Here is a 72,089-nt window from a genome sequence, read left to right as displayed (position 1 = left end):
TTTTGCAATATTGTCAACAAAGTTTATGAAAGATGTACGGGGGAGGGGGACGATACACAACACTCAAAAGCAATGTCTGGTGACCTACAGTGACTTCGAGTATAATATATTATGAACTACTGTTATATACACCAGCTGACTGACACAGACGTTTGACCTGGAAGTTGTCTCGTAAGTATATAGCCACACCCCCGACACTTTTACCCTTTCTATTGTTTGTAAAGAGATGGAAACCTGATAAATGAACGAGTTTGTTTGAGAGGGAATTCTGTAGCCAAGACTCAGAAATAAGCACTGCATTCACATGTTTAAAAGATGATACAATGCTTTCAATTTCCTCGAAATTTGAAAGAAGGCTTTGCGCATTGAAATGAATAGCGTTGAAGATCCCTTCGGCAAAATCTGGTTTCTGGTCATGGAAGCTAGTTTCCGAAGAGAGGGAGGAAGGTCATTGTCACTTTCTATGAGGGTGGAAGTGTCAAGCCCACTGAAACAGTTAGAAATCAAGGTTGCCATATTTAAGTCTGCGAATGTGTCATTCATTGTTCTATCCTGAGAAGATAATCAGACGCAATGCAATGTAACTTGAAATGTTCACAAGAAGTCCTTCTCTATACATACGTATAAAAAAATCGGCAGTTCTGCTTACCAGAATATTCATCAAAAACAAAAACAAGACGAAACACCGACATAACAGCACAATAATAGCACGAACACACACATAGAGAACAAAACGTATCCTGCCGACACTGGATACATAAACAACACAACTACACACACAAGATATCAGACACATGAGGAGAATGTTGTAGGCACTGCACAAGAAAAATATATGTAACTTAGACATCCCTAGCTTTGCAATATGAAGTGGAGTACAAATACAAATTGAAATAGTTATTGATAGATACGTTAAATACACTGAACTATAAAAATAATTCACGAAACTAGCAACAAATAAAAAAATAAGTTGAATAGAAACATATTGCAAGAAAGTGTTCATAATTATTTACAAAAGCGTGCTACCAGGATTGCACTTATATGTTGTCCATCTGAGCAAAGCTACTAATATAATGCTTAATATTTCCATGTTTCACTAAAATTGTTCATCGTAAGTCCAAGTGTTCTTAAAGCCAAACCGAGCTCATACTGCTTTGTAGAGCTGCAAGCGCTGAGAACACAGGTCTTCACGAATTGTTATTTTTGTTCCTTTCAGTTTGTTCTTATTTGCAAACACCTTGGCCCTGATCTGATAATTGGTGAATTTAACTATGATAAGTCTAAGTTTGCCTGAGGCATGGGGACCAACACGATGGCTGTGACACACTTTATTTGGTGTAACTTCCACACCCATTTTTTCCCCTGAACAGTGAGATTACTGATTCTGTAGTATCTTCATCTGCCTTGTGTGGTACACCAAAGATGCGTACACTATTCCTTCTTGAATATTGTTCTAGATGAACTACTCTCTCGTGAAGATTGGAAATTTCTGCAGAAAGATCGTTGCTAGTATCTTCCTTTTTCTTCAGCTTCTCTTCAAAGTCATGCACCACTTCTGTATTGAATTTCAAAAGGTTTTCAATACGTTGCACTACAAGACTTGTCGCAGTTTCAATGATATTGTCCACCATGATTTTCATCACTTCGGGGGTTTGTATCACTGATTTTACCTCCGCACAAATTTGTTTTGCCAGTTCGCCGTGAGAGGGCTTCTCCGGGAGACAAGATGGGAGACAAGATGAAGTATTTGAAAACTTTAAATTTAAATACCTGCTTAAAGTTAGTGCTTATCTGTTTCCAAACGTTTTCATAGCAATGATTGAACGAAACAAACTAGCAACAAATTTTTAACACCAGTTCTGGACACTTGTGCAGTTAAGTGACTGTTGGATAAGGGAAAATAATTAGATCTGTATCATTACATTATTCAGTAATAACAATATGTTGCATCCATGCTACAGTAATTCATCACTTAACAGATATTACAGATTTTCAAAAATAATTGAAACATTAGTTTCTAAAAACTATGCAGACAACTTTCTCCTAAATAAATATTTAGAGTTAACTTAGGTGTATGTGCCAAAACTTTAGATGGCTTAATTTAAATATCACTTCCTTAACAGAGAAAGTACACAACTCAAAATCATTAACTTTTTAAGGAGAAGTTGAAAATGCTCATCCCTACAGGTTAATATTCGCGGTTACTGAAAAGGTAAGAATATGTGTCTCGACCAGCGTTGTTTTTCTTCTTTGTGTTAAACTGTAGAACTATTTTCAATGCCATATGCCAATAATTGTCCATTTTCAATTGTGTTGTTCTTCCCCTAATAAGGCGATACGTTTTATAAAATCTTTCATACAGTTTCAAGTGAAAATAATGCAAAGCACATGCTCTATACAGTTAACAAACGTAGTTTATATTGCTCTAGTAAGACCTTTATACTTCCAGGGAAATACAGTTAGTATTAGTCGTGAACGAGAACGCTTGCAACTTGATGCTAGCTCCGAAAGAAGCATGTTAGAAAGTAATGATGACTTAAGTAAGTACTGACTAATATGTATATCTAATCATTTTCTTTCTTTCTTTCTTTCTTTCTCTCTCTCTCTCTCTCTCTACTTATCTGCTTATCTATCTCTACTTATCTATCTATCTATATAATGATTCAAAATATAGTAAAATAATACACAACCCATAGAATAAGAACCGATACGTGAAGAATAATTAGAAACTGTCCAAGTTTTAGACATATTGTTACAAATTTTGGACGTGTCTTACGTCACACAACACACATATATGCGATAGTTTAGTCTGTTCCACAGTCACAATAGTATATGCTAACTAATTATCGCAAATACGATCCTGAATCTACTCCAAAGTTGTTGGTAGTGGACGCACAAGCACTGTATTTTTAAAGAAATAAATCACAAACTTTCAGATCGGGAAATATAGGAGACCATGGAAAAAGCTCTGGCCATCCTTAGCTCATAATTCTATCGAATGACGCGGAAGTTTTTTTTTCGTTTAGGTAGAAAACCATTTCAATACGGCTCATGAAGTCGCAGTATATAAGTAATGGAATTATTTTTCATTTGTTTAAAGAACTACAATTATAGCATATTGAGGAATGACATACTCCACAGTGTTCTGAAACAGAGTAACGCCTTTATAACTTGTCGATACTAGGTTCACAGTGCACAAACTTATAAGCAAGAACACATTTCCAAAAGAGAGCAATAGCTCCTTACATAGCCTTCCGACATTTCGAAGCGTTTGCTTCAGCGGTACACAAGCTTGCCGATTGAAGTGAAAAATAAAACTTTTGAATAATTTACCAACAATTTTAACACGAATTGTTTCACTTCAACTCACAAATCAAATAGGCCTTATAAAGAATCCTAAATAGTTTAAAGAGGTGGTATTTTATAGGAATTAGATCTAGACTGTATGCAAGATTTTACAGCATATCAAAACTCAATTTTCCAAGAATTTTAACTTGGAAACTTCTTAATGTATTAAATCACTTGTGTACTGTCCTCTCACTTTTCACATTTCTAATGAAAGACTGTTTTACTTTTCGACGATAAATAACCGAATAAAGAAACGCATATTACTTTTACTTTCTCGTTAAAGATAGGGTTAGCCACTGAAAGTCTAGGTCTCAATGTTTATTTTTAATGTACACTTTCACTTGTTTCTCATATTACATTGACTGATAGTAGACAATGTATGGATTTTGTATCTCTATGATAATAAGATATACTATACATTTACGTGGTTCTTCATCTATCAGTGCAAGATATTTGTTACTCTACAGTATTTCAGAAATTGTATTTGTTTCACTAGTAATATATTTTCATAATTTATATTTATCTTCTTGTGGAGATCCGTGTTCCATTGGTCCTCATACTGTGAGTTGAATGTGAATGGATATGAGGTAAAGGTCAGTTGTTGGTGTGGATATATCCAACATACTACCTGGTTGTGGCAGTTCAGTTAGTCCGTGAACTTTGTATAAGAACAGAGTGAACATGGAACCTTCACAAGAGCTTCATAAGAGAGTGTATACTGTAAGAGTTCAAACTGGGGTCAAATGCCGCTGTAGCGGGGCGGAAGATATGCCATGCCCTTGGTGATGGTGTAGTGACTACGCGGACAGTGCAGTGGTGGTTTAACAGGTTTAAGGACGCTAACGAAACACTTAAAGACGCACCACGTGCCGGAAGAACAACACATATGCAAAATGGAGATCTTCAGGCAGCAATTGAGGCGAATACTGGCCAGACATGTGAGGAACTACAATTCGGTGTGAGTGGAAGAACCATTGTGCAGTACATCCATCAACGTGGGAAGAACACAAGTTGGGTCGATAGGTTCTACATGATTTCACTTCGGCCCAGAAAACAACACGAGGAGACATTTGTGTTGCTTTACTGTCTCGTATGAGTAAGGAGCAATTTCTGGACACGGTGTTGACATGTGATGAGTAGTATATCCTTGACGAAGCGCCGCGGCGCAGTCATCATTGATTAGCATCTCATGAACGGGTTCCGAAACAACCAGACCCAGCACTGCACCAGAAGGTTCTCCTGTGTCTTTGGTGTACTGCTCGCAGTATCGTTCATCGGGAATTGCTACCAGTTGGTCAGAATATCAATGCAACTGTGTAATGTCAGCAGTTGAGCCGTGTTCAAGAAAAGCTCTAGACTCAAAAAAAACTCTGAATCCAGTACTTAACCTTAAAAGACGCTAGTTCAAACCGTAGTAGAGGTACCAAATGTACTTAATATCTTCTTCGCTCCATGGCCCACCAAGTTCTATCAGAATGGATGGGAGATGGATGATGATGGAAACCAGAATGTTGGCAGAAGCTCGTCGATGCTGATTGGGACTATTTGTGATCTTACAGGTCGTTTTAGCTGACATATCGATGTTTGCAGGTGGTGGGTTGAAAAGCGACATAATTTTCTTGGTTACCTCAATAGCATCCCACATTTAAAAGCCCTTTATGCACCTAGTTAGTAATGGCTGTCAGATATGGATTTATTTATTTATTTATTTACTGCTGGCATTTCTACAAATAAAGACGTATAATTTTCTGAAAGGTATCTATTAATTTTCAATGTGATTGTTAAAATCATTTTATGTGTTTAATTTTTAGGTGCTAAAGTCAAAGGAAAAGATCACATGTGTGGCACTGATCGATTAAACAAACACGCACAACAGACTATGAAGAGCATTCCGCAAGATGTCGAGTTGCTTCCTTAAGATTAAATTCTCATTGAGAATGGCTGCGATACAGGTAATATTAAAAGAAGTAAAATTTAGTCTAATAATCAACTATGAACTAAAGCCTGTAACAAACATCTTGGCATTTTAGCTAAACAAACAAAACGCAATCTGTAGCGCGACGTTGCCAAGTGGCAAAGATGTGGCTATGGCTAAGCAAACTGCAGCGCGATCAGGTGGCAGAGGATAGACGTGGATGTGTACAAAGTAAACGTGCAATACCGCTGGCCTTTCATTTGCTAGCACCATATAAAGGGAACTTAGAGCGCCGCCTTCAAATGCCAAGATGTTTGTCACGCCGTTTAAGAAAAAAGTGATGGCATTCCAGATTTACAAAAGTCTGCAGGTCTGAATATTTAAGGCTCTCACGAAGCTATATGCATTATGAGGCTATATACTCAAGAGTGTAAGTTATTTGTACACTGAGAGAAAGACGTATTTGGCGTACGTAAAAACGTAGCTTACATGTGCAAATCCTATAGTTTTTGGACTTAACGTACCGCAAGCGTATAACTAAAAGAAGAGTATATTTTATACGCACTGTACGTGTAAGTGTCCCGAATAAACCTACTTTCAGTACGAACGAAGAATAAACTGTACATAGGTGGACAGGATCTCAAATACAGATAGCCATATGTAAACATATAGCTGACTTATGTAACATACGTATACGTATGTTCTATACGGAGGACTGTTAGATGTCAGACACCAGTAAAGGCATGATGTAACATCTAAGGGCAGTGCGCGTGTAGCATGTGGTTAACGTATGTTCAGTATTGATTTTTGTAGTAAACATAAGGATTCTGTATATTTGTACAAAATACCGCTGTCCGGGAACAGTTTCTCTCAGTGTTCCTTAGTTATAAGCTCACATTATATTTGCCGTTAATTAAGTATGTTCTTCGAATCTATTTAAATTGAAGCACATGTCATAATCGTAAGTTTAAAGATGATCAAATATTATCTAAACTGTAAACATTACCAAAACTGTAAGAACTTACTACTTCCTTCCTGAGGTTAAAATTGTCGGTAATCTATATACACGAAAATGAAAGTGACTATATTTATGACTTCATGCCTCTTAAACCACCCGACCAATCTCGATCAAATTTTCAACATAGGTGAGTTTTGGACCTGGGATGGTTTCGTTTCACTTTGACGATGCAACTCACCGAAGGGGGATACATATAAAAATAAATAAAACTTAATAACGTTTGAACCACCCGACCTACCTCCATCAAAACCATATAGATGAGGTTCGGGCGTAGGATAGATTTTGTCGCCTCACTTTGACGGTGCGACTTAGGGGAGGGGAAATATATACATATAAATAAATAAAAATTCCAGTGACGAGGTTCGAGCCTGAAATATTTTAATATCTTTTACCATTGAGGATGCAACGTAGAGGATGGGATATTTAAGAATGGTCGAAAATTACCGATATTAGTGTCGAATCCATAGTTTTCGAGGTCATTGAGATGATCAGTGACACTTTCGATACCGTTTAAATCCAAATTCAGTCCCCTAACTTGGAGGAGTTGGTGGAGAACATATAAAAATTACCGAAAATGTTTCATATTAGTGTTGAATCCATAGTTTTTGGGATTCGCTGGGAGGAACAGTGTCAAATCCATAGTGTTCGCTGAGAAGATCAGTGACTCTTCCGATGTTGTTTAAATTCAAATCCAGCTCTTTATGTCCAAAATGAAACGTATGCTACCAGTGCAAAGAACAGGTATTATACTAGTACATACTAAGAAAACATCCTTCCAAATCCATTAAATTGAGACACATATCAATTGTCTATGCTTCAATCTATTGTCTACCACTTACGTATCTTCCATGTAACTTCAGGAATTAGAAAAATATACAAGCACACAGAACTTACGAAAATAGACGCGAGCAAATTATCGCTAAATCACGTGAACATTGTTGAACAGATAAAAAATTAATATGAAAGTGACGATTAGAAATGGGTGGTGAAGTAGATGTGTATACATCTTTTGTGCACTTATTACTCTTACATATTGCATAAACATTTAGTAGTTTATAATTCTTGGCTATTTAAACTTATAGTATAACTATTTTTAGTACAACTTTAGTGTAATGTATCATAATTTGATAAAGCCATATGTAGATTGACTCCATAATGTTAAGTTTAATAAGGCAACATTAAGACAACTCCAGACTCCAGACTAAATGGAGCCGTGACTAACTATTGGTTGCACGAGTAATATTCAGCCAGTAATGCTTCTAATATTAGTAAATACTATTTTGTAGTAAGAATATAAATAATAATTGAATAATATATAACATACAGGGCGTTTTAAAACAACACCAATAACGATTGGGAGGTGATTCCTGACACCAAGATAAGACAAAAAGTATAGACCAACCTGTGTGCATAAATGCTTCCTTTCGAAGTTATAAGCTGCCGTCCAAAACTATGGGACCTACCGTAGTCGGGTCAAGATTTCACTTAGGAACTAATATGTGCGCTATCCAAAAGTACGTGTTTCAGAATCCTAAAGTAGTCACGTAGCAATTTTTGCACAGGGAGTTTGGCTACGGGCGTATAACTTGAAGTACTCATCAACTACCTCTATGAAAATTGTTACGGAAGTAAAGCTGGATTCGGAAGCATGGACTGTGAAGCAATATTCTTGAAGCATGGGTTCTGGAATCAGGATTCTGAAGCAATATTTGGATAGCGCATATATTAGTTCCTAAGTGAAGTCTTGACCCGACTACGGTAGGTATCATAGTATTGGAGCTGTGGATCTTTAAAGATCAATTTTTCATGTTTTCGGCAGCCTGTATCTCCGAAAAGAAACATTTGTGCACCCAGGATTGTCTATACATTTTGTCTTATCTTGGTGTCGTAAATCAGCTCCCAAACGTTAAGGGTGTTGTTTTAAAACACCCTGTATATTATTTGATGTATTATTGGAAATATCAGAGAAAAATATACAACGTTATATGAAGTTTGTCACATTTGAAAGAAAAACTCAAATATTTTTGTGAATGTTAACAATGGACAACAATACCAATTATGGATAGAATCAAACACAGAAAATATAAACTCACTCATCTTTATATTTGTGATTAGTGTATATGGGTGCATTGTTGGATATTTAGTAGGCAGTTGAACATCGCTAAATTCACCGTATCTAAGATCCTGCGTACGCGTCTGGAGGTTGGCCTCTACAAACTACAAATAGTGCATAAGTTGAAACCTGATGACATTGAAAAATAATTAGACTTTTGTGAACATTTTATGGTACTAATGGAGGATAATGAAGAACTATCAAGTAAAATAATTTTAAGTGATGATGCAACCTACCGCGTTAGTGAAACGTGAACAGGCATAATGTTAGGATTTGGGGCAGCGAGAACCCATATGCCACTTTGGAAGTGGAAAAAGACTCCCGTAAAGTGAATATCTTCTGTACCGTATCGAAACGTCAAGTCTATGGCCCATTTCTCTTTCTAGAGGCCGCTGTCACAGGTCCAACTTATATAGACATGCTCACTAATTGGTTATTTCCATAACTGAAAGAAGAATCCCGCATTTGTCTTCTGTCTATGAGGAAACCTAGGAGAAACATCACCCAAGATGACTGCTCTGAGAAAGTGAGCGTTACCGATTAATCTAAGCTGGACAACAAACTTTATAAACGTTGCTCTTAGAACGATGTTTTATACTCAGTCATTACTCGATCATACAATAAAAATATCAAGATAAAGATTATAAATACATAACCGAAGAAAATAGTCTTTATATAAATATTTAAAATGATAGATAAGTTCATAGTACCTAAGCACCGAATAAAAAGAATTAATCATGGTTTGTCATTATTTATATATGTGTCAAATTAAACAACAACACATATCACATGCTGTTTATCAGCGTGCGCTTCTTCGTGGCTAAGCGCTTTGTGTGCACGCTTTTGGCGTGGGAGATCCGGGTTCGATTCCCGGCGGGAGCTCATGTGGATCGGATTCCATGTAATCAGTAGGTCCAAGTCTCATATAGTTTCGCTACTAAAATGGATCGTTAAAATCAAATCAACAATCAATAAATTAAATAATGTCAAATACATCAAATTGCAAACTAATGACATACTTATCTAACTCCATAAAAGGTGATTCTGTAGATTTTCTCAAACATCCTACTCATTAAAATTTAATTTCGTGCACCTTATCTAGGTTCAGTTCAAAATGCTCTCTCTGTCTTATATTTCGGTGGTATTTTAGGGAAACGAATCTTAAAATTTAATTGTTGGTCATAAAGTTGAGCTGAATTTCGTTCTTTCTAATGTTATAATGTAGGTTTTGATTATAATACACTTCCTATAAGTGTAATTTGAATAGGCGATGAGGTTATCATACTGAATCTATTTCCCAGTTTACAGAGTTACTATTTTGTCTTGATTTTCTCGAGGGCTTTCCAATAAGAATTTACATTCACTGCTGTTATCTTTTTAAGCTGAAATAAGATCAACCAATTATTGTATGTGTCATCTTTAGACAATATTTTATCGTTAAGTGCTACTAATAGTGTGTCATGTATTTTCCCCCTGATTTCTCTTTCAGTAAGTTTTCTTTATATGGTATATTGCTATTTGGTGTTATAACTAACTTTTATTGATTGTTTATATATATATTAAGGGAGAGAGAGACCATTATAAAATAAAAAAATCATATATTCCACACCCAAAATGATGTCATAACCATAGTGCAAACAAAAGCTAATTTAAAAATTCTTTTTTTAAAACATTTTATAGTATAAAACAGTATTATTTAATAAAACATTTCATTATGTAATACATGGTAACGATATTGAGTTGATGTAATGTTATCCAATTGCTAAATATTAATAGTAAACACTGTACTATTTTTCTCTCTATATAAAAACAAACTGGATCATTGGGAAATTTCACAGGTGCAACTTGACATTTATCTTAGGTTAAAGATTCAAATGTTTTAGAAATCATTAACGGCTGAATTCAAATCTGACAAGGCTGTCACTGTTATACATAAGTATCTAATAACACCATTTTAAATAAATTCCAAATCGAGTTAAGAAGCACAATGTGTTAAGCTTCGAGAACAACTTTTCAACTACCAGACACAAAGCAACGAGATTTGATGTTTTGTGATTTTTGTTTCAGAGTGTACGAATGTCACGATCAGTAGCCAGAATGCAATATTTGCGCCATTAAGAGTATATAACATTCAAAATACGTTTATACATGATGCATATAGTCGACAACCACAAGTGTTAAAAAAAATGTTAGGGTATTAGTAGAAAAAGTTGATGATTTTACTCACACCATATTGGAGACCTTCAGAACAGCTATACGTATGTCCTAATCCTCTTTTTTCACTGTAAAAATTTTTAATTTGTAATATGTAACAATAGTTTTTTTTTTTTTTTTTTGCTTTATGAATTTCACTTATACGTTTAATACCCAAAATCTTTAATATCCAGATATTGAACTCCAATACTCAAAGCATTGGAACTCTAGCAAACGGTAACTGCAGTTCCAACGCTTTTTGTTCATCTAACTGATCGTTCAAGTACAAATATCAAATGTATGGGAAATACGATGAAGGATGTAGAATTTTTTATAGTTGCCTTTTCCTATTAGTGATATAACTTCATGTAAGTCCTGTTTATAGATTTAAGGGAATTATTCGTAAACGTTTTCGTAAATCTGGTGAAAGCCACAGAAAGATTGCCTTGCCTTTGTCCTTTGCCATTGTTGAGCGTCGAATTTCTCTAAACCATATCTCATCACCAACCTACATTTTAGAAAGAAGATTTGTTCAATAGTGTTTACATTCAAATTTTTGACAGACCTGTTAAATAATGTCCAAAACAAAGTTCAACTATTCCCAGGTTTTGGTCAAGTTTCATATAGCCGCATTTTATAAACATCTAAAAGTTCAATAAAATGTGTACAAAATACAAGTTCATTCGCTGAACGGTTTGAAAAGTACGGAAGTATGTGAATTAGTTAGTGATAGAATGGATTTACTTCTATATGTGAGAATTCTCATGTATAACATAATTTCTAGTAATATTAACTAATCATGTACGTATACGTTACTGATGAGAAGTATTCTCGTACTAAAGCTGATGTTTCAATCCCTCTCTAGAAGCGAAATGAGATATATTTTTCTGAGATAATATATTTTTCAGATGCCATATCCCATACTGTGTGAGTTGAGATTCCTATTTCAGATTCAAGAATATTTGAAATTGCCTTGCAGCATAGTAAATAATGTGTAAAGGAAGGGGCCTCTTGTAAAATATCAGTACACTTAGATTCGGCTGCTTTTATCCATTGGTTTTGTACGCGGAGTTAGTGACGCCGCCGTTTAATTAACATAGAGGTATGGGTCGGGGAAACTTGACATGTAATTTAAAGAAATATGCTTGCGACGTAGAAGGAGAATTAGAATGAAATTTTATTTGCTATATTTCTACAAGCGGGTGACATTACTGGATGAGATTAAGAGATATTTCGGCTATCTGTGTACACCAAAGATAGAATCTCTTTCTTTAATTTAGTTAGTTTTAAATAAATGGTCTTAAAACTTCTTATAATTAATTAATAACTCAAGGAGATTGTGGGAATTATCGAGTTCCTTCACAATAATACCAAATTATGTTTCTGAGAAAATACGAATAATCATTATTATGTTTCTGAATATACGTATTACCTGTTATCACGAATTTTATTTCTTATTTGTATTTTTATTCTTTTTACAGAGAAAGACGGCTTCGTTTTGTTGGCTTACGTCGATTGTGGGACCCATTGAAGAAATAATAAATATCTATGTTTGGTGACTCTCAATTAAAACATTGTTTGGTTCTCAATTTTCAGAGAAAAATGTAATATTGTGTTGTTAAATATGTAAAAATTTTAATCAATAATCAAATTTACTTTAATTAGTTCAGATATTTTTCTTACTTATTTACACTATATTTGGTTTTATATTTGATGTTCTGAAGGAGCCCCTACATATCTATATTCAAATATAGAGAAATATACATTCAGTAAATCTAACTACTCTTTAGTATTATTTATAATTTATTTTCGCGATTCATAATTTATTTTCAGAGTTAGTAAAGAACACTTTATGCAGTAGATTTGTAACTGACAGAACAGAATTATTCTTTATGAACGACAATAAAGCAACTATTAAGAAGTGGAAAGTATTGAGAACAAGGTTTGACTGTTTACGAAACCATGCACATGTGCACCCTCCTTTTCTGATTGCCCCTATCTACTTGATACTAAAATACTTATGGTACAGTTATGAACAAAATAACTGACGCGTCTATTTGATGTGACAATTTTTTTTACAAATATCTCTGTTTTCTTTATATGTCCCACATTTTGGAAGGTTCCCACAGCGAGACAGGCTAATAAAAAACAGTTTTAATGTTCTTGTTCGATACTATTTTAAAATAAAGAAATTAGAAGCAAAAAAAATATGAATTTGGATGAAATTACGAAACTTATCGACTCTGTTGGAAAGGGTATTTTTCTAGACCCTTAGGGAATTCTGTAGTTCAATGTAGAACTGAGACCTCTACGTCAGTGAGAGTTAGAATAATGTAGATTCATATCCACAAACAAAACATTGAATCAAAATATATCTAAGATTTCTTATATAAATAAACCAATAAATCAACATGATGTCTTATAGTAAAGCAGATGTATAGCATGTAAGAAATCGGAAGCGTAGTTGATTAGCGCTAGAACGTAAAATCAATCAGTAAATGTGGTTGAAGGTGGTTCGAGTCTCATACACAGAATTATTTTAAGAATATAATTTTTATTTTTTGTTTTCTGTATGTGAGAGAAAATTAAACATGATCCGCCTTATGCAGAGTCATTTTGACAAACCACTAATGTCATACTAAAACTTGACTACTGCAGCAAACATAAGATAGTCGAACTCTTTAGTATGGCACTAATCACACATCAGAACGTCTCTGCATAAGGCCCGATATGTTTAGTACTCATCATGATATCACAGTAAGAAAACATGCTATGCTTCCACCTGTATTACTGTTCTATTTCTTTTTTCTTTTTTTTCTTTTTTTTCATTTTTGCTAAGATGTAATGATTTTATGCATTCCCTTGTACGTATGCATAACGAATGCTTTTCAGTAAATTCTCTTTCTTAAAAGCAGTAATGTAGGGAATTTTACAATCAACGTTCACATTACGTATCCTTTCGACAACTATATGGTCTCGTCTCGTGGTATCACCAGGCGTAAAATTTATGGGGAACGTGGGGGACTCTGTCCCCTTGCTTTCAGAAAATATCCGTGGAGTCCCCTCACTTTCTAAAAAATACAATGGGCAAAGATAGGCACGGGGAACAGCGTGGCGTCATGCGTCCCCCCAAATTTCAGATCCACTTTTACCCCTGGGTATCACTACTTAATGCATGATAGAATGTTCCTCTCTATCCAGTTGTTTCATAGCAGACTCCCCCTATTAAAATTTAATTTTCTCGGTAAACATTTATTAAGGTGCACTAGAAAGTGTTCTACAATTGATCCACCGTGTCCGTGGTTTCATTAAAGGCATTAAGTAAAAATCACGATATTTAGTAAGTATAAACAACTTTGAAATATATGTTTGAGATTGTCTCCTTACTTAGTTCCAATTGTTACATACGTTGCTAGATGGGATACCTAAATTAAATATCCGATAGAGCGTTTCGTGTACATTATTAGCAATAAAATATCATGATTAATTTTGTTCATTAGTTGATGCCTTAGCAGTAATGTTTTCCCCACATAGCACTCTAATATTTGTGTGGTACGTGAATTATTATGTGAAGTGAAACATCAGAGCAAGTTGTCATGTATTGCCAGTAAAACTCCTTAATGTACCTAGTTTTGATATATAATCGGAATGCTTGGGTATACAACATATCAACAAGTACGTCGCAACGGTGAGGGAACTTAATCGACAAGGGAAACATACGAAGGAGAATCACACGGTCAATTGGACACAGACATTGAAAACCGAAATATTGACAAAATTGTGTATGTACACACTATACTACATCTTGGGTTTTATAGAAGCAGTAGTTCCCCACAACAGAACCAACTTGTGTATGTCTTGGACTATTCTCGCCCATGGTCATTACAGTGTTATTTCCTTTGTAATGTAATACGTACTTTACAATTCCTGAAATAACTGCATATTTAAAATTGAAATAGTTTTCTCATTTTTGCGATTTTATCAAGGATGTTATAAATAGAGGATCTGCCTATATGTATCTTCATCCAATTAAATCGGTTAAGCCAAAAAGTAGCCGAGCATCGGCACGTCTGATTGGCTACTCTCGTTTCTGCCATCGTCTGATTGGCTACTTTCGTTTCCGCGATTACTGTTGACTCAAAACATTGCGATCCTATTGGGCGGAGTGGGCAGAGTAGGGGTAGAGAAACTGTGACGTATGGGTTCAAGATTTTGTTGTAAGGGCAGATCCTCTATTTTATAAGGTCCTTGGATTTTATCGTAATCACAATGATTATTTATATCCAGACGAGCAATTCTCTATTAAATATGGATATTTGGAACGATGAGCCACAAAATTAAAATAGAATTTCGGATTATAGTATAATTATCTGATTTATATAGCAAAATAATTATACTTTTTGCCCTTGTGCGCTTTGGAAAATCAGTTTAAAATATTATTGTTTTAACGAAATCCAAACTCTTAATAACAAATTTATATAAAGAAGAAGGAGAAGACTCACATATAAATTAGAGTTAGAGGATCATGGTTAGTATTAGCCAGCTTGTGTGAATGTGTTTCAATAATACGTATTAGATTATGAAGAGTATTAAACTTTGAAATTAGGAATAAATTGTTTCATACTTCTGAAAGGAAAGTTGTACTACACTGTGTAGTAGTTAAGCTTGGATTTGTTTTATAAAACATAAAGTATCCATCCAGGGCTATTATTTTGGACTCAATAATAAGTAGAAGTATTAGGTATAGGTGTAAATTACTTCATAGTATATGAAAATTTGACTGAAATAAACATGAATATAAAGAATAGGTTTCGGTAAAAAGTTAAGCCGCTATACACTATGAGATAAGTCCTAGAAAATATCTTACGATATTTCCTACAGTCAAAATCTCGACGTGTATGGCATCAGATCGCTTGTTGTTTTTTTTATGTTCTGAACGATCCTATGAGATTTCTCTCGTTTTGACCACGCTCTATTTCGGAAAGAAAATTCGTAAAATTTCGATTTAAACGACACGAGGAGAGACAAAGTGGAACCAAATTTCACAAAATGAAGAGTCGTGCAGGGACTGATGTGGTATGTTTTCCTAATTTATGTTCTGATTTTCATACTTTTATAGAGGTGTACAGTTTATCAATATAGCACCTGGCATCAATATTGGTAATAAGTACCACAGCTAGCATAGAAACTCATCAATTTTTCACTTTTATTAAATAGAACTATCTCACAATATTGAAAAACATCGTTGTAGTTATCCTGATGCTATCCCATTTTAGATCTCTCAAATTTGTGAAGTTTACGGAAGAAATGTGTAATATAATTTTGGAAGCACATTTCACAAGAAATCCAAATATGTGGGCCCTGCACCTGTGAGTTTAATATTCGTTAGAAATGCATTATTAGAAACTTGAACTTCTCAAGATCATAATCTGGTCAGACAGGAAAACTCTTCACGTGCATGGCACAAAAGGGTAGGATTTTCTACGAGATATGCCGTAACATTTTTCCTAAGATAAATCCGAAGATTTTTCCCAGGATTTATCTCATAGTGTCTGGCATACCTTAGAATCACTTATAGGATCTCGCTCCTTCAGAGCCTTACCTATAATTCATTCATTTCCACTGTAAAATTAGTAACTCAGAGAAGCTTTGTTCTGAAAATAAGCTCCTCATAAACAGTAATGTAAAAAGAAAATACAGAAAAAATAGTCTGAAATTTGAAATAATATATTTTATTAATTTTTAACGAATATCAAGTGTCAAGCAACATATCTGCCTTACAATCATAAATATTCGATTTCACATAAACATAAAACTTTCACTCCAGGGATATTGTATAATTAAACTTGACTTACTTCTTTCGTCATCAAAGACTCTGGAAAATGTAAGAAGTATAATTAGTAATATAGATAGATACAAGATGTATTTAATATTGTTAATTGATTATAATTATGGAAACATATTATACAACAACATATTCATGTGGTCCGTGAAGGATATGATATTTACACTGAAGGGGTTTGATACCTTTGCCTGAACTTTCCTTTCCATATATTGTATTTGTTTACTCAATTTGCAATTGTATAATGTACTGCAAAGTAAATATATTAGTTTGGGTTTTTTTCTTTACAAGATATATAGGTGTAGCATAGGTTCTAAGATTTTTCTGCCTCATAAAAGCTAGGCATCTTATTGTCATTTTCCTGATATTTTTCTTCTATACACTAATATTTTATTTCAAGTGCATGCTCTTGAGGGAAGCTACATGGACAAACGACGATGAGATAAGCTTCATAAATTTGAGCAGTATACAATAAGTTGTATATTAACTTCCGTTAGATTTTAGTGATAACATTCCTCTAAAGACATCACTGATCAAGGTAAGAAACCATTGCGAATATAAGACAATGTCATGAATTAGTGATATTATACACAGACTTTACGCGGGTCGCTGTGGCTCAGTAGTAGAAATTTTGCTTCTGGTGCATTGGGTCCTTGGTTCCATCCCAGCTCGTGCCAAGTGAACTTTGTAGTGGACAAACACCGTGTTCGTTGGTTTTCTCGGGGTTCTCCCGTTTCCTATCACTTTCTTCACTCCACTATTTCATTCATTTTCCAACATCACTGTCTCCTTTAGTCTTACCGAGGTAAAACTTAAAGATTTCATTTAACTTTTCACTGACTTTACAACTTGCCCTAAATATCTAGGCTGCAAACTTAAGTGGTCTCTACTGTAAATGCAAATAATGAACTTGGAATTAATATTATCTTTGCATGTTGTAAGTTGAAAATTCTGAAATTTCAAAGAAAAACATATTACTTCACTGAACTTATAAACAAGTGAGTTAGATTATCATTTTAAATTTCAAAATTTCTTCAACGAATTTTTGAGACTTCGAACTTGTATTCATAGTAACTTACTGATATTATAACACTCAAGGAGTATGAGTGATTCTAGTTTACAAGTGCTTAAGGATCTCAATTGGTTATTCATTAAATTTTCAAGGAAAAGTATAGAGTAAAAAGAGAAACACGATAGGAACGTAAAATCAGTAAGAATGTCGGATATTTTCTTACTATTGAGTACACTAGAAGCCAGAATGAGAAATTAATGATTGAATGATACACTCCAACATCGTGTAGCATATTTGCGAGCCACTAGAATTGAGAAATAGTTGAGTTGAGTTGATTTTAGTTTAGCGTCCCGTTCAGCAGCGAGGCTATATGAGACGTGGACCTACTGATTAACGTGGAATCCGAACCACATGAGCTCCCGCCGGGAATCGAACCCGGGTCTCCCACGCCATAGGCGCGTACGCTAACCGCTTAGCCACGAGAGAGCTCAGAATTGAGAAATAGTAAACGCGAGTTAACAAATTCGGAAGTGACGATGTTGGAAGTCAGACATTAACGGACATGATTAACGTTATAGACATAAAAAGAAAATAATTTCTTAGTGGCTGAAACATTAAGCTGATAATTTACTTTTGTTTACTGAAGATTTTTGTTTCTAACATGTATTATTGTAAATAGTTTCATTCCATATTGTTGTGTACGATGTAAACATGCTGCGTGACTAATATGTCCCAGGAGGCCACGGTGGCTCAGTGGCAGAGCGTTCACCTTTGGTGTATTGGGGTCCTTGGTTCGATCCCAGCTCGCAACAAGCCAGCTTTGTGATGGATAATCACCATGTGCATTTGTTTTCTATGGGTAATCTCGTTTCCTCCCATTTCTCCATTCCAGCATTTCACGCATTTCTCATCATTACCCAAAACATTTCATTTCATTTCATAATGTGTCCTAGATAAATCAGAAATACAACATACCGAAATGGTATATTTCTATTTCGAAATTAAAACTTGGTTTATGCGATACATTTAATAGAGACAGTATATTATACAATAGAGAAAAACAAAAACATATGGTATTTTTAATTAATGATGTATTACACTAATACTAGAGTAAATACTCGGAGATGATTTGAGAAACATGCCTTTCTTTCAAGCGAATTAAACATTTGCTGAATTAATGTTTTTTAAATTGTCATCAACATTGACCAGTGCCTCTTTTTACTTTACTACTTTATAAAGCATTTAGAGACATGTGTTTCTGCAATGGAAAATATGTCTAACTTACAACACAAATCACTTCATTAATTATTATTATTTAGTAAGTGGTATAACTATAATTTTATAATTTTATCCGATTTTCAAGGTTAGAAGTGATAATCGGAGTTTTCGTGTAGTTCTGTTGGTAGGACAAGAAATACAATATGTAGGATAAAACATTGTTTATTTTAAACTGTTCCCAGTAATTTGAAATTTAGTCACTAGAAGGCAACTTCTTTAAAATGACATCAAACATCAGAAAGAGACTGAATATTCAAATTTCGGATACATCGTTAAGTCCAAAGACACAACAATCTTTTAACTCATATTACTTTGGAACTTCAAAAGTTTCGCAGTTCCAATATCACGAACTCGGATGTACTGTTACATATTCTAAACAAGAGCATATCATTTCCCATTATAAAACTACGATACACTTACTAACTATTCATATCCAAATTTCGAATTTGGCGCAGTAGTAAATTACAACTTTTCCTGGATTTAGGAGGGATAATCGGGTGAAAATGGCATCTTTCCTTAAAACCCTGAACCGACTCTTATAAGCAGTTTATCGTATGACTGTACTGGGGTTCGATTCTGTGGGCTATCGTTTGAGTAAACAGATTTAATGGTATCGACTTTGATCCGTGAACGCCCTTATACTGATTCATTAAAGAAAACAGACTTTTGGATTACTAAACACCAACCCACAAGTAAACATTGACCAACTAAGAACTAGACTGGTGAATCTTAGGACTCGAACCATGGACTATTCATATATACCGTGTTCGTGATTACTCCCTGCGTTCACCTCAGCTGAATCAGCTGATCGCTTCATTCGTGCTTACCCAGTGTACGGTCAGGGTTCGGGGAACGTTGGGTGCGATATATATATCTTTCCTCTGTATTCTACGAAAAGCAATACCTGTTGCACTGCTAAAACTGCAAACATAATAAATAAAATACGTGCACAATACTTAATCTCTAACACAAAATATTATTATATAGCATGCACACTATTACGTTACTTGTATGTTAATTAATTCACACAAGATATTTTTAATACGTGTATTTTAAACTTTTCACATATTGTGGCACTTCACATTTTATCAGCACTAAGATACCTTTTTAAATTGCAATGATGTGGCACCGTGTTACTCGACGACCGGATATTAATATTTCCACGCGCGTACTCACGGTTACGAAAGTCAGTTGACCGGCGAACACAATCATTGATCACAAAAATGAGAAATCCATCCACAGGTTATTGGGATCCTTTTACTTCTCCCACATGCTGGTTCCATTCTGACTAGCACAGACAATTCTGTTGCATCATTTTGTTGGTGACGATAACTTACATAACTTTGAGGTATTTTCCTGTGTACACGTTACTGATGAGCTTAGTACGAATTGTATTAAAACTTTTAGCACTTGTATTATTCACTAAAGATGAGAGTTGCTTGTTGAGTGCTCAATCCTCTTCCGATGTTGAAATTTCACCCCCCCCCCCTGCGCCAAATTCTGGCTGCTCTCTCTCGTTCACACAATGGAGGCTCATTGATACGTTATTGGCATAAAAAATAGTTCGCACAAAACATTTAGTTTCTATATAACTGTTTCGACAATAAGCAGTAATTGATTAATTATCACTTGATTAAAAGTACACTAATTATATTGAAGGCACATAATAGTGTAAATAATTAACATTTATTTTCAAGAATACAAATTATGACGTATGATCCACTGCTTTTGCTCAGGGAATCAGCTTTACGTGGGTGTGAGTGAGAAGACAAGCAAATACCTTCCCAAATACGGTCCGGCGAGAGATGCTGAAATGTCTTGAGGAAAGAGGCACCTTCTGGGTAGAAAAGACCCACTGTTTCGCTCTTCTTCGAATTTCGACTGGCTAGGCGTTAGTTCCGAGAATTGGCGTCGGAAATATGAGGGTTGGTTAAAAAATATATGTAACAATATCGTTACAATCGTTGTCGAATATCGCTTTTAGTTAATGGCGATTATCGTTGAAGTCAGGAAATATTGTCAACGTAAGATATGTAGTATACTGTACAGGGTGCTTCAAAAAGAATGACCTGATTTTGAAAGTCCATATGCACTGATAAAAACATTACAAAATGGGATATAGCAAAATACTCACAAGATTTTCAAGTTTCCACTATTTCATCGAAAGTGCGAGGCCGACCTGGACTCTCCTTTGCACAACCATCTTGTCTCTTCAAATTGGCGATATCAACGACGAATGCTTCAGAGAGCAGCTAAATCAATGGCAAAACGTCGACGAAGAGCGCGCTCGACCGGAATCACTGATTTAATCTTTGCAAACTGCAGCACACAAAACACCTTCTGTTGAGCGGACGCCATCTTACTTCTGACAAACTGCAAACTGAGAAAACCCATTGCTACCTAAGGGCGATGTTCTGAAACATTAGGCCACGCCCATTCAAAAAACATTCATTTCCTTGCCAGCACGTCTTATGTTCCGTAATTAATACCGTCCAAATCAAGGTCATTCTTTTTGAAACACGATGTTCATCTGATGGTATTATCGCTATCTGTTCCGGTTTCTTAGACAATTAGTCGGATAGCGGAAATTGTTAATTTCTGAGATGTTCAGTCGGAATCGAAGGCTAACCAATGAGACGGAACCTATTATTGGGACACTGAATTGATCCAAAAAAACGCTCTCGGATATCTCTTTCCGTTTTTGCTCAGATATCTGTTGACAAATATACAGACAGAGAACAATAACCCTGCTCGCACCAAGTGAACTTTGTGGTGGACAAATACCGTGTGCGTGGGTTTCCTCAGGGTTCTCCCTTTTCCTCTCACTTTCTTAATTCCAGCATTTCATTCATTGATCATCATCGCCGTCTCCCTTAGCCTATCCGGCATAAACGTGGGACGTAAAACTCAAAAATTGCATTTCATTTTACAAAGAACAATAATTCTGAACCTTGCTTTTGATATCCTTTAGACTTGAAAAATACAATTTCATTATTTTGTTAATATTGCCCTGGTGTTCACTTAAGTTAGAATGATCTTTCAAATGCTTTCAATATTTTGTATTTTTCTTAATAGTTTTTCAGCACTTGTAAGGTCCATATATTTGCGAGATAATATTGACCTATTACATTCATCTCCTTATTTTATCTTCTAGAGAAGGTCAGATAATAAATAATCACCTGAATCTGAAACGAGGCATTTTCTCTATCAAGTTTCCATAATTACTTATCCTCTGCATCAACAAACCAATTGATTAGCTACTGCAGAACAAAATATAAGCTTTGAGGAGAAATATTTTCAATTTTTCCAGATACACAAGGTGAATTTAGGTCTCGGACGAACATGTTTTCGGAATAATCAGATTGAGCAACAGTGTTTGAATATACCCCTTACTCCTTTCAGACCTTATTTTTCGTCATACTGTTATAAAATTGTGGATTTCACATCAGTAAGGCAAGATCAATGATGGCTTACGTGGACTTCTGAAATGTTCCATCTTTTTAGCTACCCTAGTTGAAATGAAATGAAATATTTGATTTTAACGTCCCACGATCATCCATGTTAGGCTAAGGAACACATTTATTAAAGCAAGTGAATGATGATAGAAAAATTGGTGGAATGAAAAAGTGGGACGAAATGGGAATACACCGAATAACCACGTGAACGATGGTGTATAACAATAACTTTGTTGGCTGGTTATCGAACCACGGACTCAACGCACCACAGGTAAGCGCTCTAAATATCCCAATTGAAATGTATAATTTTTAAACATAATTCTATAAGGAGATATTATTGCAGCTCAAATGGGTTATTTTTCCATTACAATTGACTTTTATTTAGATTTTTTTTCTTGGGCGATTTATATGGATTTAGTACATCTTGATTTCTTTTTTTTATAAATTCTCCCACAACTCGTAGCAAGTACGAGGGAAACAAAAGGGAAGATCAGAACAAATCGCATAATGATTCACATGCTATGAAAAAGTTGGCATTAAAATGATTGTCAAGTTATTACCAACACAAGAATAGGAAAAATTAACATAATCGAATATTTGCAAGTTCCTGTTCGCATGTGAACAAACTTGGATAGATTTCTTATAAAACATAAACCTAATCAAGAAAGTTCTGTAGCTTTTTTGTCGAGGACGGTGTTCCATCGGCCCTTACACCGTCAGTCGAATGCGAATGGAGAAAAGGCGAAAATTAGTTGTTGCCGTGAGTATATCCAACATACTACCTGGTTGTAGCATTTGTATTACACCGTTAACTTGCATGAAGACAGAGTCAACATTACGCCTTCACTGGACCTCATGTACGCTCTACGAGTTGAAACTGGGGTTAAACTCCTCTGCAACGGGGTGGAAGACAGGAGGACCAGGTATTTCGCGAGAGTGTCGTGACTAGGCGGACAGTGCAACGGTGGTATAACAAGTTTAAGGACTGTGATGAAACACTCAAAGATGCACCACGTGCCGGAATACCAACCCATGTGCAAAATAAAGATCATGAGGTAGCAATTAAATCAAAAAAACATGTAAGAAACTAGGCCTAAAATTCATTGTGAATGAGAAACCATTCGGCTCCACCTTCATCAACTTGGGAAGCATCAAAAGTCAGGTCGATGGGTCCCACATGATTTGACTCCTTGCCACGAGGGAACGCGTGTTTATCTGCTGTCATCTGAAGATGGAGCCATTTCTGGAGAAGGTGTTGACATCTGATGAGAAGTCTGTCCAGTACGAAGCTCCACGGCGCCGTAATAATTGGTTAGCATCCCATGAACTGGTTTCAAAACAGCCGAAACTAGCACTGCGCCAGAAGAAGGTCCTCCTGTGTGTTTGGTGGACTGCTTGCGGCATCGTGCATCGGGAACTGTTACCAGCTGGTCAGAGCATCGATGCAACTGTGTACTGTCAGCAGTTGAGTCTTATTCAAGAAAAACTCAAAACTCTGGAGCGAACACTTCTGAATCGCAAAGGGATCCTCCTGTTACAGGTCAACGTTAAGCCCCACATGGCTAGAATGACCCATAACACCATTCTATGCCTTGGATGGGAAACATTGTGGCATCTGCTATATACCCCGGATATTGCACCGTCAGATTACACCTGTCCGATTTCTTGGACAATCAGCTTAGATGACGCCAGTTCAACTCCGTATTAGAGGTGCAAAATGCACTTTATACCTTTTCATGGTCCACCACGTTCTACCGCGATGGGATCCATGGCCTTCCAGAATGTTGGCAAAAGAGCGCTGATGGGAACTATTTTTGGTCTTCTATGTACGTCTTAGATGACATATCGAGGTTCTAAGACGGTGGGTGAAAAAGCGACAGAACTTTTTTGGAAACCTTTATGAAGGCAACTACTATTCGAACCTTACATATAATAGTTATGGCAATTACTATAAAGCCCGGAAAGAGTTTTAAAAACCTGTAAAATGTAAGTAATGTGAGTGTAATAATGAACCTTTAAGTTTCTAATTAGACTGTATAAACAGATCTTCTTTAGATTATAGTCTACCAAGAATGTACATAATTTAATAACTAGTACTTCTTTATTGCATTGTATTCTATGTTAAGCTATTAGTATGTAATTAAAATCTATAATTGAGGAGTTTGATGGAATAAGGGCATAAGTCTGAAACATGCAGTTGGAGAAAAACCACGTTGAAATTTTAAGTAGTGTTTTTATCTTACAGAAAACAATGTAATGTGCAGCATTTTACTCTGATATTGATATGAAATGTTGCCAGGAGACTAAACAAGCACGACTAAAGCCACAAATGCGTTTGATGCAAAAAGGGCGTAAATTCTCTTACGCCCTAATTGCATCAAACTCTTCAATTTTTGCAGTAGCAACTTTGGGTCAAGAATTCGAGATTGATGATTGTGCAGCCAGACGATTTTGATTATTAAGATGCACTGGTAATTCTAAATGCAGTCGGATGTAATTTGCACTTACTGAAGCACACTAAATATATAAATACATGCAATTAAAACATTTAAACGTGCCTGATGAGTGGTTATTCATTTGATATGAAGGCAGAAGATGTTTCTTTGATCAAGATATTACCATTCTAGGAGTGTAAATACTGTGTGTGTGAATGTTTTTTTTTCAGTCATTGCAATATTTTCACATTCTGCTGTGTGGGTACAATATATATATATATATATATATATATATATATATATATATATATATATATATATATATATATATATATATATATATATAGATAGATAGATAGATAGATATAGATATAGATATATAGATAGATAGATAGATAGATAGATAGATAGATATAGATATAGATATAGATATAGATATAGATATCGATCTACAATCAAGCACTTTGTTAAGCCCAATACGGGGATCAGGAAAATTTGGTGGAGGAAAATTCGGTGCACGAAAATTTGGAGTACGGAAAACTCGGTAGGAGAAATGCTAAGTGTGAAGAATGATTCGTTCTGGTAGACAGTATTATCCATTAGCAATTTAACTTTGAGGATAAAGGAGCATATTAGTTTTAAGGTCAAACTTTGTATAGAACGTACTTTACTGTTTACGATATTTTTTTTTAAAAAAAGCTTATGATCGTGAAATAATTTTAATTCGAGATTTCCACGGATTCGAACATTTCATGACCCTTACATATCGAGAAATAAGTTTTTCTATGTCCGTCCGTGTGGTTTAATGAAGTAACCACAGCTACACTTAATTAGAGATTTAAGTTTTCATCCCTTTTTAAAGGTTGTCCTCTAGAATTGTCTACTTCCAAATATAAATACTGGAGGAGTAAAGTTGAAAATTGCGAATTTTTCGAAAACAGTTATAAAGATTGCGTTTGTATTTTATAAATAAATATTTAAATTTAATTTTCTTGAAAAAGACAGTTTTTTATTAAAGAAGGGAAAATTACAAAGGTAGCAGGCGTTAGCGACATTTCAAATTGAACGCTTACATGCAGGTCACTCTCATCATAGTAAGAAATACCAATGAACCATTTCCAGGTTTCAGTCGCTTACAACCACTTTTGGAAATTAGAACATTGCTCAATATTTAAGAGGAGAGGCCTATAATTTGTCATTTTGACAATTAATTCTGAATCTCGCATCTGTTATGTTTGCATTACCTATAGTGTATATTGTAGGTGTTTTAAGGATGTAGTAAATATATTACTGAACTTATTATTTTTATTTATTAACTTAACCTTTGTTCCTATTATTATCAAAATACATTTCTACAATTATTATCTGGTAAAATTATCCCACTTTATATTGCCCATCCCACTAAGACATTTTGATCAAAAAAATTATCTTTCATATGTATATATGTTCTATGATACTATAGGAAGATGTTTTAGCTGTTTCTATAACTATTCTCTGAACTTATAGTTGTAACTGTTTTATTTCTGGCAAAAAGTGTCAGATTGATTACGTGATGGAAAGAAATTTGAGTAAACCGCCAACGAAAGACCTGTAAGAAATATCGGACCCAATGCAAAAAATATATTTTCTTTTCTTGAAATACGTAATAACATTTTAGTCGAAGCATTTTATGGCGTTTTCGTTTTCACAATATAAGTTATCGTAAGCGGTAGTGTGCAATATGTATTACACCAAATCAATCTGGCACATACTTTACCCACACCGAGTTTTCTTATACCAAATCTTCCTAGACTCTCCAATACGTACATCCTACTATTTTCTCTGAAAGGTCGTGGAAACTTGAACGATGCTTAGATCCGTGACGCTATTCAAGAAGGAAGAACACAGTGTCTTTGTTCATTGTATTCATAATCTAATAATGCGCTGTGAACCCTGTTGGAACCCGAAAAGCGATTACATGTTGCTGATGTGTACGTCTTTATCTATTTTACTACGTGTGTATACCACCTATTAGCCAGTTATAAGAATAAATTGGGGAACATGTGCAACTAGTCCTGTTCTCCTTCAGCTTCTCTGTAACATTCTATGATTATCTAGAACTTAACGTTGAGAATAAGGGTGTTCGATAAGGCTGAGGACTTATCGAACTTCGGCGGTGAAAATTTATCCAGTTGTCGCCCGTTACTCGACACTGTTCGAGTATTTGAAAACAACGAGGTTTCGGATATTATCGAAATTTCGAGTCTTATTGAAAGTTTGAATATTATCGAAAGGGTGTGTGTGGATAAGTATAGTGAAGTGGCCCCATATGAATCTTGGGACGACAAGTGGGTGGTATATAGGTACACTCAAGGTACATTAATACCTCCGTTTCAAGCCTCAACCCTCATGGGTTCATGAGAAATGGCGCAAAACAGAAAAAAAGGTGGGATTAATTTATTTATCAAGAATGGCTCGATCGATTTATCTCCAGCTTGGGTGTATATATAGGTGTATACAAGGGCTTTGCCTAAAAAAACTTAACAGCTCCCTTCGATCATTTTCCCCAATTCAAAAAAATTCGATTCAATATTTTGAGCCCGTTTTGACCTATCATGGTCTGCGAGCACAATTACGAGAAAAATAATTTTAGATTTCGCTTTAATACCACAATCACCTATATTTGTTTTTCCAAAATTGTATCACGGGTATTCCATGGTCAAAATTAGCCAAAACCAACCATACCACACCTATAAGGAAGCAGTTGAAAAAGGAACAACTGATTGATTAATATTTGCTACGTGAGTAAATGAGAAATCATACCTGAAAAGCACCAAACTCACAGAGGCCTCATTTGATGGTCTGTGGCGTCCACATTCCCATTTTGAGCCGAACTTAAACTGTTGATATTGGGGTTTATTTCATGTGAATCAATGAGCCTGGATATGAATATGAGGTTAAACTTGCCATTAGACACCCATAAATATCTAATTTGAGGATGTCTGAAGTTTCAGTGTAAGTGTTCATCTAAAAAATCAATGTTACCTATACCTACAGTGTCCAATCAAAGTGAAATAACCTCAACAGGAAAGAGAATAACCATCAACAATAACATAATGTAATGCAATCATTGTTGTAGTGTCTCCAGCACAGTGTTCGGAGTGGAAGGAAAGGAGATGCAGTATGTTTTATTAAGATTTTGACTCAACATACTAGCTACGAGGGTATGTTGTCTAAAAGATTGCATTTCTATTTGTATAATGACTAAAAACCATTTGAGAGCTTCTCTGTAGTTACAGGAGAAACATGGAGAAACTTTGATTCCTGCCAACAACTCTCTGAAACAAATTAAAAAATATATCCCTTTATTTTGTGTTATAGACAATTAACATTATACACGAAAATGTTCGAAAACGAGTTTTTATATTACCAATTTCCTGTAGGAAAACTTCCGGACCCGCACTCGATTGAATGATATTCCAAGCCCCTGGAAGATCCTCACAGCAGACGACCCCTAAATTCGTCCGTGCTCAACACACGATGCTGTACGGTATTCCGCATTACGGTAAAAAGACATACATACATAAGAAAGAAACAATTCAATATGGCACATCAAAATATAAACTAGATAAACTTCTTAGAAGAAACCTCAGTTTAAAAACAAAAAGTAGGAAAAAGATAGCAAAAATGTCGGTGTTGTCAATACATAAGAAATAAAATATTTTTACATGCAAAGCTATTCGTCAATTTCTGTGTATAAAATTGCATTTATTAAAGGTATTTAGAATTTAATCTCCAGTGACAGTATGTCTTGATCATTAAAAAATCAGAGGCGGTATGCCTTCATCAATGGAAAATCAGAGGTGGTATGGCATACCACTGCATACCGTCTCGATCAACCACTGCTCTAGCAGGTTCCGAGAGGGGGGAATGGCAATAAGAAGTACAGTAGCGGAAAACTGAAATATTTGAATAAAAGGTAGTTTAATCCAAGAAATAGAAGAAAAAATATTGCAAACGGAAAGTAAGTTACATGTACAGTTCGTTTCTTGAACTGAAGTGCAGTTCGTATATAAAGAATGCTGCCTTCTACGTATAGCGGTACGTGCCTAAATACGTCATCGCACGAGGGATGTTGCGGGAAACAGCCCGATAACTTAATACACCCAACCAGAACCATCATTTCAAACAATTGACAGTCAATTGTGAATTTCATCTGGAATCTTACTCAAGTTCATTCAAGGAACGTTCAGTACCTTGTGTAAACAAATACACGTGGCGATTGTTTCATTTTATTGGTTGAAGAGCCTTGGAGCATGCATGCGACAGAAGAAAATAGTCCATTGTCAAGTAAGCTGTTTTCCAATGTTTTTGTTGCTTATTAAGGCACATCACCAGAAATACAATTTACTTAGAATGAAATAACAGAAACACTGCATCTAAGAACTAAATTGAGTTAATGCAATAAAAAAGAATACGCATGCGTAGAAAGTGGGTTTGACCCACCTTATGCGCCAATCACAGTTTATAATATGGCCGTTTGCGGGGAGTATGGAAAACGTTGACAGGATACAAGCACGTGCTTCTCGAAATAAGCGGTGACCGATAGCCAATAATCTGATGACTGGCGGAATAATACCATTGTGCAATGTTTACATCAGGATCAGAAGGTTCGTTGAATGAACTTTAGTTAGTAGGTACAGTTCAAAATGCTGTCCTTTAAGTTAGTGCTTGATTCCCTGTTCGCAAGAGCAGCTTCTTGTTCTTATATTGCCTGACATCTGTTTCATATTAGCCATAGTATTGGGAAGAAAGAACAGACATGGTGGGTGTTAAGACGTTGCAAACCCGGAAATGCGGTCAAAAGAGGGATGGGGGGGAGAAAGGGATGTTGTTGTAAAAATTAACATGGAAACTTGAAAGAAATTTGCTGAACTGCACTTCTGTTGAGTAAACGCACTATAACAAGTACAAGTATTTCAATATGTGATGAAAGGAGCATTTTAGTACGTACTTCATTCCTTGTCACTGTTTTCAATTATAACCACACAAATGTCGTAAGCGAATATTTTGCTCAAGATTTGTGCTGGTTTTGGTATCCTCAATAAATATCTTCCATAACTAAGGTAATAAATAATGGCTGCAATATGGGAGCAAGAGCCAAATCTTTGCAATCTTTTTGCACAGTCGCAACAATACCTAATGACACTTTGTAACCTTCTGTATTTGGTTTTAGATGAAGTATGTGTATGTCTTGAATGCACTGTCGTTTTCAATTATCTTGTCGTTGTCTTTAATATGATGCATATTAATATTACTTCTTTCATGCAAAATTTCAGCCAAATAACATTGTCTGTTTATATTGGTAGGATTCACAAAACAATCCTTTCAAACAGTGGCTTATCTAAAAGGTAAAAACGGAGGGAGCAGCCATAACCCTGACTATGAACATATACTATTGGTTTACCATAAACTTTTAAAAATATGTAAATTATAGGTTCAATTATTTTTGTCACTTGAAAATCTGGGAGGGCTTAGGCCCCCGCGGCCTCGGGCTAGATCCGCCACTGCTTTCAAATAATTTTCGGTCGTTTGAGGAAAATCCTCAAGATCCTGTGGAGAAATAGATGTAAACAGAATTTGTCTTTTCGCAATTTCTTCTGTTCAATAAAGGCTGCAAAAGTGTTTTCGTTTCCTGAAGTTTTCACAGATTTCAGAATTGCGATGATGGCGGAGTGGTTTTCATCTGGTGTCACAGGTATGGAGAATTTATTGAGTATAAAACTATCAATTTTATAATACTATTGGACCGATACTAGCAATTATTGCATTGCCAAATATTTCATTAAACAGATTATACTTTTCTTTCAGCATTCCATTTCTAGCTTCAAGTGCCCAACGAATTCTTGTAACAAACCTTTATAATTTGTTTCTGCAGTAGACAATTGTGATTTTTTTTAAACCTTTAAATGGAGGCATAGGAACTGCATAACCTTTGCCCTCAATATAAGTTTTACAGGGTCTATATTTTAATTCATTGGCTACTAATTTACGAATATAAAAGTGCAATTCCTATGTAGTTCGGGGTTCTTGCCCCACCCGCCTCCAGAAAAATCGCAATAGACGCTTCTCGCTGTAGGTATTCTTTTTCTCACACAACCACAAAGATTAATTGTTTCGTATTTTTTTAAAGTGATAAGGGCGTTCATTCCCAAATAAATTGTTTAATATCAACAGTTTTACTATATCCCAAACTAGGGATGGGAGCACCACCTACCATCAAATGGGGCCTCAGTGAATTTGGCACTTCTGGTGTGATTACCCATTAATTCACGTAGCAAATATGCTAAAGCTACATCAATAACTGTTCGTTTTGTAATTGCCCACTTTTAGGTGTGGTATGGATGATTTTGGCTAATTTTGACAATGGCGTACCCGTGATACAATTTAGCAAAAAATATATGTGATTGTAAGGTTAAAGCGACATCTATTTTTTTCCATAATTATGCTCGCAGACCATCATAGATAAAACTTGGCTCAAACTATTGAATCGATTTTTTTGAGGTGAGGAATAGTAGGGACGGGCTGATAATTTTTTTCAGACAAAGGCCTTGTAGGGTCTACACGCCTATGCATATATCCAAATTTGTACAAAATCGATCGAGCCATTTTTGAGAAATCAATTATTCCCACTTATTCGATTTTGCGCCATTTTTTATGAACCAATGATAGTTGAGGTGTGAAACGTTAGGGATTAATATATCTTGGGTATACCTATATACAACCCACTTGTAGTCCCAAGATTCATCTGTGGCCATTTCACTATACTTATCCACCCATGCCCTTTCGGGTATTATGTTAAGTTCGAATATTATTGAAATTTCGGATATTATCGAAAGTTCGAATATTATCGAAGTTTCGGGTATTATCGAAAGTTCGAATATTATTGGTTTTAAGTATTACCGAAAGTTCGATTATTATCAAAAATCCGTTTTCCGGACAGCGGTATGTTGTACAAATATACGGAATCCCCTTGCTTACTACAGAAATCAGTATGGAGCATATGTTATCCGTATGCTACATATTCACTGCTCTTAGATGTTACATCATGCCGTTGCGGGATGCATAATATCTAACAGTCTTTCTTAGATATTACGAAAACGGTTTATTACATAAACCGTGTATTACATAAACGGTTTGGAAATTTTATCGATTATTCGATTACCGAAACAGCCCTAGTTCAGAACCCAGGTGAATGTAAATAAATAAAATGGTAGGTATTTAACACATGGGCTGAAAAGTCCCGGGCCTAACAAAGAAAACACCGTTTTTTTGGTTCAAAATTAGCTTTATTCATCAACGTAATCTCCATGAAGAGCAACGCAATCAGTCCAGCGCCGCTCTAACATTTCAATACCACTTTTGTAGAACGATTTATCTTTTGCCTCAAAATAGGCCTCAGTTGCAGCGATAACCTCTTCATTCGTGCGAAATTTCTTACCGGCGAGCATTTTTTTCAGGTCTGCGAACAGCCAGTAGTCGCTGGGAGCCAAATCTGGCGAATACGGTGGATGTGGGAGCAATTCGAAGTTCAATTCATGTAGTTTTGCCATTGTTTTGGTTGACTTGTGACACGGTGCGTTGTCTTGATGATACAAAAGTTTTTTCTTTGCCATATGCGGTCGTTTCTTTGTAATTTCGGCCTTCAAACGCTCCAATAACGCTATATAATAGTCACTGTTAATGGTATGTCCTTTCTCAAGATAGTCGATGAAGATTACACCACGCACATCCCAAAATACCGAGGCCATAACCTTGCCAGCCGATTGTTGTGCTTTCGGGCGCTTTGGACGCGGTTCACCAGTTGCTGTCCACTCAGATGCCGATCGTTTTGATTCCGGAGTGAAGTGATGGATCCATGTTTCATCGATTGTCACATATCGACGCAAAAATTCCGGTTTGTTACGTTTAAACATGGCCAAACACTGCTCAGAAGCATCAACACGTTCTTGTTTTTGGTCAACAGTGAGCAAACGCGGCACCCACTTTGAACAGAGCTTTCTCATAGTCAAATGCTCATGCAATATAAAGCCAACACGTTCTTTTGATATCTTTACGATGTCAGCTAACTCACGCACCTTCACTTTTCGATCATTCAAAACAAGTTTGTGGATTTTTTTTATGTTTTCTGATGTTACTGCCTCATTTGGACGTCCACTGCGTTCTGCATCATCGGTGTCTCTACGACCACGTTTGAAGTCAGCAAACCAACGTTATATTGTTGTTTCTGATGGAGCGGAGTCCCCATAACACTTTTCAAGCCATTGCTTCGCTTGAACGGTATTTTTTCCCATCAAGAAGCAGTGTAAAATTAAAACACGAAATTGTTTTTGATCCATTGTTTTGAAACTAACACAAGTAGGGTCACTCTTAGCACAATAACTCACAGACGAATGAATAGAATATCATGAAATTCTCACAGCTGTCTTGTGAAGGTTCGTATTCACTGAAAACAAGGTGACTGCAATACAACTAGCGCCATCTATGTGTTAGGCCCGGGACTTTTCAGCCCATGTGTTACATTCTGCATTTGTTTCCTTTAGATTTTAATTAGAAATTGAAATACTTACTCGTAAGAACAAGTTCTCCAGTAGTAAATTTACTGCTGGTTATGTTCGTTCTCCCCATTGTTAGACTTGCTGTTTTCCTCTTTGCTATTTTTTTCAGAACTTTCTTTCGGGCTGGATTCTTCCGTCGTACTTTCAGACGTGTCCTGCTCAGAATCCTCACTATCGTCGTTTCCGTCACTCTTGTTTTCACTGTTGTTCTCTTCAGTGGTTGAATGTTGCATGTGCTCCTCCAACATTCCATCATCTTGGCGTTTCATCTAGAATACGTCAAAATGAATCATTTAGGTTCCAATATCTGAAGTTATCTATAACGAAATACAAAGAAACTTTTTCCTGCAATTGTTTTTCTAAAAGAGGATTGACTTATAACATTGAGAGACCTAATGATTTGGATACAGTAAATAGTAGTATCCAATGTTGCAATTGAGTGTAAAAAATCCAACTTGTTCGAGGTTCAAAACCTACTACAATCCTAGTAAATATAGATTTTAATTTATCACATGTAATTAACAAGAATTTTGAGCTTTTATTTATAAGCAATATATACAACTTTCAATGTTAATTGAGATATTTCTAACATTTAGTATTGGTTGTCAAAGGTGGTCGAAAACTGGGTCGAAAAGCAAGAATAACCAATGCTTCGAACGCAAGGTCTAGAAGGAATGTTTGTGTTGGCTCTATATCCATCACTGTTGCTGTTTACACTTTTTTTCTAGCGAGCCACTGAATTTATATGGAGGCAGCCAGTGGGTAGAAACCTGCACGGGCCGAATTTTTCGGCCCGAGACCATTCCAGCCCGAATGTACCTAGGCTCGGCCCAGCCCGTGCCCGATAAGTTTTTTAAAATTTCTTGGCCCAAGCCTGGCCCGGGCCCGATAAATTTTAAAAGTTTTTGGCCCTACCCCAGCCCAATAAATTTTTAAAAAATTCAGCTCGAGCCCCAATCTTTCCCAAAATTTAGTATTAAAGTTGATCTAACCTTCAGAAACATTTTCTAAGCTCTGGTTCATAACCTGGCGCTTGCCTCCCGAATGGTACCATTGCCTCCTAGAACTTTGTATCACGGATAAAATAACGCATGGTCACAAGTGATAATTATATTGACATTGATCGTTAGTATTAAATTTACCATATTTATTACTTACCGTGTTTATTTTAGTTATATAGTGGCTATTTATTACATGAATATTAATATTTATTTAACTTGACGTAGGAGAATGCGGTTGTAGTTATTTATTAGAAATATAGTGATTATATAGTAATTTACCTTTGTTATTTTATTTTATTAGGTAATTTTATTTACACAAGATGTGGGGGTGACTCTTACAGGGCCGTTTTAGAACTGATAATGATAATGGATTAATATGTGAGTCGCCCACTGGTAAATAGATTATTTGCATTTTTTTAATTATTAGTGCTTTTTAAGTTTGATAGTAACAATTGTGATTATTTATTAGCAATACTAAAATATTATACAAGCTAATTGAGAATTGTAATGAACAGTTAAGAATGCATAGCATTACATGAGATTATTATTATTATTATTATTATTATTATTATTATTATTATTATTATTAATAATAATAATTGGGTTTATTATAACCTATGGTTACGAGGATTGTGAGAATTGCATTGCTTGACCATATTGATGTGTATAATTAAGAAAAACCATAAAATACACAACTTATATTTTTTGGTTCATTAACACAGTTTGACTTAATCAATATGTGTTAAGACAAGACGAGACTATCGCGTATACTCGAGATGAGACTAAACGTGATTGCAGATGCGAGTCAAGACTAACTGAGACTCGATTTAAGACTGAACTGAACACCCTGGTTTAGAAAACCAGGAGTTTTTATATTTGCCTTATTTGTCATTTTTTTAATGTTTTTCCGGGCTAGTGTATTTTAGACTATGAAATAATAGTTGGATAAAATAACGCATTGTTACAAGTGATAATTATATTGACATTGATAGTTAGTATTAAATTTCTCATATTTATTACTTACCGCGTTTATTTTAGTTATATAGTGGTTATTTATTACACGAATATTAACATTTATTTAACTTGACGTAGGAAAATGGGCTTGTAGTTATTTATGAGAAATATAGTGGTTTGTATGGCAGGCAAGATTGAGTTTACGCAAATCCAAACAGACGCGCAGATTGTTAGAGTTAGGTTTTGGAATTATTAGAATATTATTTTGAGTTGTTGAATTGTTTAATTTAATGATGTTTATTTTAAATAATTTTAGTATTTGTTGTTTGGCCATAGGCCGTAATTGGTGTGGTATTGTAAATATTGGGGATTGAAAGGTTTTTTTTAGATTTTAAGTTAAGAGTGGTTTTATATGTATTTATATGGGAAAAATTAGTGTTAGATTATTTAAAAATATTGGCATATTTAGTAAACATTTTTTTCAATTTTTGTTGTTGTTTATTATTTAATTTTTTGTTAATTTTGAATTGTTCTGAATTAATAAGGTGACTAATTTTTGTAAGCTGTTTTTTTGTTTTGTTTTTTGTTGTGCATGCTTATTAGTTGATGTAAACAATTTATGTATTGTGTTTATATGTAGTGATTTAGGAATGTTAGGTAGGACAGACGCAATAGCCAAAGGCGTTCCCGTGTGAAAGCGTTTGGGCTTGGAAGTCAGATTTACAACGGGAACCGCTAGGTTGTTTGTATTGGTTATCGTGTGAGTAATAAAGCAACGTTTTAGGTTGCTGTTGATAGGTGTATGTATATGAATAGCACTTAAATTGACTTGATCTTATTATAACCTATGATTACAAGGATTGTGAGAATTGCATTGCTTAACCATATTGATGTGTATAATTAAAAAAAAACATAAAATACACAACTTATATTTTTTGGTTCATTAACACAGTTTGACTTAATCAAGATGCGTTAACACAAAACGAAACTATCGCGTATACTCGAGATGTGACTAAACGCGATTGCAAATGCAAGTCAAAACTAACTAAAACTCAATTTAGAACTAAACATCTTGGTTTAGAAAACCAGGAGTCTTTATATTTGCCTTATTTGTCATTTTTTTATGTTTCTCCGGGCCAATGTATATTAAACTATAAAATAATAGTTATATAATGTATGCATGCAAAACACAGCTTTTACACTTTTATTGAAAAACTTGTTTTATTATATAAATATTTTAAGTTTCCTAATGTCCTTCTTCCTGTTTTACCAAACCAATAATATTTTTTTTATAATTTAATATTTTTGAAAGTAATATTTACTTTTAATAATAAAATGTATAATTTTTAAAATTATAAAAATGTCGATTAATTTCAATGTTCTCGTAATATTTGCATGTCATCGAGAGAACAAAAACTCCATATCCTGTAACCTAAATCTAACAATTATTTTTTTAGCATAAAGTGAAGATGGCAATATTGTTTAGCGACAGGCAAAACTTTCCCACCCCTTCTTGTCATATTTTGGGTTCAGTGAAAGTCAAGGTCAGAGCTTAATTTACCGCGCAATGCTTACAATCCTATATAGTGAAAGTGCATTCTTTGTAACATTTTTCACGGGCACACTTCTTCAACGTTTGGTTTTATTCCAATTATCATTTAACGAAAGTCAATAGTTATTAAAGAGTTGGAATTAATCGCCCTCAGCCCGGCCCGAGCTGAAGAGAAATCAGTGTCGACCCGCTCAAGCCCGGTCCGGCCCAAAGAAATAACACAGTCGGTATGCCCAAGCCCACGCCTTGCAGATCTCTACCAGTGAATTCTGAAATTACAAATAGAACTCCTAAAAGAAGTGGCCAACCCTAGGTTGTGTTGGTGCCATAGTGAACGTATCACGTTCTAGTATCTTCTACACCATGATAAGTTGAGTGTTAATAATCCAGTTTTGTTACCTCCAACGGTATATACCCACTTCAAGATAGTGTTGGTTGATCTTTACGAAACTTATACACTATAAGTTTCCCCTACGCATGCCATTTTGTTCACTTGTATTGATATATGTCTCCTCTTTGGACACAATCTTCTCTGTTAATAGATTTATTAAATTTATAGTGATTAGGTTATGTGTTTACATCAATTAGATTAGCCATTGTATCTGAATACTTTCCGTTATAGCTTTCAAAACATGTACAGTACCTCAAATAAAAATATAACAGGTGTTATAGTTTTAGCACAATACCATCGTCTTCATTAGACACATTTTCTTCAAACATAAGATATAAGAGAGCTAAAGAGTTAGTGTACGTGCCTTTGGCGTTGGAGTTCTATTTCGAATCCTGATGGGAGCTTATGTAGTTCGGGTTTCACGTTAATCAGTAGATATTGTCTCATATAGCCTTGCTGCTGAAAGGGATGTTAAACTCAAAATCACTCAATAAGGTATAAGATAATGGAACTAATGAATATAATGATATCTTAACGTGTTTGGTTTTGTCATGCTTTAATTTTATTTAATTATTATTATACCTAAGCTACCATTGTTGTACTAATTTTCAAATGAGTTCGGAAACTTTCTGATGGATAATCCATCCCAAAGTCATCGATTCATTCCCTGGACACGTTAATGTGTGGTGAATAATGTTTTTCTGTGTTTTGTTATGGTTCTGGTTTCTCCGGTATTCTCCACCGTTATTTCATAATTGTTTACATTCTTTTATAATCTGTTTACTTCAATCTACATATCAAAATTCTAGAATGTTAAGTGAGATACTTTGTCCGACAATTTTTGTGACGAAACAGAAAATTCAATCAGAAAACGAAAATGTGGTTCGAACGAGTAAGCTTTTCTCTACAGCATGGCAATACCTCATTCTCACATGCGAAAAATGACAGGAAATACGATGACATTACCAGCAGTCACTAAGAGGCCCTAGTCACGCTAAACAGCATGGAGCAGAGAGCGAGCATCAAGTTCTGTATTAAACTATTTAAGTCCCATAGAGATTATTGATTTGATACGAAAAGTGTATGTGGATACATGTACGTATGCATCATGCACCGATCTTTAGATGGGTGTGAAAGTTTTAGACGTGGTGCGGAATCAATTAAAAATGAACCTCGGCTGGGTCGTCCAATGCCTGTATGTACGAGACACTCAATGCAAAGATCGCTAAACGTAGGCCAGAAGGTCACAGAGTGAATGCTCAGTTTCATTTAAGTATTTTAGAGAGTTTTATGAAGAGAATTTGTCGTGTACGGCCTGAATACTCTGTCCCAGGTAGCCTTATCCATGACAATGCACCGGGCAGTGCTTGTTGAGAAATATTTGGCCAGAAAGCAAGTGTTTGTGCTGCAATGACCTCTATTCGCCAGATATCTCCCCCTACGTTATTACCTGTTCCCTAAACTTAAGTACCGTTAAAAGGAAGACGTTTTGACAATGCTGAAGACATCCAAGCAACTGTGACAACGTCATTACAGAACATACCATAAACTGAGTTGCGGATATCGTTCTACATTTTGCGTGACCGTCACACTCGCTGTATTGACTAGTGATGGGAAAATTCCCGGGAAGATATTTTTGGGAAAAAATCCCGAGAAGATTCCCAAAAATGGGAATATTCCGGAATTTATGAACAAACACAAAGAAAATTGAATTCTATAACTATATTATGATTTTAAAGGTAAATTCTTTTCTTATCACCGTATATTATTACTGTTATGTCCAGAGGATTCTTCAAAATGTATGTTCTGAACGGCATTAATGTTATTTTATTAATAGTTTGTTATATTTAGAGAATACGCATAAATGTATATTTGCTTACAATATATTCTATGCAAGTAAATATGTGGAAAATGGTATAGTAACTACACATACGTTTACAACTTTACATTTACATACGTAAACAATTTAAATTTACATGTAAGTGGATGTTTTAAACTTGACTTTACTATTGATATTATAAACATATTAAATTTTTATATGTTATAAACAAATTAGGTTCGGTAACTGTCAGAAGATATATGTCTCACCATGTCTCAGAAGGCACATTTGCACATACATATTTATGTTCAAAATATTTGCATGATACTGACCTAGTTGTATAATTTAGCACGTAACATTCTAACACAGGACCAGACCGACGTCTATTACTAACGGTGGTTTGGGGTGTATTGATAGTACTTCATCTCTGTTTCTTCATAATTTCTACATTGCTTTACAAATTGGTTCCTTTCCATCATTTTTAAATTAGTACTTTGCTAATTTCATGGTGCAAATGGAAATGGAACGTCAAATATATTATTAGTTATCTAAAGTACTGTCAAAGAATTTTATTTTTTTAAATCTCCAAATTATTTTAAACCTAGAAGTAAATACTAATAAATGAATTAAAGTAATTAGTTACATGGTTTTTATAATTTGGAAAATAAAGTAAAGAAGTGGAAATAAATTCCTGGAATTTATATGCCAGGGAAAAAACCCGGGAATATTCTCATTTTTCTTTTCCTTTCCACCGAGAATATTCCCACTGCCCATCACTAGTATTGACGCAGGTCGTATGTTCTTTGATTAATAAATAGGTATTGTTACATTATCTTTGTTTGGTCACAAGAAAATCAGTTTTATTACTAAGTGTCGGAAGGTGTATTTTATTTTACAATGCGAGAGCAGTTTATTTTGTTGGAAATGAATTATATTCACAACGTTGATAATGAAGGAAATTAAAACGGAAGGACTATATCATAAAGAAAACCCCAAAATTATGATTTTGATAGTTCTAAGAATCATATTTTAGAACGGAAATTAAACACGATGTTCTACATTTGAGATATTATGTTGTTTCGAATTTATTACATGCTTCGTTTAAGCTGCTTCTACCAGTAACTTTATGGCTATGATTCGCCAATTTGAATTCTAAATATGAATATTATTTTTTTCGGTTTATTTGTTTGTTTCCGCCCCGTAGGACATGGTAGGAGAAAGTGGAATAAAATGCATTCTTAAAGAGTAATGGTGCAATAACTTAACAACGAAAAATTTGAACAGTGTGGATGACTTAATGGTTGTTTCCTACAAAGTTGCTGCACTGTTCATGCCAGTTGATTTATAATCAAAATGGACGCCCATTGACAAGAGACGCCGATTTATGTGTAAGTTTGTGGGGGAAAGAGTTAATGTTCAAATACGCATTTTTCAATGTCTGAATTCCACGCAAATATATCCATATTCATCAAGGGGATGAGCTAAGTTTACTGGGACTGGGTCTCTCTGACACTCCAGGTAAGGCAACGTTATGTACCTATAAAAATGGATGCGGGGCTGTTAAGACATGAAAATATTTCACAAAAGTGCAATTAAAAGTGAACAACGATTTATGTAATATAATTGTGTGGTGATATTTCAGCTTAGATTCGTTTCAGCACCGAGATCGTTTGAGATGGGACCAATAAGTTAACGTTTGACAGGAATCACATGAGCTTATATCGGGAATTTTATTATACTTTTTTATTTTATGTATTGCAGAAACTTTTCAACATCATTCTCATAGAAGTCGCTCCCTGATTTGACAACTACTGAAACACTGCTCTTTTGACTTCATAATCACTAATTAAGCATTTATTCACCATTTCATAGAGAACACTTCTCGAAACTAGAGGATATCAGATACCCATGATATCATAAATCGTCTCATTTCTTTCACGTTTTCGTCCAATTTCTGCACCAAGTCTTTAGTGATGACAGAAGGTCGCCCACTTCGATCCTCATCATGAGCATTTGTATGGCCATCTTTAAAACTTTATCTCATTTTCGTACCAGTCCATCGCTCATAATGTTTTCTCTATAGACTTCACTAATCTGGTAATAAATTTCAATTGCTTTCACGTCTTTAACTCTAACAAGGTCAGGGTATTTGTCACTCAAATCCATTGCAGACATAGTTCACCTGAGATATGTAGATCAAAAATGGTTTAAGGGGCTATGGTCGATAGACAGTAGAGCTAGAGGTCCTGAAACTTGAAAACTAAAAAATAGCATATAATGGGTAGTAAGCAACTTGAAATTTAATATCTTCAAAATGGGTAGAGCAATCGAAATAAAACAGATAGGGACGGAATAATGACAAAATGTAGTAACGAAATGAATAAACATTGTTGCCATCTGTGAAAGAATATTGCCAACTTACAATAAAATGTATATTCCTGAAATATCCTTATGTAATTACTGATAAAAGAAATTGAAAGGTACTAATAAGAATGAACAACAGATGAACGTCTGGCGTTGCAGTATTGCAAACTATGTTAAGAAGACCAGGGCACAGATGGAAGGACTATTTTAAGATCGATCTCGCAGTAATAGGAAGAGAAAGTAGAAACTGGACCAAGTTACCTAAAGACAGAATTCAAAAGATAGCTTTTGTGAATGTGACATTGAACTCCCAGGCTCTGTAGGCAATAAAGTCAGTTAGTTAGCTTAATGCAAATAGTTTGAATCTTTAAGTTACACATCTTCGTCACCAATGAACACTCTAGTATTTCCTGTGCGTGTAGTCCCGTGATTGATTTTCGGTGTGTCTCACATTTGATTATGGTTCGGATCCATGTATAAATCGTAGATCCCTCCCTCATATTACCTCAGTAAACTACCATCTGGCTATATGGTTCATATAATAACTCCAGTGTAAACAGCCTTTGTTGGATTCTCGGTTAAAGTAGCGTAGTTTGGATCATACGTTTCGTTTCATCTTGATGCTGAAAAGTGACGAAAATGTGAATTGAGCAGTCAATGACATTGTATTCCACGTGATTAACAGAATGTATCATATAACTTAAGGCTGTGTTATTGTAAAATTGACATAGTTGATAAAGGATAAAGAACTTGATAAATTTAATTAAGGAATGACGTGAAACGTCGTGATGAAATTCTTACCGAAAGTATCTTTTGCAACCGCGTCCGGAATTGTTTCTCCGGGAGAATGGGTTCCTCTTCCACAACAGAAACCCAGAGGAATACATTTCTGCATTTGGTTACGTTACGTTGAACAATTCTGATAGTAACATGCCTTTCCCGCAACTAGTTTAATTTTGTATTTCTTTCTAAACTTTGTTCTTACTGATGAACACTACCGTTTCTTTTAAAAAAAATCAAGAGATTTATTTCTGAGGCAGAGACAACAAGCTTGCAGGTAAACTAAAACAAAAAATCATGCAGTACTTATTATGCTTACAATAACATGCAGCACTTAAATATCTAGTACTTACGCGATTCACGGAGACACATTGGATCTCTGTAAGGAAACACAAAGGAAATTATAAGAAACAGAGTTAAATGTTCTATATTTGTCTAGTTAGAATTAGAATATCGTAAAACACATATTTCTTCACCAAATATACAGAGTGGCTCAATAATCTTCGTTGGAGATCAAAGTATTATAGATTAAAAAAGGCTAATCGTATTTGAATAAAATACTTACAGTTTCAACAAGGGAGCGTTGAAGTTTCATTTGGTTTGTTTGGGATGTTACTAGTGTGCAGGAACGACCTGAGTAAATAGATATTACATGTGAGTAATGACAGTCCATTCTCACTTATGGGCAATAAAAGGACCAATGAAAAAAACGTGAAACAAACTATCTACCAATCAAAGCATCTGAAGCACATTCCCGTACTACCGAAATGACAGCTGTGTCATTACTCGTACAACATCCATATACTCTGGGAGCGATGCACACTAGTGCCACCTTCCGACAACCGACAGTCAATTGGCTAACTTCCGTTAGTGTTGGCAATTAGCGGGAAAAGTCTTTAAAGATGTAGGATTTGTTTACCAAGTTAACAACTTAATTTTTTATTTCAATTGCCAAGTTCTGCCGATTTTTAAATGAACATTTACCGACTTCGCTTTTAATTATAGCAATTATTGTGCAGTGATCAATTTGTCATCTTCAATGAAGCGCTGTTACGAAGAAGCATTTGTGTTCATAAGCATCTTCCTTTTTTTATCTCTCTTTTCTAAATCAACGTAAGCGACGGTAATTTGGGAAAATTGACAGCTGTATCACTTTTCTATCTGCTTTGTTTTATGTAATATTTTAACTTTCAATTTCCTTAAGTTTGCAGAAATTCTATTAGGAGTCACACGCAACGTAGTCTGATCGATACTCGATGGATTAACAGTGACAAAGAGGTATCTGTTCCTAGAATACTACATGGATTTTAATACTTCTCTTATCGTTTTTGGGAGATCAAGCATTGAAATATTAAATAGCGCTATATTTCTATCTTTTCCAGTTTTACTACTAGGTAGAATGTTGAGAATGGAGATAAAATGTATTCCTTGGGTCACTTCAACGATTGTAGGAAACCGTATCTCCTGCCTATTATCATCTTTGGTGTACAGTCAGTATAATCATCATAGGTATTCTGCCATTATTGAAATGCCATTTGCTGCAACTGAGAAGCTTCCATCCTCCGCACTTCAGCTAACCTCTTCATCTTCACGTATGATTTTTCTGTTTTAATATCGTCCATTAATGGTGGTCTCCTTCGCCTCTTTCCTCTTATTCCTGCCACCATATCCTCTAGCACGTCTCTCATTATACAGTATCTCTATGCTAATGTCTCAACCAGTTTCTGTTCTTCTTTGTAACACTTTAAACTGTTCTTTCCCCCTCCCCACCATTTCTACACAGAGAAAAATCCATTCTCCGAACAGCGGTATATTGTACAAATATACGGTATCCTCTTGCTTACTATAGAAATCAGTATGGAGCATACGTTATCCGAATGCTACATACGCTCTGCCCTTAGATGTTACATCATGCCTTTGCAGGATGTCTGAGATCTAACAGTTTTCCGTATATCACATGCATATACTTAGGTTACATTCCTCAGCTATATGTTATGTACGTCCATTTGTATGTGAGATCCTGATCGCCTATATTGTTTCATACGGAAAGTACGTATAGATGGAACACTTATTGAGAAAGTATTATAAAACATGCGTTTTCAGTTGTGTCTGCTGTACGTTAAGTCCAAAAGCTACAGGAATTACGCACGTAATTTATCTTTTTAAATACGCCACCTACATTTTTTCTTAGTGTAACGCCTTTAATTAGTTTCCTGCTAGACGCAACTAGTTCTCGTCATTCTTCTTCACACCGACATTTTAAAGCTTTCAGTGTTCCTCTTTCTGCCCCATACTTTACAATACTCCTACACGAAGCATGTTATGAGTCTTTTCTCAACTCTTTCGTTAAGGTCCCAAAAAATAGTATTTTCTTCCTTCTAAAGGATTCTTTCGCCATTTCTATTTCGCATTTTGTTTCACATTCTAAAGTGACCAACGTTAAACCCAGAAATTGTCGATTTCTATCACTTCGTATATCGGTATCACCTACCATAAATCAACTCAATTCCTTATTTTTTACCCGTTACATCCTGGCTAAAACTGATGTTAATCCTTCCAATAAGTCTTTATTTCTTTAATTAAGTAATTATTTCTTTGTGTCTTGTCGGGAAGTGAAAGTGTGTTTCAACTGAATGATTAATAATGTTTTATATGTCAGATAATAAAGAGGTCATGATCGTATTGGCAAATTCTATAAAACAAGAGGTTACCATAAAAGTTAAGTGTTTCACTTTAGGGCCACACTGGCTTGTATAAGATTGAGCTCAGTGTCTGTTAGATAGTATTGTGTTAAGGGTATGTTCTTGCATCTATGTTTGCTTTTTTTGTACCATGTGCCAACCTACCCAACTTCACAAGATAATTTATGTCTTATTCTGATCTTATTTCATGTTGCATGTTCTGGTTGTATGGCAGCACATGGAGATAAAATAGTGACCATACATGGTATTACATAAATAGTAAACATTATTATTGCTATTATTATTTACAGGCATTACAACCGTCTTTTTAGAATTTTATATGGAAGACATTGGCAAATATTTAAAGTTTTCAAATTAAAGTATATTTACTCCTAAAAGTATATTTTCTAAAAAAAGAAGTGCGATAAATGATTACATAGTTCTAGAAAAAAAAATACCCTCACATAGCAACGTGACACCTTGCTCCTTCCAATGTGGCAAGTAGAGACGCGGCGGATAAATTGTTAGATCTTGAATTACTGTTTTAACTCTTAAATAAACAATGGGGGCTTGAGCGTCGTCCCTCCTTATGTGATGTTGTCTTTTCTTTATATCCATGATTTTGTGACATCGTACATTAAACTATATACATCATATTTAACTCTTTTATGATTTCCACATTTCAAGGTAAATTTTAGACTTTCACTCAAACAGCTACTGCTTTCTTACTATTCATCGTAGAATCATGATTCAAACCTCGTTTCTTTCAAGATAGAGTACACGTTCCGACGGTACTACTCGTTTGTCCGTATTATACACGAGAAACGAAAAATCGAGAAAACCGGGAGATTTTTCGAAATTTTTGCCCCATCTGGCCCGGACCTGGGTTCATGTAGGGATCTGAATTTTCTCAGAAAAAACATTGTTATGTACATAATACGTGTGCAAAATTTGAATCTTGCATGTTGAAACCTAAGGACGGGAGAATTTTTGGAAAATCTGAAGGTGACCCAGTTTTGATATTTATACATCTTTCATGTCCATACATATATTCAATTCAAAAACGTACTGCGTCATTACTATTTGACCTAGAGTCATGGTTAAAACAACATTTCCTTCAGTATGGCAGGCTCGTTCAACGGTTCCACCCACATATCCCTAACATACACCTGAACTGGAAAATTCGAGAAACCCCGGATTTTTTGAAAAATTCCGTCAAAACACTTTTGCCACTCGGCCACGGGGCTTGGTTCACGTAGTGATCTCATTTTTAAAACAAAATACGTTCTTATGTATATAATACATGTGCAAAATTTAAATCTTGTATCTTGATGACAAAGGGTGGGAAAAATGTTGAAGGTCTGAATTTAGGCCCTACATACATATATATACATATTATAAAAATTTACTACGTCATTACTATTTGGCCTAGAGTTATGGTTCAAATGCAATTTTCTTCAGTATAACGGATTCCTTCCAACGACACGACTTGCATGTCCGTATCATATACTTGAACTGGAAAAATCGGGAAAAACCGGATTTTTTCTAAAAAAATTAAACCTCGGAAGACTTTTGCCCCTTGATCCAGGCCCCGGTTTTACGTAGGGATCTCAAAACAATTTAAAAAACACGCAAAAGCACGCACAATCCATGTGCAAAGTTTCAATTTGATATCTTGGAAACTAAAGGCGTGAAAAAGTTTTGAAATTTGCCTTCAGAAAAAACAAGAGTGACGTCCCTCCGCCCCCAGTTCTCGCCGCCAAATTAAACATCTTTTTCAGAAACGCATCTAGAGTGTTCTTTGGTCTATCCTTAACTTGCCCAATAAAAAAAAAAACTTCCTAAATACTTGTTATAGAACCTAAATATGCGATGGAAGACTATACTACGCCATGGTATAAAAATATACCATAAATCCTAAAGGAGTCAAACATTTAACAAATTTCCAACTTGCTAGTTACCAAAATTTACCATTTCGCATATTTGAACTATGAGGTCTTGTAATCAACTAGTCGCTTTAATAGCTCTAAGTTTACAGTATTTTTTTTACAGTATATCAACCAAATTATGCTTTCAATTGGAGTCTCCTGATCACAACATATCTCTTCTATGAATGAGTATGATTTACAATTTTAGCGAACTGGTGAAGAAGCATATATTATCCAGCAATTTTTTTGATAGTACATAATTCATCTTCCTCGTGTACTGGAAAAATGGATGTTATTTTTCAAGAAAGTGATAAAAATTAATTGTTCTCGGAAAATAATATCCTCGAAAAAAAGATTATGAAAGTTTGTGCTTCAAAGTTTCATTTCCAGGACAAGTCGCACAATATTATACAAGGAGCTTTCGAGCCACGTTTGCACATTCATCTAAGTCTGTATCGGATTTCTAAGGCAAACAAGTTGCAACCAAAGTGCGTAAGAGCTAGAGAAATGTAGACAAAGAATAAATTTGTACTTCATTTGGGTTGGCAAAGTTGACAAAAATCATTCAAATGCCTAATGATCATAATGTATTATAATGAATATAAATTTGATGACTCAACTAATACGAAAATAACCTTGGAAGACACACACAAGATTACTCCAAAAGTTCTTATTAATAGTCTCCATATTGATATGATTTTGTTTTTCGTACGTTATAATCCACAGTCTAATTTAAAACGCAGGGGAAACAACAGATTTTAACAAGGTAGTACATTTAGAATGGTAACCTGAGTGATACTGAAAAGAGTAGCAAGAACTAATTAGGAGAAGTTTTTAGAAATAAATCTGGGAAAACATGGTATTCAAATTCACACAAACAAGCGTATAGAGTCAAAGATATTGAAGAAGAAATAGTAGTGTTATATGTCAATACTGAAGAGGAAGATAAACCAAAGTATTATATTATACTGAAAATGCATAATTAATAATGTTAGCTTAGGGAATATTTTTGTTTTAGACCAGAATTGTATTTAGAAATTATCATATAGAAATGTTATTTTCTTACTAGCAACTACAATATCATTGGATGTACTGCAAAATACCACGTTTTACTAAGTGTATTATAGTTTACCAGTGTTATATAGCTTAGCTTATTACTCTACTTAAATTTCTAATGCATTTTGTTGCCGATGTTCTCGACGTTATGATGTGCGTGATTTGATTTTAAAAAGTCGGAGTCAGTCAGACATAAAAACGTAATAACAGCTAACAAAATGTAAAAATCATTAGACCGTTTTGGAAGAATGTAATAGTGAAGGTTCAGTAGAGTAAGGTAGGGATAAGTAGGCTAGGGTAGGTTAGGGAGGGAAATTTGGGAACATTTTCTTAAAGTTAATATAATGTAATTTCTCCTCTCTACCTAATGATACCAACTGCAGCCACGTTCAGGATCCAAATGCGAGTTACTTTCCCACAATCTAAGCAAGCGGTAACCTTGCGCGAAGTAGTTCGTTACGCTTGCAAATGGTTTTATGTATATGACTGCTTAAAAAGCAATAACTCAACTATTGCTTTTCTTGCATATTATCGAGCACACAAACGAGAAAATTATCTAGTTCTTCCCTGACTAACTTTGGAACTTAACCCCGAAATCACATCTCCCATTATTATATTTTTCTTCCATATTTTAATTTCTACTATCCAGCAAAATTGGATTCTTCACATACATTTTAAACTAATTGCAATTCATATATATATATATATATATATATATATATATATATATATATATGAACAAAATCACGAATATGCGTAATATATTTTTTTGGGTTATACTACGCAGAAATATACAATCGTTATACGTTACTTAAGGAAGACATGTTGATATCATATTTGTTAAGGATGTCCGTATGTTTTGCAATATATATGCAATCAATTAACATAATTTCATAATGGAGGTGAGTCATACAACAATAATACATTTATTTAGTAAGAATTTATGTTAATTATTTTGTCAATGATTTTGCAAATTTTTACACGAATCATTCTTAACCACAACACTCGCTGCTTTTGTATTCATATATAAATGCTTCTTTTTTCGTCTTCCATAATTTTATTTCAATTGTGGATACAAAATACGGTAATCCCCTTTCAGTATATCATTGATATGATATAATGCCTTTTAGAACTTAAATATAATAGTTATATCAGTAAATAGAAATAATTATATTCAGTGGTGCTTTTCTAATCTTTTAACAACCGGTACTCTCTCTCTCTCTCTAGACATTGGAGTTATTCAAAAACGTGTTGCAGATAGGTAGCACGCATAATAGACATTAGGGTCCGTTCACATATTACGTAACGCTGTTTTTGATAAATTTTACCCCTCCCTCTTCCTTGTTACACTTCGTAACGCAAGGCTGAACCCGTCTCCCTTTGTTATGTAACGCTTTTTAATTTTTGTTTTTTCACCAGGTTTGCTTATTCTGGGGGGTTATTGCAATAAAAAAATAATAATTTTAATGACAGAACTTTTCATTACAAATTGCTTATATATTGAATATATTTGTAGTGTTTTTTTTTTTTTTTTTGCCAACAAATCAAAGTTTTATAAAATGGTATAACCGTAATAACATTTTAAGCCCATAAGGTTGTTTAATTATACAGTCTTAATTCTTCGAAATTGCATACTGCCGTTTTCCCAAAGACATCGTACCCGAGCTCTTAGGTCACCGATTATTGGCAAAGAGGAAGTGCTGTAGGAAATTGCAGGTGAAACAAGATCTTGAGAATTGATATTAACCTCTTTTTTCCGGAAACCAGGAGGCTTCGTATATTTGAAGTTTCCCAGTGTCGATGATACAAAGAAGTTCTCTTTCCCTTAGATAACAGATTCAATGTGGCTGCACACGTGAAGGATCAGGGTATCTCGCTTGTGAACAAGCATTTGGCTATCTTTTTTGGATTTCAGTTTACCCCTTTTCAAATTCTTCTTGTCCGAAATCAGTGCCAGAATGCGAATAAACTCGATTTCTCTTAGACAATTCCAATCTAAAGATAAAATATTCAGTATGTGATGAATTTGCGACGAATTCGGTTTTTAATATCTTATTTTGTTTGGATCGTTCTGTCGCGGAAAATATTATTTCACGAGAAGGAGAGTTTCTTATGTTTCATATGCGAAACCCTTGGATCAATAGAGTGCGTAATGATTGAAGTTAACAGTTTTAAATCTATTCTCAGAAACGGCGGTACGAGTGGGAACGGAAGGGCATTTTCAAGCTGTAGTTACGGTCGCTAACGACTAACTCCAGAAAAGCGTGTATCGTACATGCATTGCGGCGATAGCCAAAAAACTAAGCTTTATTGTATTGCAATACAAACAGAATTCGTCACCAGTAGCTGTTGTCTAGTAGCGTCTTCAAATCCCTTTTGTATGATTCAATTTATACAGGCTTTATGTTCTCAACTTTACAAAACAATATAAATATTTATGTCTAAAAATGAGAAGAATTGAATAAAATTATTTTTAAAAGACTGCACATAAACCTGAGGATAAAAATAAACATTACACAAAAAGACATTAACTCCTCCTCCCACGTATCACACTTCGTAACTCAAGGCCGAAACCCCTCTCCCCCTTTACCGCTTTAAGTAATATGTGAACGACCCTTAGATATATATATCACATTCATTACACTCACAGATCACAGTATCCCGGGCAAAATTTCGAAATTTATATTCAAATTTCTATCTGCCCATTCCAATTTCTGTCTGTTCATTGAATTCAAACAATCAGTCTCGGACTGGGGGGGGGAGGGGCAGGGTAAGGGCCACGGCAGGAAACTCACTTTGAGGACACCAACTTCTCTTTCTATGTAGCATGTTTGAGAATTCATGGAGCCCCAACACACATTTAGTCAATATAATGCTGGGGCCCCGTTCTTCATATTGTTGAAAGATATTCTTACTAGGCCACAAACAAAGGGCCCCAAGCAGGACTTTACAATACTGTTAGTTTCATTCCAGAAATGGGACCCCAAGACTACATTCAATGCTGGGGGGCCACCGAACTCTGGGAACGGAACAAAATACAACCAGTATTTATGTTCCAACACAGCAGACATGTTTTATCTTACTTTCCATGTTATTCAATATTCATTATATATATAGCCTAGAAACAAATGAAAGTTGTTTGTTTTCACAATAATACAGGCGAATGGGAAAATTAGAGAGGAATTTTCACAAATTTGTTTGGCTTCTTTCTTTCACTCTTGACTAGGTTATGTGTGTGTGTTTATGTCTGGGTATAACAAACGATTCTGCGAACTCGAAATATGATAACAACCAGTTCTAGCGAACCGGCTAAACAGCACCACTGATTCTATTGATAGTATGTTAATAATTATATATGTATTAGGATTTAGAATACAAAACTAATAAGGGACTCTGCACTGCCCCCCAAACTGCAAATTAGGAGCTAAAACTGAAAGTTCTTCTGAGGGTTAAAGACATTATATCTCATATTGTAATACTCTATAACCAACTACGCGCATCTTATATGCATTATAAGGACAAATGTAGAGTGTTATATTTGTAATGTTTACACTTTAAATTGTTGAATAAGCGAAGACGATATTAGTATGTAAACTTTGTGACTTCTAATCAATTTTCCCTACTTCTAGCAGTTACTAACATATTTCTACCTTGACAAACTTGTTCGTTTGCTAAGTGAAGGTAAAATGAAAATTCGGTTGCTAATAGCTTTCTGTTGAAGCACCCTTTTTTGAAGAAATTCTCTTTGTTACTATTAACCAAGCAATATGCTGTTAAGTCATACCTCACCCTTATATTCCCTTTCTGAACTTCAAGGTACCAATACAGCTGGCCAAATATTAACGAGCTTATTCGATTAGTAATTACATTAAAAACGACAAGTTTTGTGTTGAATGTGTAAATTTCCCGCAAGCAAATGAAAAAAATCCTACGTAAAAAGTTCCAACTTAATTGGTTGGTTCAACTAAATTTAGTTTTAACTAAATTTGGCGTTAGCTGTGGTGAAGTGATGGTGAATATTCCCATCTGCTCATTCTTAGTGGAGAAGCAGAATGAAATGATTTTCCGCAAATTCTCGCACAATAACTGTGTCGGCAGCCCAGAGTGTTAAGGCGTTACCATGCTGATCATGGGCCGAGGGGGGTCGAACTGTCTGAATTCCACTCAGTCTTTTCTTTTTCAAGTTTTCTTAATAGTTTGCACGTACTTGGTTAACTACCGGTAGCTCTGTCGGTTAAGTTAATCAATTTCTCGGTTAAATGAGTGAAGATTAAAGAGATCTCTGAGCTCACGGGTACTGTTATCGGGTAGTACTCGGCTAGTTAGATTACATATAATTCACACACATTGAAGTAAAGAAAATAATTGAAGAAACCTTTTGAAAGTATAGAGAAAGTTCGAAAAGCAAGCCTGGAAAAAATGATTGAAATTTCAATACAAGACATTACGTTCGTGTAATAATAGATTTAGAAAAGACATACTATTTTTTTTTTTTTATCTAGAGACTAAATAAGGAAAGTACGTTATGTACCACTTCTTGTATACAAGAATTGGTATCTTAAGTAAGATTTTTTCTTAACCTGTAGCGATAACGTATTAACTTTCTATTGAATTTTGTTTTAGAAAGTTGATTTTGTTCCAGAATCCTGTAAGCTCACTGTTTGAAGAAGTGGAGCTATATCGAATCATCTCTAAGAAGAGGTTCTAGAGTAGTTGTAAACATTACTGAAGACAATGATAAAAAGCTAATTACAAACGAAACTAGGAAATAATTCCAAAGTTGATCAATGTAAGATGAAGTTGGATTAATTAATGTATCTATTTACCTATATAAATAAAAATTAAAGTGACTATGCTTGTGACTTATTTACTTTTGAACCACTTGAGCGATCTCGATTAAATTTTCAAAATAGATTAGGTTTTGGCCTAGAATGGTTTGCATCATTCTACCTTGACGATGCAACTTAGGGGAGGGGCAGGCGGATATATATATATATATATATATATATATATATATATATATATATATATATATAAGGTCAATATTGGTGTCGAATTCATAGTTTTTGGAGTCAGTGAGATGAACAGTAATATTTCTGATGCCGCTAAAATCCAACTTCAGCCTCTCAGCTTGCGGGATGGAGAGGGAAAATAGCCCTTCAGTGATACTGAAAAGTGACTGACTAACGAAACATATTACTATTATTTTCTTATATTAACACAGGGAAAGGATAGTTGACGGTAGTGATTCATAAATTGGAATATGAAAAGGGAAATTACATAAATTTTAGAGAACAATTGGTCTCAAATGTGAGAGAAGTTCGAGAAAAGTAAGAAATATTAAGTCGATCCAAATATTTTTCCTAGTCGGGACTTTATAGAAAAGAACTATTTTTGTTTCTACATACAGCAATTTTAACTTACCATAGATCAAACAAACTGCCAATAGGACGAAAATAGCTCTCATGTTGAACAATGGTTTCGACAGAAATTCCTAAGTAACAGTGGCTGCTTTGGAACAGTAATACTCTTGTAAACGTGGTTTTACCATATTTATACTAAAAGTACTTCCTTAGAATCAAATACAAAATATATTTCTTTTTTCCGAATCATATATTATTATTTATTAAGGATCCCAAAAAATAGAACATACCGCACCCAATTTTCCCTTTCAAATAAAAAGTGATTTCCACAAAAAGGAAACTGTTTTACGTACGATAACCCTTGGAGGATCATTTTAGAGCATAATACTATTCTTTATTTTTTATATTACTTAATGTGAATATTTTTATTTTGTATAATGAACTATGTGAAACCCAGCGTGTGATAATGTGAGCGAAAAACATAATAAATTACATCCGCCATTTTCTCTTTGAGGGCTTGGTTATTCGCTTATGACTCCTTTCTTTTCTTGCTTCTGATGACAACCAGAGGGGCGAGCATTTTTTTTTGTTGCTAGCACTACCTTTTACTACTGGTGTTTTGTATTGACTAGAAACCATTTCCGTTTTCCTGTAAATGTTATCAGCATCTCGTCAACATGTTGTACATGACGCCTATACACATTACAGAAAAAAAAAAATTTCGTATTACGTAGAATTTTTATGTTTTTTCGTTTGTGCATAGTAAAACAAGTTAGCTCATAGAAAATTACTATATATTTGTTTCCTCTGAGATCAAAATCAATTTTTGAAATGTTCTTTTGCAACTTTCCAGAGGAATTCTATCTCTTCATCCAATCAGGACTTAGTGAATTATACATGTCGTTTGAAACGCAATTATAAGTTGGTACCTTTTCAAAATAAAATTCATCCAGTGTTCGTAGTATAAAGGGAAATTTCTCTAATATAGGGAGATTTGATAGGCAAATTTAGCAAAGAGGGGAGAAGGGAATTTTCTGATAAAACTTGAAAATCCAGGGAAATTCTTGAACTGACTGACCAATATAAATGCTTAATTTTATCTTTGCTTTCAGAAATAAATCAATACAATAGCAATTATTGCCTATGCGTCTGCCTGTCTGTTCAAAGTACCATAATTTGCATTTATTGTTGGCTGTGCGTATTTGGATGTACTTTCTGTGAGAAAAGTGAAGGAAAAGTAAAAAAAAAGAAGAATAAAAAAGAAAAAGAAACAAAAATGATGAATGAAAAATATAGCTAATTAATCTTATTATATAACTTCTGTCATAGGAATTGTACACTTAACGAACTAGGAAAGATGTAAAAAGAAAAGAGAAAATTCTGAGTCAGTTGAGGAAGATTTTCTTGAGCTAACCTAAGAAAACTGCATTCATTTAAGTTTTCCTTTAACAAAAACATCAGTAACCCAAAACTTAATGAGCATTTCTCATATGCCTTCAGATACTCGAAGATATTGTGTATATACATTCTTACACTCCAACTGCGTGAGCTATTATTCTCACTTACATTTTAATAACAACTAAAAATAATTTGTGATATATACCAGGTGTAACAATTAAATAACGAGACTGGTATCATAAATGTGATGTATTGCAAAGTTACAATTGACTGTTATCCCCTTCAATATACTCCCCTCCCCTATCTATACACCCCTGCATACGTGTCTTCCATTGTTCAAAGCAATGCTGTACGTCATCAGATATCACCCTGTTCAACAACTCTGCCGGTTTTCGTTTCACCTCTTCCACAGACTGAAAATGTGTTCCATTCAATGCAATTTTCACTTTTGGGAATAAATAAAAGTCACAGGGAGCTAGGTCTGGGGAATTCGGAGGATGACCGAGCACAGGAATGCGCTAGGCTGCTAAAAAACAGCTTCACAGAGAGGGCATTATGGGCAGGTGCAATGTCTTGGAGGAGGATCCATGCATCGTTCTTCCACAAATCCGGTCTCTTCTTCCTTATTCTTTCCCTCAGCTTGATTAGGACTTCTTTGTACTAGGCCTGATTCACCGTTTGACCCTGACGCACGCATTCAATCATGATGATACCCTTGATATCGAAAAAATTAGCATTACCTTCACTTTGGACTTGCTCATTCGTGCTTTTTTCACTCTTGGCGATGTGGGAGTCTCAACTGCATGGATTGACGCTTAGGCTTGGGTTCATACTGGAAAATCCATGTTTCATCACATGTGATGACACGTGTTAGCAAGTCTAATTCTGCTTTGAGTCGTTCCATGACATCACAGCAAATGGTCTTTCGAATGTCTTTTTGTTCCCGAAAGAGGTTTTTTAGAACAATGTTTGCACAAACTTTTGCCATGTTTATATTATCATGCAAAATTTATCTTAATGTCTGCTTGCTAATGTTCGTCGTGTCTGCGGTCATCCAAATGCTCAGACGTCTGTCTTTTCGCACAAGTTCATTAATTTTTAGAACATTTTCGTACGTTCTTGAACTTAAAAGGCGACCGATATTTTGTTTAATTTCACCAGTAATTTGATGTTAATGCGCTGCTCAATTTTACTGTTCACCATGGTTCCGGCACTACTACAGAACATGTCCTTTTCATGCAAGCCAGCAAAATAATAATAAAAAAAAGCTTTCAGAATCATGAAAGAAACAGTAGATGCTTCTGAAAGTTCAAGATCAACAACACATCATTAGCTCCTCCTGCCACGATTCTGCGCGAAAGGAGTTGGGCAGTCTCGTTATTTAATTGCCACACCTCGTACATATATTTGGGTTTGGTTTTAACAAAAACAATAGAATAAATTTTATTTGCCCTCTCGTAAGTCTGTGGTGAGGTTTTAACCAAGTAACTATTTTTTGAAGTTTAACCAAAAAAAATCATTCAACCCCAAAACACTGTTAATCTCAAAACAAAACTTTTTACCTCAGGCAATATTTTACTTTTTAATCGTAAGGAAAAGTAATCTCAGCATATATGTTTCTGTATCCGATATCACCACTACTGGGTTTAGATATTGTAGGGTTCAATTATCAATAGTTTTTTTCTGGGAAGGGTCTTAAGTTTGCTACAAATTTGCACCAAGGTCTGTAGCATTCTCTTTATCCTCTAAACACCCATTGACGCAATTACTGTGTCCATGCTTTAAACTTCAATAGCTTAGCCCCTAATTAAGGTAGGGAGATAATTTTGGTATCAAGGTGTTTCTGAAGGATGAAGGTTTCCGCCGATATGCAGTTTATGTATGTGAGGATACCATGATGGAAGAGAGAGTACTGTTTGTGTTTTTTCTTTTGGATCAGGTTTTGTAGGAGCCCCCTCCCCCTTGGGGAACCACTCAGAAAAAGTTGGTATTGGAAGCAATTAACTGGTCCACTACATGGTAATACCCTATATGTGTACTCGTTGATTATATGGGGTAAGAAGCATGCAAAGTTGACCCATTTTTTGTATCTTAATGTTTTGACATAAATTATATACATTTATGTTCAGGACGGTTCCATATAAGACAAGGTATCTTTTCACTGAATTCTCCTAGAAGCATAATTATTTCTGGAATCTGTGTTCCATGAGCTTTTCAACGAGTATGAATCCACCCACTCTGTGATTATTAGTGTGGTCACCCAGGCCGCTAACTTCAAGATCTGCAACAGCCCTAATAAAATGATATACAGGGCGTTTTTATAGGAATTACGTTCCGAATTTTTAAATCACTTTGTCCCGGATTTAGGTCAATGTTTACTGTTTTTTATATATTATTGTCACAATTGGGTTGAATATCCATCATTTTGTTAGTGTAGGGTGCCCGCAAGGGTTGCCAGAGCTCCCATACATTTTGTTCATATATTTTATGACATTTTGTTTCTTCTTATTCTTCTACCAATAGGGGGGAATTGCACAAATGTTACCTCATTGTAATCGGTGTACTACAAGCTTTTTAGCGATGCATCAATCATGACTCTGTGATAATTAGGGTGTCACCAGGTAACCTAATGTGAGAGTAAGGTTTCGCTCAAATCCCTGGCGGGCGTAGAAAGGATATAGGCAATGTATCAAAAATCCGGGACTATAGGATGCGTAAATATACTAAAAAATGAAACGAGAAAAGTTGTTGGAAGATAGTGCTTTTCAATCTAAAATGGCGTAACTTTTTCAATTGGACAAGCCATTTGGGCTTCATACTAGGTACACTGAGAAAAAAATGTAGGTGGTGTACTTAAAAAGATAGCCTACATGCATAATTCTTGTAGTTTTTGGAGTTAACGTACGGCTGACGTATAACTGAAAACGCATGTTTTATAATAATTTTGTGTATAAGTGTTCCATGTATACGTACTTTCCGTATGAAACAATGTAGGCGGTCAGGATTTCACATACAAATGGACGTATATAACATATAGCTGACTAAGGTAATATAAGTATTCGGGTGGGTCGAAAACGGCCGATTTTTTTTTTTTTTTTTTGAAAGTTAAGATTGAGTACCATGCAAAAGTTGTAAAACGTTATATTATGTTTCCTCACCAAAACAGAGCCGGATTAAAAAATATTTATCCGGGCCCCGGGGGCCCCAAAGAACGTTAATTCTTTTAAAAAAGTAGTTACGAGTAGTGAAAATATTATTGAAATATTTTTTAGAAAGTTCAGTTTGAGTACCATGCACAAGTTGTATAACATTATGTTATGTTTCTTCACCAAAATAGAGCAGGATTAAAAGATATTTAACCAGGCCCCGGGGGCCCAAGGAACGCTAATTTTGAAAAAAAAAAGTAGCGAGCAATGAAAATATTATTAAAATATATTTTAAGAAAATTTAGTGTCAGTACCGTGCAAAAGTTGTTTAATGTTGTTTCTTCACAGAAACAAAGCCGGAATAAAAGTCATTTAACCGGGCCCCGGGGGCCCTAAAGAATGTTCATTTAAAAAAAAGATAGTGGTGAATAGTGAAAATATTATTGAAATATAATTTTTAGAATGTTAAGTTTGAGTACCGTGCAAAATTTATAATTTCATGTTTCCTCGCCAAAGCAGAGCCGGGTAAAAAGATATTTAACCGGGCCCCGGGAGCCTGAAAGAACGTTAATGCTGAAAAAATATGGTTATGAGTACTGAAAATATTATTGAAATATTTGTTTTCAGAAAATTAAGTTTGAGTACCGTTCAAAAGTTGTATAATGCTATGTTTCTTCCCAAAAACAGAGGCAAATAAAAATATTTCACCAGGCCCTGTGGGTCCGAAAAGTGTTATTTTGTTTTTTTAAATATATATATATATATATATATATATATATATATATATATATATATATATATATATATATATACCCTTATTTTAATTATGTATAGAAAACTGGTTAAGATTCCTAATACTTTAACTTTACCCCAGGATTTTAAATGTCCTGATCTGATGTGCAGCTCTTCGTCTGGTTGGTGTTTAGTATATATAATAGAGACCTGCACGGGCCGGGCTCAGCCCGAGGCCCCAATATTCGACGAAATATTCGACTCTGGATATTCGACGAAAGGTTCTATAACAAATAGGATACTATCTTTTTTAGTTAAAATATCGTATATCGTATTTCATATTTTAATAAGTAAATTGACAGAGCAATGCAAGTAGATACTACTACCCTTTGTACTCTTAAAGAACAAAAATGTAAGAAGAAATTTGATTCCTTGATCATGAATATTTTAAAATCCAGTCTGGAAAATGGTGTGATTAGGTTATTTAATAACAAATTTGCTAAACAAATAAATGGAAACGATAAAATTAATCACAGTAATAAAAAATGAAGCTTGTTTTGTGGAAGTTATATTGAGACTGGGGATTAATGTACAACTTCTATTTTTAACTCCACACATGCCATTAAATGTATGTTTTTACTCTTAGTAAATGAAAGATTGTAAATACTACAAGCATATGCTACGCCATTTAAAGAAATAAGAAATTGCAATATTAATTGTTTTGGATTGCAATTAAAATGCAATTCCTGTAGCTATCTTAACTCCACGGGAAGACAAATAACCAATATGTACTCACACATCGGCAAATATTATGCGGCACCATTTTTTCTATGAACCAGTAGTACATAGAAAAACTTTACATTTCCAAATGAAACTATATACATTAAGGAGTCACTTCAGAAAAGTGGGGGGGGGGACAACTGCCCCCTCTTGCCCCCTCTAATCGCCGCCCATGATTACAAGTCTACCTAAAAGTGCCAGCTTATAGCTGGCTCACGTAGATGTAGTTAATTACATTTTATTAGTAAGAATCACCTTAAACATACAAGCTTCACCCCTTGCACTGAAATGAGTCTAGCTCGTCGTGGCCTCCCGGTGCAAAATCGTACAATGACGAGCTATACTCGTCATACAATTTGAACTATTGTAGCATCACGTAAAGTTACTATATTGATGTTTTGAAAGTTATATAATGTTAAACCATCTATAATACACTCTTATAACGTATACTTCAAGTATCAGAATTTAGAAAATAAATCGTAGTGGAAGCTGGAAGGGGTTAACAGAGCACAGTTGTTATACTATAGGGCTAATGTTTGGTCATTCTGCCACTGTTTTTGGTATTACAAGCAATTGAACAGTTTATGAAATTGGTTGCTGAAGGAAGCGAATGTGGAATCTGTGACAGTATATTTCAAATTCGCATTTTGTGTGTGTTTGCGTAAGTGTTCAGTGCTGATTTCAGAAGATTTTTTCCCGCAGAAGAATTTCAATAAACGGGGATGAAAGTAAACCTGTAAAAATATGTGTAACCCAGATTAAGGCCATAATTGGAGGAATCCCACGGGGGAATTTCGTAGTTACAGTGGAAAGTCTTCAAAACAACCACTCTCTGAAATCATCACTATGTGTGTTTGCTTTTGTATAAAAGAAAAAAAAATGACTAATGCGGAAGAAATATCAAACAGGCACTTAAAGGTTACGGAAATACTTAGGTAAGAAGAGTAGGTAGAAAGCTACATACCTTTTGTGTTAGTAACATTGCATGTATTTTTCTTTACTGGAAATCTAAACAGCCAGTGATTATTTCGTCAGAGGGTGGTCCGAAGAAGGGAAGAGCTTCCCAGAGCTACGAAATTGCGCACTTGGACATTTCTCTTACCGAAGTTTATGATTACCAATATTTATACCTGGATTAACAATATTTTTCAGCCACTCCATTTATTAAACTTCCTCCTCGGGTAAAATCGTCTGAAATCAGACACTAAAACCAAATACTCAGTTTATTACACAATCTACTTCCTTTAACAATGAATCTAAAAGCTATTCAATTGGTTGAACTATACGAAAACCAAAATTGAAAAATATTAAAGTGCAACAACTGTGTTTCTAATAAGCTTGTATGCTTCATGTGATTCGTAAAAAACGAAATGCAACTAATTTTATGTTATTATTGCTATAATTGCTATTAAATTATTGGAGCAGGTTCACATTTTTTTTTCTTTTTCACCTCTATTCCATTCGAGTTAAAACGCATACTCTTTCATTTACTCGAAATTAAAGCTCAGAGACCTAGGAAACCCATTAATACGAATTTTCATTTAAAATCAAGTACATGTGTTTCAAATTTATGTTAAGCAAAATGCAAATGTATTTTTTTTTAAAAAAAATAATATGATATTCAAAGTCAGAGAACTGAGAAAACTCACGACAAATGCTTATTGAAATTGATGAATATTTGAAGTCCACCATGTTGAATTGACTATTCTCACTTTTTGTGTGAGGTTCCTGCTTCGTTCCCTGGCCAAATAAGCTTGTGGTGAACAACTCCGGGTCCATCAGTTTTCTAGGGTACTCCAGCCTCCTCCTCCATTCTTATTCCACCATTTGCTCTATCATCATTCACTTGTCTTTCTCATCCATTTCCTTTAGCCTAAAAAGCATAATCTTGGGACGTTGAACTGAAATACTTCATTTCATTTGAATCCACTATTTATTTTTTCTTAAAAGTAATAGCTATGAAATTTTAAATAATTGATTCTGAAAGTATCCATTATCAATTTCTATTCAAATTGAAGTTTTTTTGTTTCAAAATCCACATATCGGATCCGTCATTTGTATTTTTCAACTAATAGCTTTATCAAATTCGAAAGAAACCTACTATAAATCTCTGTGTTGTGACTTTCAAAAAAAAAAAAAAAAATTACATGATGATTATGAGTTTTGTCACATTTTCGGCAATTTGAGTACATAGTGCAAAATCATTAATAGAAACGCACTTGAGATTAATTCACAATTAACCCCTTGAATGACAGATGTCATTTTCCTATGTGTGTTCTGTAATACGGGTTCTATTTACTGTTAAAATACTGTCTAGATGCCTATATATGGCATAGTTATTGTGCACGAGTGAGAAGAGCATTGGCATAGCTGATAAAAAACAGTTGTTTGGATTGTGGAACATTTCGATTGAAACAGGGACATACTGACGATCTGAAGGGATTTTATGCTGCTTCACATTGGCAACACTGACCAGAGAGCAGAGACAAAAGATTTTCCTTTTCGATCTCGAAATAAATCTTGCTGTTGCTCATTGTTTATCGTCAAAACAAACACATATGTTTTCTAAGTGAATGCTCCCTTAAGTTTGCTACCTACTGAGACAACATTTTTTTTTTAATTTCTGTCAGTAAGGTGCTGTCACCTAACGAGAAATAGTAGAACTAAACCTTACCTTCCCTCCTCTAAAAAAAACACCATCTCCAGGATTAATACAACTTTTAACAAGTTATACGTTTTCAAGGTATCCACATGGATGTTACTGGAAGTTTCCAACGGAGTATTTTATAACATTTACCTGGATGTCACTGGAACGCAAAGTTTTAAGGTATTGTTAACAGATATATATTGTTTAAATATTCTGTAGTAATCGTTAAGCAACAATCCATTAACATCATTATTTTATATTGTCATTTTGCAGAAATTTCCTAACATTTATTTATTTCAATATTTATTTAACCAATCAAATTCTCAATTGAGGAATTCTCTCTCCTTTTTCAAGAGGTTTTCCTGTAGCCGAAGAAGAAGGGAAACTGAAATATAACAAGACAAACCATGGGAATCTGGTGGAGCAAACAGGAAAATATGAAAGAAGTCATTCCATTCTCGACAGTAGAATCATCTCACAAGATGAATGAAGATGAACGTTCAAGAAAATGGTGGACCTATTTTCCATTCATTTTTGTCATTCCGTTTCCGATCTACCTAGGAAAGTTCAAATTGCCCAAATGAGGATACAATGTTAAAAATGCTATTTGCTGCAATATTTGGTTTGTTAATTCATGCTTATTATTTCCAAAAATGAAAAAATAAACTTCTTTTTTCTAAAATCGAAACTTTCGCTTATCAACACAACGGTATTTGACGAACAAGACATCTTTGTTTGACGAAAAAAAGAGTTACTTATATAAAGTTTCAGTGATGAATGTGTTTCAGTTTCCAGCTACATGTCTTTGATAATTCTTGAGAAATTTGTTATAGTGCAAACATAACGATGATTACTGTATATTCTTGAATCTCAAAACCGTCACTGAATACAAGAGTTTCAAACGTTACACCGTTTTGTAACGGTTGTCCTTACTAAAACAAAAGTGTTACTTATTTACGTTAATTGGTTCCAGTTTGCAGCTATTTTTGTGGGATAATTTGAGAAATCTGTTACAGTTTAAACATTATGGCGATTGCAGTCTTCTATTTTTGTGGGATAATTTGTGAGAAATCTGTTACAGTTTAAACATTATGGCGATTGCAGTCTTGAAATCTACAAAACAGAACTAAATGCAAGTATTTGGACAGCACATCTGGTTAGAACTTTTATATCCACCTGTATATAGCTTTTCAGGATGTATATAACTAATATTAAGTAATCAATATTGGTTTGTCGTTGTATATTTGTATAATTGTATATTTTATGGTATATTTTATTGAATTGTCGCTAAGATGGGTAAAACCTATGAAAGAGTTGCAACCATTCACTAGTTTAAAGTCCTTATTTTGTGAACAAAATAAATTTGAAAACAATAATGAAATGTTTCTTTCAATTACATTTGCATAAGTGCATAGTTTAAGTAAAACAAACGGTTGATCGGTCTATATATAGCTAATATGTCAACCAGTGGCGTATTTACGATTTTGTTTCGGGGGGGGGCTTTACTAACTTTCGGAGTGGGCTTTGCCTGGAAATGTGAAAATTCTGCAAGATATTTCATTTACTTTACTATATTAAGTAAGATTTCGGGGGGACATAAGCCCGGAAGCAACCCCCCAAAATACGCCACTGATGTCAACCTAGATATCACATGTATAACTTAGCCAGAACCATGTAAACAACGTCGTTATAGATCAAGTGTTTCAGCTTGTAGGCATCAGAGTATAGCTCTGCTGCTAGTGAAGTTCCACTGAAAGAAAACTGTTATTTATTTATTTCAACACAACACACATGATGTCTAGTTACAATTTTGCATATAATCAATATTATTACACATAAAGGCAACCAAGAAAGTTCTATCGCTTTTTGTACAGGTTTGTGTTTAATTCGCCCTTACACCATGAGTTGAGTGCGAATGGAGGTAAGGCGAAGTGAGTTGTTGGTGTTGGTATATCCAACATACTACTTGATTCTGGCAGTTCAGTTACACCGTGAGCTTGTGTAAGGGCAGAGTGAACATGGGACCTCCACAGAGCATCATAAGGGCGTGTATACTATATGAATTCAAACTGGGGTCGAATGTCACTGCAGCGGGACGGAATATATGCCTGGCCTTTGATCAGGGTGTCGTAACTACGCAGACAGTGCAGCCGGTCACCTATGCACAGTGACGAATGAAGAAAACATAAACAAGATCCATGCTACCATTATGAATGATCGAAGAGTGGCTATACCCAAAATTGTAGGGTAAACTAACGTGTTACATGGTAAAGTGCAGTCAATATTTGTCGATGTTCTACACATGAAAAAAAAAGTATCTTCCCGATGGGTGAGTTTGAATGTTGTCTATAGATCAGAAGAGGCAGCGAGTAGTTTGTTTCCATCGTACTAGTGCCTGGAAGATAATGGTATCAATCTTCTGGGATGCTAAAGGAATTTTATTAATTTACTATTTGCCAGGTGGGCAGACCATGAGATGTGACTATTACACCAACTTGAATCCGAAACCATCAAGGAGAAACGAAGCGGAAAGTTGTCAGGAAAAATGCTCTTCCATCAGGATAAATCAACAGTTGCAGTGGCAGCCATTCATGATGCTTGCTTCGAATTGATCGAACACCCACTCTGTTTATCAGACTTGGCCCCAAGTGATTTCTGCCTGTTTCCGCATTTGAAGGAGTAACAGCGGGGAAAGAGATTTGGCAGTGATAACTATGTCACGTGTGCAGTACAGGAGTATTTTAACAGTCTCGACGAAAGTTTGTTCTACTCTAGGCCGAAGACTAGGCCTCTAGGCTTCTTTTCTTTGTACCCTAGGCCAAAGACTTCTTGATCCTTCCTCGTATATACATGACAAATATATCAATACCTTCAGCTACTGATTCTACCTTATTGTAGAAAGCACTCATTCGCTATATAGGGGTTTACGTAGCATGTCAGTGCTTACTTTCATGTAGTAAAATACAGCATATTGCTATTGCTAATTCTGGTTTTGGATTATGGAAAATGCGCACTATAATGAAGTTTAACTGAATTGAGTCAATATTATTCCTGTAGATTAATAATTTCGAGAGATTACACTAAACACTTTCTATCATTTTGTGATTTATTTATTTATTTACTTACTTACTTACTTAGTTTCATACAGCACAAGGCCGTTTGGGTGAAACGGATCAACATCAACTTTGAATACACTAATATAAAACGAAAAAAGGAGAGATACAACAAATAGAAATGGAGCCATGATTTCCATACCTACACAAGTCCAGCTTAAGAGATATTGAGAAACCCAATGAAAGCTGAATATTGTTTGGAAATGTGAACTTAGAAATCAGACTTTTTTCATAATTACACTTTGCTGAATAACAAATGTCAGTAAGGATGAAAAAATCTGATTTACAAGCTCACATTTCCAACAAATATTTACTGTTTTAGAGTTTCTTAATATCTCTTCAGCTGGACTTGTGTGGTTATGGAAACCACAGCTTCAAATAAAAGAATGTTCACCTCTAAATTTACAATGTCCTCATCAGTTGATTTCTAAAGTTTCGTTCAGTAGTAAAAATGTTGAAACTTGTTGAAACTGTCTTATAATCTTGCGCTAGTCTGTAAAACAAGGAGTGCTTAATCATTGATCACCTTAGTGTCTCGTAAGTTAGTAAATTTAGAGACTGAGACCGCCGAGGAGAAATTTGAAGGTTAATCTGTGATAATTCGTTAGGGATTAAGTTCTGACCTCTCAAAACCCTATTCTACAACTTTTTCAAGTTCGAAAATGTTCACCTCTTGTTTACCTTTTTTTTTTTATATATATTCCTGCACAAACAGCAGCCTGCTTTTATCTCTTTACTCCTTGTTCATTTTCACCATCATGATTAATCCGATTGAGTATAAAAGTGTGATTAACTAAGTCCACTCATCACGATGAAAACGCCGAACATGTATTTCAGATAAATGACAGTTTCTGATTATGAAAAATCCTCATAAAAGTGTGGACAATTTTGGACTCATCTTTGTGTACGTAATGTTAAGGGTGTAATGTGATAGTACTCCGTCCACTTAAAACCTATCGTCGGTAAAGGCACTTACAGGTGTTTATCCACGTTTTTAATTTTACAGGAAAGTGATTTGAAACTGTTCTTATAACGTTATGTCTGACTACTCATTTCGTTTTCAACACAGTGTTGCGAAAGTTTGTACCAAGGAACTTTGACCTTAGTGTTCCTGAAGATAGTATTAAAGGTTGACTATGTTGTACATCTGTCGGTAAAAAATGTGGCTCAATCAATCACGCCCTTCCGTCGCTTTTTTCTAAAGATAAAGTTTACGTTACGCCCTTAAATTAAAAATAAGATACAGGGATAGTGTTAAAGCGTTTAAGAATACACTGATGACCATTAATGAAGTCGAGCCGGGGTCACCTTGACGATGCCCTAGTATTACTCTTACTGCTAGGGCAGCGCCCTGGTACGTTTCAATATGATGGTATACCGTTCTGAATATTTCTTTGTCAGAAAATTTGTATTTTCGTCTTACTTCCGCCGTTTGAACTCAGGAATTATGGAAATATTATTATTATTATTATTATTATTATTATTATTATTATTATTAGTAGTAGTAGTAGTAGTAGTAGTAGTAGTAGTAGTAGTAGTAGTAGTAGTATGAATGATAGTAATAATACTCGCGGTTGGGCGCCTCGGTACTTTCCTAAACACCACTGTCGTACTTCACTGTTAATGACGCTCCAATGTGTTTGTAATTGTACGCAGGAAGTAGTAATGTTTCCGAAATAAGTAAATGTGTTTTTTTTTAAGAAACAAATTAAATTATTAGTAAGAATGTATTATTCTCGCACGTTAAATTTTAAATAAAGAATTTTGTAGTATTCTACTCGTATCTTGAATTCAGTGAGAATATATCTGTTAGTTACAAAATAAGACTACGGTATAACTAAATAAGAAACCTAGAGAAGAAAATTGTTTTCAATGGAACTTAAAATAATCCTGCACATTGCAATTGCTAATAGTACGAAATGTAATACGGTGTCGCTTATTTTTTGGAACATTCAAAACATATATTTTTGTTATATACCTAGCAAAAAGGACCTGTTTTATATTCAACACACTATTATTCACCAAATTAAATGTTATTAAAAATTATGATCATAGCATGAACTAGCTTTACGTCAGAGCGTGTCATAGGTTCTTAAGAATAGAAAGAGTAGTATTCCGAACACTCATATTCCAGTTTTAAAATTTGCGCGTAGTGGAAATGAGCATTTGAATATAAGAGATAATGACTTCTTGTTCTCAAATGAATTTCGGTTATGATCTACCGTTATTATTCTCAACGTCTCACTTAATTCTTGGACTTGAGCGACACATTGCAAGGACGACTGAGGAAGGACCATAACAAATTCTCTTTTCCCTTCAATAATACAGTACGTTATGTGTTCGGCTTTCTTTTCCTTTCCTTTCCTTTCCTTTTCTTTTCGCTTTTCTTTTCTTTTCTTTCTAGAAAGAAGTTAAGCCAGTTTACTCATTCACAAATAGATATCATAAAAGAACTAATCAACCTTCTTTAGATTAGTTACGCCTCTTCGGAAAGATTTTTTTATCCTCTTCATTTCAAGACACGCCATTCGAAGACAGCTCATATCTGCTTTCGTATAAGGAATTCAGCTCTGAAAGTTTTTTGTTGATAGAGCATGCATGGTGTTCATAACTGAAATTCACATTTTTTGGCGTTATGCCCCTACGTGCCTTTACCAACGATATATGCGTAAGATACATCATCACAGAAAATTAGATATAGTATTCAAAAACTAAATGAATTTCGAAAGTTTAACCAAAAAAAACTTTTCCCGAACTATTTCTGAGTGGGTCACATATTGCATTACTGCCACTACAATTATTGTTTAGTACAAGACATGGTTCCAGCAATTGTGTGTGTGTGTGTAAATGAATAACTTAACTGCAGCTGGTAGTTTCTGCCCCAACGGCTGACTAAATTTTCTCTGTACAATTACAAGAGACTCGAATTCAGAGACTCAAGGCAAAAGCAACACTCAAAGTAAAGCAATAATATACCGTGATGTTAATCTAACTTGTAAACAAACAGAAAGCTAAGTAATAAGGGGATCCTACGTCTGGTAGTAATAATGTTCGATGATTTTTGTCCTCCAGTGAACTGAAGCAGTTCGATTCTGTCATTATTAACTTTTTCGTCAAACACACGCAGTATCGAGCGCCTATAGTGGAGATAGTACATCCTTTGATTTAGAACTAGGGAGATTCAGGGTTCCAAACCAGGGGCGGATCCAGGACCAAATTCTGAAGGAGCGGGGGGTTGTCGTACTGCTACTTTTAAGGGCTCCAAACTTTGGGATAAATTTTATTTATATATATATAAAATAAGAAAGTTTACTCTAATGGGGGGGGGGACTATCGTCCCGATCCCCCTGGATCCGCCCCTGATTCTTGATTGAGGTTTCCTCGAGGATTTTTCTCAGCCCACCAAACAAATGCAGCAATTACATAACATATATGACACCTTCCTATTTCAGCCTGAGTCAAAGATACCAGAAGGCCATAAGTATGTATATAATGGAAACATCTTACCAGAATCAACAATTAAATGTAACGCATTTTAAACATAGAGCTGTAAGTAAAAGTTCGAAAGCACACGTTAAAATCCCCAGGTTCATTACTGTACGCATTTGTTTTCTGGTGGTAAACTGAAAGTTGGACTTTATGGATTATTTGCAGTTGCTATTTCATAAAAAATAATTGTGAATGTTTCATATGTACGGAGTTAAACTGTTTCTTTCAATATTGTAATTACTAGTGAAAAAGTAATTACTGAGAAGAGAAAAAGCTAAAATTTCGAGTTTAGACTCTTGATCCCAATAAACTCTGTATCTCCGACTCTGTTTCGAACAATTCAGAAAATACGTAGTTATATAATGTGTTATTTTCAAAGGAAATAATTATGCCATTGAAAGAGCGAATAACGATATCTAACAATTATAAATATGTATATATTGATATGTACAGAACATTATTTCCGCATCGTATGATATTTTTCTCTATGACCAGACCTGAACATTTGGTTTGTTAACTTTTGTGGCCAGATATGTATAAACATGTTTTTGAGTTGAGTTGATTTTGAATTTAACGACCCGTTCAGCAGCGAGACTATATGAGACGCGGACCTACTGATTAACATGGAATCCGAACCACATGAGCTCCCGCCGGGAAGCGAACCCGGGTCTCACACGCCAAAGAAACATGTTTTTGTACAGAATATACCTTAGTAGTAGATCTACTTTAATTAAGCTCGATTCTAGCAATAGGAACTAAATATATGGTCCTGATTGGTTGGAGCTATTCGTTTCTCGCCCCGCAGCATACATATAGCAGAAAGCAAACACCCAATGATGCCTTTCGTAGCCGAGCGTGTTAACGAGAGGGGTTGTCATGAAATTCGCTTTTGCTGTGGGTTCAATCCCGGCTCAAGGATTTTTAATTTCGTAAAAAAATTTATAACACTTTTTAAAAAAAAATGAAATGAAAATAATATTCATTTTCCCTTGTACGTAGTATATAAAGCAACAATTGTGTTTTTTTCCATCATTTATCTAGACATTTCTTATAGCCCTTTTAAACAATGATGTTATAAACCAACAGAACAGTAAGAAGTGGGGCCCTAGTGAAATGAGGGATTGTAGGGGGTAGTTGGGAGATAGAAACGGAGAGGTATCAGAGCCAAAAGGAGTGGGAAAGACTTTGCACACACAACTTTATTGATTTAAAAAAATATATATACATTTACTTACGCCATGAAATATAGCTGAGCGAGCGTCAGTGAGCCAAGGGTGTTAGAAGGCCCGCAGAGCTAGTCTTGTTCCACTTTGACCGCCATGATAATACGTCACTCTCGGATGGCAACTTCGATGTAAATTTAACCCAACCTGTTTTCTTGTGACCAACTTCGGCTAGGGTCGGCTAGGGAGCGCGTTAAAAATATACTTTTTTACACAGTTTAGAAATAATACATAAAGAAGCCATTAGTTGTGGATATATCGTCAATTATAAAGAAGTAATTTTGTAAAATTAGAAAGGCAAATGCTGAAAATATTTGGAAAATACATCAGTTTTAATATATTTATTTTCGGTGTTACCATTGAACATTTAGTGAATAAACTACATTTTAATTACTTCCAGAATTTCTGAAATAATGAAAATAGAGCAAAATAGATGTTATAAATGTATAAAAAATTTTGCAAATTTTGAGTACAATTCTTCATTGTCTTTCCTAGGATGTTAAGACAAATTGAATTAAAATTAGGCCAAATATTGTATATTCATAAAAATACAGGGGGCCGCGGTGGCTCAGTGGTATAGCATTCACCTCTGGTGCTTGGGGTCCCGGGTTCGATCTCAGCCCCCGCCAAGTGAACTTTGTGGTGGACAAACACCGTGTGTGGGGGTTTTCTCGGGGTTCTCCCGTTTCCTCCTACTTCCTTCATTCCACCATTTCATTCATTACTCATCATCACCGTCTCCTTTGGCCTAACCGGCATAACCGTGGGACGTAAAACTCAAAGATTTCAATTTTTTTCATTTTCATAAAAACACATACAACAATAAAAATTCATATTCACAAAAATACATAGGGTCCACATGAACAATGAGAGGGTTCGTCCCCGCCCCCCCAGGATCGACGCTCTTGCTAGAACTATCGATTTATCTTCCATATAATTATTTTTCTCTTGAACTATATTGAATTACTGAACGTGTTTCATATTGAGTCACTATATACGATTAAAATATATATTTCATAGAAATATTAGTTTTGTCCTGTTTCTCAGATGTTTACAGGACGTAATAAATATTCATATTTCATATTTCTATCTTGCTGAAAAAAATCGTTAAAATATGATGTTTCCTGAATGTGAAGCATTGAACCAAATGGAAACCGGACGGATACTAACTACGGAAGGTATAAAAACTTGAATTAAACTTATAGTAAATTTTGCTCTTCCGCCGATTTAAAGTACGATTGCAGATGACAATATATTTTGAATTAATGTCTCCGTAACCAAGGGCGCCGATTTCTCCGTAAATTTGGGGGGAGGGGCATTCGGATGCAGAAGGTGTGTATATATATGAGGAGTTTAAGATAAATTTCATTCAAATTATGTCAAATATTGTATATTCATAAATACAATATCAGTGGTAGAGCGTTCACCTCTGGTGCTAGGGTTCTCGGGTTCAAAACCTGCTCCCGCCAAGTCAACTTATCATTGAACATTTAGTGAATAAACTACATTTTAATTACTTCAAGAATTTCTGAAATAATGAAAATAGAGCAAAATAGATGTTATAAATGTATAAAAAATTTTGCAAATTTTGAGTACAATTCTTCATTGTCTTTCCTAGAATGTTAAGACAAATTGAATTAAAATTAGGCCAAATATTGTATATTCATAAAAATACAGGGGGCCGCGGTGGCTCAGTGGTAGAGCATTCACCTCTGGTGCTTGGGGTCCCGGCTTCGATCCCAGCCCCCGCCAAATAAACTTTGTGGTGAACAAACACCGTGTGCGTGGGTTTTCTCGGGGTTCTCCCGTTTCCTCCCACTTTCTTTATTCCACCATTTCATTCATTACTCATCATCATCGTCTCCTTTAGCCTAACCGGCATAAGCGTTGGACGTAAAACTCAAAAATTTTCATTTCATAAATACAATAGAGGGCCCACATGAGATGTGGGGGTTCCAGGCCCCCCGGCCCCCCAAGATAGGCGCCCTTGTTCGTAACGTCCATAATTTTAATAAGCAAGATTTACACCAATGTTGAAACTGCTTAGAATATTCAAACAAAGATTGTTGAACTAATTTACTGAAATTAAAGACTTTGTGTTTACAATGGCAACCATTTTATACTTGCTAAGAATGTCACATCTATGCGTTAAAATATTTTACTATACAAATACGAGGATGGATTTTAGGATTTTAGGTTCCTGGGCTTTCTGCATCTAACGCCATTTAGCCCGTCACATTTTGAGGGATGACGTCCCTCGGCGAGCACACTACCCGGGGAAAGGAAAGGAAGAAATAATTGGGGAAGGAAGTAATGGTCTGGGAACCATAAGTTAGGTGAACCAGCAGTGTGAATGAGAAAACCCAGGAAAAACTCATTCAGCTGTCGCCTCTCGGCCTTTGGCCCCATGGTCGCTCTAATATCATAGGATTCTCTCATTTCCTTGGTTTTTGGCAATTACCATCTTGA

At 35.0% G+C, this 72,089-nt stretch overlaps 1 long non-coding RNA gene across 1 annotated transcript; it reads right to left on the bottom strand.

Moving 5' to 3' along the window:
* Window positions 1–16,345: 16,345 nt before the first annotated feature.
* LOC145691592 (uncharacterized) lies at window positions 16,346–53,260 on the bottom strand. The gene is made up of 4 exons (XR_014132420.1): window positions 53,154–53,260; window positions 42,418–42,443; window positions 33,216–33,472; window positions 16,346–16,459 (listed from the first exon to the last, which is right to left on the bottom strand). It is a non-coding gene; the product is annotated as an uncharacterized LOC145691592 (long non-coding RNA).
* Between the last annotated feature and the right edge of the window lie 18,829 nt (window positions 53,261–72,089).

This window comes from Thermobia domestica, chromosome 8 (genome assembly GCF_964235325.1).
Source record: "Thermobia domestica chromosome 8, izTheDome1.hap1.1, whole genome shotgun sequence".
Classification (NCBI taxonomy): Eukaryota; Metazoa; Arthropoda; class Insecta; order Zygentoma; family Lepismatidae; genus Thermobia; species Thermobia domestica.
The sequence above is the reverse complement of the archived record's forward strand: the minus strand, read 5'-3'. Positions and strand labels throughout refer to the sequence as shown.